Source organism: Ambystoma mexicanum, chromosome 1p (assembly GCF_040938575.1).
Source record: "Ambystoma mexicanum isolate Mex_15411 chromosome 1p, UKY_AmexF1_1, whole genome shotgun sequence".
NCBI classification, from domain to species: Eukaryota; Metazoa; Chordata; class Amphibia; order Caudata; family Ambystomatidae; genus Ambystoma; species Ambystoma mexicanum.
In genome coordinates, this window is record NC_090921.1 from 1437113885 (window position 1) to 1437185973 (window position 72089).

Below are 72089 nucleotides of genomic sequence, written 5' to 3' on the forward strand. Positions count from 1 at the left end.
GCGAACACTACTAACAGTTGTACTGTTGTTCAGGACACATCATTTTCGTTTATTTACGAACATTTCAGGACACCAATTGTGTTCTTAGGACAGTTTTAAGTTGATAGCGAAAATTACGGACAGATGTAGTGTTCTTTAGAACACTTTAAATTTTGTTTCTTTACGAACATTTCAGGACACCACGTGTGTTCTTAGAACAGTTTCAACTTGCTAGCGAACAGTACGAACAGGTGTGGTGTTCTTCAGGACACCTCCATTTTCATTTATGTACGAACATTTCAGAACACTCGCACTGTCCGCGGACACTTTTATTGTTTTTTTTTAAAAAAAACTGAAACTATTCACAATACAATATAAAAATTAAACTTTATTTAACATATATTAATAATTTATGACAGAGAAGGTGAGGCAGAAACAGAAACAAAAACAGGAGAATTTGGGGTTTCAACATGATTGGTATTAGGTGAAGAAGGGATGGAAGTCTCATCAAAACGTTTTGGATTATGGAGATGGTTTGGGGATAATTGACTGGGATATAGTGAGGAGGGACAAGTACATGTGGGGCAATGGTATGAGGTTTTTGGTTTGAAATGATTTTCTACAAAAGTTTTTAAATTATTAAAATTAGCCAACAATACATCCATTTTTTCTTCTATATTGTGAAGACTGTTATCCATAACAGGGTTTTCTGAAGTTTTTTCTATTTTGGAATGTTCTGTACAAAAAAATAATATATATGTTAAATATATTTAAAAAAAATAATAAATAAATGGTTTATATTATAAAGTGTTTACCATTAGTTTCACTATCTTGTGACATTTCTTCATGTGGGAAATTGTCCTCTAGCCATTCCAGAGTACTAGACATTTCTGTGAGAAAAAAAAAGATAATATATTTTTAATCTAATACAGAAAGTTTATAAATATATGAGTAAAATGAAGTACACTTACTATTTCTGGTAAGATAAGTCCTATGTATTCAGTGGGTCTGGTCTTGTTCTCAGTTCTGTTGTGTCTGTGAGGTAATTATGTTGGAAGCCAATGTATCTTCTTGTGGTATATTCCATTTCAGAACATATTGTATTTAAATGAATATTTAGTGTGTTACATATATGGATTACATTTCTTATGTATTACTATATATAATGTGTTTGTGTGCTGCTTTTTGAATTTGTTAAATGTTCCTATATTATGATATAACAATCAAACATACCCCGCCACACCCCCACATTTGTGATGTCATCTTTGATGTCCTGGGTGTTAGTCTTAGCAGTGCACGGTGGTGGCGCGAGTTATGGTTGCTTAGCTTACCATAACTGGCGAATTTCAAGGGTTTTTCGGTTTTACTTGGAAACATAACGTCCCTTTAACAAAGTTTTTTCACTGAATATATATATATATATATATATATATATATATATATATATATATATATATATATATATATTTTGTTTTTGTTTTAATTTAGTAGTTTCATACATGACAATCACACTTTAAAAATGAAACTATTTTAAGTTTGTGCTCCCATGTTTCTTAAATATCTCTTTATGTTCAAAAGAACACCTCCTGTATGTTAATGGCATGACCCAGAAAAGAATGATGGCATGAAGGGAGGGGTCGGGTATCCATCTTTGCTAATATGATCTAGAGTACCTTTAGCACATTCAAAGGTGCAAGCCAACAATATCACCCATGCACAGAATGATCAAAATGCAACTATTATGGAAGGTCCGGGCGTTAACCTACTGTGATGGTTGCACACTTATCAAGAGCTAAGATGATGTTATGTTTGTCAATGTAAGGCTACATTGTCAAAAATGGATTAATGTATCTGTGAACAGTTATATATGCTATTAACCAAGGAATGGTGGAACATAAATATTTATTCTGTGTACATGCAGACAAAAATGACCAATGCATTTTGGACTTCAATTGTTCCTTCTTCAGGGTGAAATCTGTATGATACAACAACAGAAATTATAGAAATAATAAAACAGTGATAAACGATATATGGGGCCTCCTTACAAGTACGGCGGTAAGTGGTAAAAGTGGTTGCAATTCTGTTACCGCCACTTTTACCACTCCACCAAATTAAGCGTTCTAGGAAATGGGTGCTAATTCTGCCGGTGGAATTAACACTGACCGTTTTACCACTTTAACCCAGCGGAAATGACACCACCAGGAATACAAATGACAATTCCACCGTATTACAAGTGGAAATACTGCCGAAATACCATGATAAATGGGTGGTAATTCTGACAGAAATTAGGTACAGTTACAGCCACCAAGGGAGGTAAATGCATCCAGATGAAGCAAATGAAGCCACACATTCACCCAACTGTCTCAAACAGCGTATGTAATGGACACACCTTTCCCAAACTCATTTCTAAGCACCATGGAGCCCATGGCAGTTGCCAACTATGATATCCATGGACTCTTACTATATATTGACCTACAGAGGATAGCACACCAGCAGCAACAACAGAACCCAGCAGGACCAAGGCGGAGTCAGACTGTCGCCCTGAACACTGACAGATACACAGTTGATAACACTATATTGCCTCAACTGAAGGTCAACTGTTTCGACAACATTCACCAACTGAAACACTGCCTCTCCACCATCCAAGCCTGGATGTCTAGTGTCTACCTGAAACTCAACCCTACCAATAGAGATGATCTGCCTCAAAGGCACCACCAAATGCACCCGAGTTCAAAACAGGCTGACAGAGATGGACCTGATGACTTCTTCCACAAACTTGCCCTTAGTGAAAACTTCCTTGACTTCACTGTTGATTGTGGCCTCTTCTCCTCTGCACACAGTGACAAGAAGACATAAACTGCATGCTAAAAGCTTTCACTCCTGCTCTGAATCAAACCATTTATCATTTTTCTTAGACTTCAGATCCGTGATACAGTCCCTTGTGCTTTCCATCCTGAATGGTGGCAACACCCAGCTGGCAGGTGTTCCAACCACAGTACTGGGTCCTTTAAAAAGCTGCCTATCATGCCACAGCACACCTCATTGCAGGACTGTATAAATTCAACCACATCTCCCCCACTCTTGAGAAATAACACAGGTTACCCATATCAACCTTGCATCAACTTCAAGACCGCCTGCATAACCTATAAAGATTTAATATTGAAGATGCCATCTCAGGAGGACAATGCAACACCAGGAGCCCATATATTGCCAGACTGGAATCCAAGATGTGCAAACAGAAGAAGAGAAGAAAAGAAGCATTCTCCTGCTTTGCTTCCACATCCTGGGGCAATATTCTGATGAACATGCACCCCTCCCTCTGGCTAGTCAGGAAATAACTGAAGACCCTGCTCTTCAAGAAACATTTCACCAACAAATGAGGACCTAAGACTGTCAAGTTGATCGCCTCTACTATGGATGACACCCTCAATTGTAAAGTGCTCCATAGGCTTCCTGTTTATGATTGTCCTTTATAAATCACTTACAAACATATATACATAGAGAGCTGAGGGTGAGGAATGGGAAATCGCTTTACTCAGGGAAAAAGAAAATGGCACTTACAACAAAGATAACCACCTACAAAGGAGTTGGTGCAGCATTCGGTGTTAGCTGGTGTCAGAATCACACATACATGGTTTTTGTGGGAGGAAACAGCAGCGATTCCTGGAGTTCATTTATACACCAGTCTGTGTCCATCTCTTGAAGTATGTGTACAAGACACATGCCACGAGGTGACACCTGGGAGAACGCTCCGGAGGAGGAGGGAATGGAAGTGGAGGTAACACCTCCAATCAAAAGCAGGGCATTCTTTGCCTATTGGTTTCAAAACGGTGTCCGGTCAAAGGATCGTCTCAAAAGGGTCGAATGACAAAAGGGTCGAGTCAAAACGACCAAAAACAAAAGGGTCGAATTTCTTTTTTAAATGTACATTTTTTTTTGTTGCTTTAGTATAGCTAAAAAAGGTGTTTTACACCAAAACCGGGGGTTGACCCCCCCAAAAAAATGTATATATATTCGTCCCTTTTTTTCGGTCCTTTTGACTCGACCCTTTTGTCATTCGACCCTTTTGATTTGAACCTTTGACCTATAACCTTTCAAAACTATAATCAGGCAGAGCCTTAAAACAGTTGGTATTTGAAAATACTGCCTGCTGTACTCTGACACCCTAAGACGTCCAACTGTGAACAGAACTTGAAAGTGTAGGTTGATTATCTCTAATCTGGGCAAAAAATAATAATCCTGTTTTCCTGCCTTAGGACGATCATTGACAGTGGGCAGATTCCTGAAAGCTGGCACAGCTCCATCGTTACACCGGTCCACAAAAGAGGTGCACATACTGATTTTAGCAACATTAGACTGATAGCAATGCTGGATTCTAGCAGTAAAATCTTTGCCACAGTACTGTTAAAACACCTTAACAAATGGACTGAGGAAAAGAAGTTGCTTAGCCCTCTACAAACAGGACTTAGAGCGAGTTGTAGTGCAGTGCATAGTATATGGCCACTACGGATGCTTGTGGCAGAAGCAAGCCGTAGAAACAACAGTTGCCTCTATATATGCTTCGTAGACCACTCCTGTGCCTTTGACTTTGTTCTTCAGGATCGTTTATGGGCCAAACTTAAGAAATGGGGGCTCGATCTGCATTTGCTCTATGTTATACAGTCGCTATATACGAATCCCACTGTGTCATTTAGAACATCACAAGAGGGCTCCTTAACTAAATGCATTGATACTAATGTAGGATTAAGACAGGGCTTTGTACGTGCCCCCACCCTTTACAAATTGTATGGGTCTGATATGATCACTATTATGGATAAGTGTGATCATTTTCCCCCCAAACTGGTACATAGCCCAGTGGGGTATTTGTGTTATGCAGATGACACATTATCCATAGACCAAACTCCACGGGGACTACAGAGATCAATTACATGCTTAAATGAATATGCAAAAGAAAATGTCCTGAGAGTCAATCAACAAAAAAACAAGATAATGACCTGAGGAGCCGTTAAGCATCAGAGACTTTCTTTTAGTTTGGTTTAGTTTAGTTTGTTTATTTCTATAGCTAAACCCTAGGGTAACTGGGCGCTTTATCGTTAAGGAACAACATGGGTTACAGAAATTTGCACATACAGGAAACAGCAGAGGATGATACAGTACAAAAAATAGCATGAAGGACCAGGTTACAGAGTGGACTGTGATTAAAAAGGGCATGGTGAAAGTGTAAAGGGAACAGGTTACAGGTTAGTGTGTCGCAGTGGGAACACACATTTGATGCAAGAATACTGGGAAGCAAGATTTAGCTAAGTGCAGGTTAACATTCTATTAATGAGTTATAAGCAGATCCTTCACCTTGGCTCTGAACAACCGGAATGAAGTGTCAGCTCTGATTATCATTGGTAACTCATTCCAGCATTTTGCTGCTAACACAGGGAAGCTTGCTCCCCCTGCCATTTTCAGATTGAACTTCGGAATGTTAAGTTGGTGTAGGTATGGGGCTCTGGTTGGTCTGGTACAGTTTAGTTGGCATATTGAGGGAAAAAAGGTTGTGAATGTCAACACATGTGTTTATCTAGGTCAATCTATTTGAACATGTCCTGTTATATTGCATTGCAAAGAAACAACATATGCAAAAGTATTGGGGTCATGGCAGGTGATTAAGAACTTTATTAAACAGAGATGTGGGTATACATTGAAGCAATGTTGGAGGTTTATACTTCGAGCATAGTCCCTTGCATACTATACAATTTGAAACGTTGCCCGAGAAGCATGTTGGATGGCTAAATACTTTAGAGGTCAAACTGCTTTGCTCTGTCTTGGGTCTTCCAAGCAGTGTCCTGGTGGAAGTGTTACGCCTGGAACTTGGGCTGACCTCACTACCCATACTTTGGAAGATTGCACAATGCAAATTAATTATCTACACACAGAAACATAGTGGTACACTAATGTCAGTGAAGGCAGCACACTTAAATATATCGGAACCAAGTGTAAGTGAAGCGCACCTAAACACAGCACATAGTGAGATTGGGTCGACGGTTTCCCAACATCTCGTTGAATTGGACCTTGAGTTACCAAGTGAAAGTGAATTGGGCATGATTGAAAAGATGCTTACAACCAAATCACGGAAGTGGGATAAAGTACAAAATATAGACATCCTCACCAAGAAAAAGCGACACATGGAGTACATAAGTCAAGCACTTTGTCAGTCATTCCGAGAGAAAATCTGACAAAACTTTGTTGTTTGGGGCTTCAATGTGTTATTTTCTATTTACGCCTAAACATATTGCCAGTGTTTGACCACACAGGAGTATGGTGTGATGTGGAACGTGATAAATGATTATGCTGATCTCGGGACATCTAGAAATACTCTTATGAGATGTACTGAATTGAGAGCGCATTATTGAAAGGGCTACAGAGACTTCAGTAGCTCGGAACTATCCAAACTGACCAGTGTTGAGCTACAATATGCGCGGCTGATTAAGTAGTCACCACAGCTGCAGCATAGCATGTTTGGCAAAAAGCGGGAAAAAAAGAATAACAGTGAGGGTCCAAGCTATAGTGGCGAAAGCTGTTTTTTTTTCATTGCCTTTTAGCAAATGTAACAATTTAACCAAATAATGTGATTTCTAATAAGGGTTATATAGATGGTGTGTCATTTTGTAAATTGTGATTTTATTTTTGTGGATTATACATTTATGTGTTTTAGTGTTTTCTGTACATAGTTCTGAAAGCTTATAGCTAAACACAAAATAAAATAAATAAACACATTGTTTTACGAAGAGTCACAGAGTTTGAGCTCACACACTAATCAACTATAGATTGAAAGCAGGACTTGATTATGAGAAAATGAGGCAACAAAACAATGTAAGCATGACTGCTATCACTCCGAAGGAGAGGGAAATACAACTGTGGGAAAGCATGTATCTCTTACTTCTTTCCACATGACGGAGGACCAAACACATGTATGCATTATCAGCATTTCATGTGACAACTCACCACAGTGTAATGTTATTCATTGTGCACTGTCTGCCTATGGATTCATAAGAGGATGCAGAATCGGAAAACATATTTTTGCTCGACCATGACATGAAGTTCGATGGTCAAAGTACTTCCATAACTTGGTTCCAATGTTAGGGCATTTGCAGATCCAAAGCTATGAGAAACCTAGACACCTCCCGCCATTAGTCTTGGGAGACAAAATAGAATTACATGGAAGCTATTTCTACACCCTCACATTTGTGTGTGTGAGGCAAAAAAGTAGGTCACATTTTGAAAAATGGCATAAAAGAAATGCAAATATATGCAAGTCTGACATCCACCAAAACATTGCATATGGTCCGGATAAACTGAATGTTTGTTCTTTTCAAATGTTTTCCTAGGATTTGGGGGTTTGATTTTCTTTAAAGTTTCACCTGATTTTACAAAAGGCAATATACTCCAATGTAGATTAATCACACTTAGCGGTATGGGGGAGTTGTATTTCTATTGAAGACATGGAGACAAGTCTTGTGCTTAATTTCCGTTACTGAATAACTCTCAGCAGCAAACCAAATTTGAACTGAACTACATTTCAACATAATCACTTTTCCAAACATAACAGCCTCTAATCCAAGTATGGCTCTTTGGACCCCTTGGCCTTGCCTCATTCCTTAGCCTCCTCAGCTTATTTTGTGACTCTCAGCAAGTTAAGTCTCTCTTCATGTGCTCTACACTTAATTTGTTTTCATTGTGAGAAATGCTACACGTGCTATTCCCTAGAATCCAATTCAGTTGTGTATTTATATTGGACTCATTTGAGAGTGGAGTTAATTTTTCTGCATGTCTCTTTGATATAATCTTTAGGGTTCCGCCCTGGGAGCGTCGCAAACACTCGCACTCAGGGGTCTGTATTGGATTTATTTTAAATGTGTGTGCTCACCATTGTTGCACTGTATGGGATGCAAACAAACTGTTTTGTTAAAATGTGCTAACAACGTCAGAGGCCTATTTGCAACAGGTTTACATGCTTTCGATAAAGTTGCTCATGGAGTAAGACCCTCCCTTTTTATCAAAGTTCCCATAAAAGCCTGAGGTATTTTTACTAGGAAAAGGAGGTAAACTGGAAGAAGGGGCAGGAGGATACTGGCTAGATATGAACTTCAAAAATACCAATATTTACTGTAAAAAATCACATTACTCAACCCCCCATCCCTGCACACCTTTGGGGCTTAGAGAAGATTGAGAGGCCAGGTATGCCAGCCCACTATGTCCTGTGCAACCTGGAGGAGGTTAATGGGGGATTTCTAGGAGTCCATCTTCCTGTCCCAGTTCTTCTAATGTCATGCACCCTGGCACATGGAGTTGGTGTCAGGACAACCTCCTGATCCAGAAATGTCTTTCGATGGATCAGTCAGGAGGCAGAATAGCAACACCTTTCGAGACCCTTAGAATACATTCGTCAAAAGGAACAGCTAGATTTGCTCTGCATAGAAGAGGTTTGCTGAGCATTATTCAGAAGGGAAGGAAAATACAACTCGATGCTTCCCTCACACACTAACAACATCTCCCTCTCACTCAGTGTGATGAATTGCCATGTGGCAAGAGTGCAAAGACCTGGCTTTTATCATTTTTTATTAATCCACTAGCAAAAAGCACTTGTTCTCCGAAAGGGTTCTGTAGACAGACATATCACCACTATCATCAATGGCTCAAAATCAAAGATCCTGTAGGTTGCTGTTCCGATTTGCATATTGCTTGATGTGCTTTGCACCCAGAAGTCAATTGCTACTGAGAATGGGTGCATGTGGCTAGCTGACATACTCCAGAGAAGATGTTGGGGTTAGGCAAAAGATGGTGCACTGCTGCATACTGGTACATGCTGTGCTCTCTCCTACCATGTCGCCTCATCCTGGCTTGGTGCAGTTTGTTGCGGTGCATTGCAGTGCAAATATCTTGAGAACCATGCATCCTAGGGCCTTGAAACTTGCTTTTCAAGGTCCCATTTGGACCTCGGTTGTGTTCCTCCTGTCGAGACTGGTCCTTCTATGACCGCAGTGATGTTTGACCAATTACAGGCAACCATCTCATGTGTGAAGGTGCTGAAATCCAGGAAAGGGCTGGAGTGTCCAAATTTCATGTAGCCAGTAATGTCCGTAGGGTCCTAACAGGTAACTATGCAACATTTGGTGCAAATTGGTGAAACAGTATGGAACTGTTTAAGGAATAACGCTTTGTCAAGCCACAAACCCACAAACAAATGTAGACTTTTATAAATATAGATAAAATGATGCATGTGATTTGTTCTCAAAAGGGTAATCTGCTAACCAGATCTCCCTTTGTCAACAACTCCATGCCAAAACCATAGTTTACATGTGCCTGCTGCATCAGTAGCCTGATAGCCAGCACTTGCTCTGCTTGTGGTGCACAGGCACAGGGGTGGCATTTAAGTTATGCCTCCTGTATTAAAAATATGATCATCATGGGTACCCCAGGCTGGTGGCACAGAAATCTCTAAAAATATGATATGCCTGAGTTTAGGCATAGTGCATGGCACTACTTATTATCATGGCCACCACATCCACATTGATATTGTGCACGTGTCAGCCCCTGTGAATCAGCTCTGATGTTGAAGGAAGGTGTATTCGGGTCAGACAGACCAATACTGCCAAATGGCAGGACAGAAACCTAGAAGACGCAGCCTTTCTTTGATTCCCTTTGTGAAGACCGATAACACCCTCTTCCAGAGACAGCTGCCATTCAGAAGGAGTAGCCTCACATGAGGATGCTGCAGGTCTGAAGGCCTTTGTTGTCAGTAAGGAGGGAAGGGAGTGGGAGTAGGATTGGCAGGAGAGCTCTAGTCACTGGAAGAAGCCTTTCACCATCTTGTTTCTCATTGACTCTCATTCCCTTCCTGTCCCCTGCACTTCCCCTGGGCAAATCACTTTCGGTGTGACATCAACAGGGCAAAATCCACTCCAGCCAGGATCATGGATAAGTCCGCTAAAGTAGGCTAGTGTTAGACCAATCGCCCGGAGACTTCAGTCTTTAAAAGAAGCGGTTTCTTACTCCTTCAGCAGATTCCTCTCAGATCCTGTCCGATTCTTTAAGGCTGCAGAGCAGATTTGCTTTGAAGATCTCACTGGACTTCCTTTAGGACAGTTGTACTGTCCAAAGCCCTTAGCCTGAGGTGAAGAATGAGCTGTGCAAGACAGAAGGAAGATCTGTCCGCTAACCACTCCCAGGGTACATCGAGAGTGACCAGTGCTGTGGACCAGGACCAACCACTCTGCAACAGATCTCCTAAGCTTCAGGAGCAGACCCTGAATGAACGCATCCTATCCTTGAGTCCTCTGTAGAGGCCTCAGAGCAATTGGAAGGCAAGAACAGCCGAAACTACGTGTTCTATTGCACCAAACTGGTCACTATGTGTGTACTGCATCTTGAACAAAAGGGAAGGCGGTTGACACTGGTGTCTGCGTTCCTCCAACCACCCAAACTATTGCTTGCATCTCAGCCAGCTAAATGCTGCATTGTGTCCGAGTGAAGCACATCACCTCAACGCCGGGACCTGAACCAAGTCAGTAGAGAGTCACTCGCCGATTCTAACTGGGGGTTACAACCACGGCTCGGCCCAGCTAAAAACACAAAGTCCTGGCATTAAGTCAAAATGAACAGCAGGCTTTTTGAAGCCCTTCTCGTGGATAACTGAACTACACATCCTCAATCCCAGATCACTGCAGAGAAACACCTGAAAACCCCAGACAATCACAGAGAGAAAAAGGGGGGCAGACATGGGCTTTAGCACTTTGGGATTAGAGCAACTAAAAGACCAGTAGAACTGAGACGATTCAGAGGGGTCAGGTACATGGAGAAACTACAGACAGAAAGGCATCATAACCCCTATATAGTGATGACACTATGCCCCTTGCAGAGAGAGATCATTGAGAGAGCGGCTTTTCAGACAATTGAGACTAACCTCTCACAGCCTGCGCGAGATCAGGGTTAGAGGTCTGGGGAAACCCATGCCCAATGGAAGAACCAGATACTTGAAGAGGTCCAACCCAGGGGAACAACCAGACACTGAGAAAAGACCACACATGGAAACAGCGTGGAGTGGTTGTAAAAATATATTGGGAGACCCTGCTCTACATGGGGATTTCCTTCCCCTTCAATGAAGACGGAGCCTGCAAAAGATCATTTATTTTTTGGATTCAGTAAGCAATATCTATGACTCATATAGAGCCCTGTAGATCCCTCCTCCTGTGCCAACAATGAGCCAAGAACGAGGCAGGGATATAGACTGAATATAAATGTAAAGTATATGACCAATTAATAATTTCCTTTACTGGTTACTCACACCACCTTCTTTGTGGCACCAAACAAAACTTCAACAATAAACATGTAAATAGTACTTGATAAAATTCAGATGAACAGCAAAGCACTATATCAATTTTTAAAACAGTAGGAACAAGAACAGGCAACACGCCAGAGCCCATTGCGCTTGTATATGCCAAGGGCAATTAATAAACTATTAATAACCTAATTCAACCGAAGAATGAATGCCTGCTGCAGGTGCTTGTGTGTTGATGGAACCTGTGCCCACGGTATCCAAAGAAGAAATACATACCAAAAGTTACACAGCCACTCTTCGCATAGGCAATATATTTAATGTAAATTAAAAACAATACGTCAGAATGAATATAGCCGACACGTGTTTCAACCCAACTGTCTTCTTCAAGGCTACTATTCACAGAATAATAAATTACATGCAAACTTACAAGTACATATGAAAACAAAATGGGATGAACCACACATTGACTGCTCCACACAAGATCCAATTGGGTTCAAAATGGTTTATCTTTGAAAAGTAGTTCAGACAGAACACAAATCTGGTTGGTTTGTTATGCCTATTGATGGTTAGGACGTGTTTCGGCCTCTCAAGGGCCTTTATCAAAACAAAAGATCTGATCAATTACCACAGAGGACGTTAGGAATAAGATATATTATATTTACAACCACATAATGATTGGAGGCTAAATTAAATTCCTGTGTAACTTACTATCTTTAGTTCAAGTGGGACACTTAAAAATTGTGTTATTTTGAGAAAATTTCAATTTTTAGCCTATGATTATGATCCCCACCCACATTATGGACTCCATTCCAATATGGCGACCTTTGAGAATAACCCAGACATTGAGCAGGGACAAGTGGAGTTGCCAGGGAAACCAGGCATACAAAGCATGGCTCGCGCGGCAGCGCTTTCACTAGCAGTGCGACGCAAGGAAAGATGCTTGCATTCTTGAAAGGTAAGAGGGGCGAGGGGACATTATTTTATGTCTGCAACCCCATTTGAAGATACGAGAATCCGGATATGTTCAAGTCTAACATAGCCTGATGCGAAGCGCTGTCAATAATAAGCAGGCTTCATGTTGTTTTGAATTGGTGGACTTAACAGCACAACAAAAGTAAAAACACAGCATACGAACTTGGGAATGTTATGAATTTTAGGTTGCAGGATATTGTAACATTAATTTATGTGCATTTTGATTTGGAACACACGGATACCATAATAGTACACATCTCTAGACAAATGTGTTTTGACACTTCAGGGATTGTCCCATGACCATTGTTTTGAAACCAGTATGGTAAACTGGCATTTTTTTATATTCAAAGGACAATGTTTACGATGGGGGTAAATCTAGGTTTTTTGCCACAAGCCCACTATCATGAGAAATGCCTGTGTCAGACACTTTTTAATAACATATACTAGCTGCAGCATGTTCATTGGTCACTATCTTTTGGATACAAAAAAGACTATGCATAATTAGATATATTTCAGTTTAACCTAGATGCAAATATTTTGTACAAACTGGATTATTATGTAAGATATTTCATTCAGATTACTGTGTATTATATTGGACTTAATAATGTGGTGTTTCATGTATTAATGGAATGGAAGGGTATCCAACGGTTACTCTAATTAATTTTTATATATTTTTGTTTTTCTTCTTCTCTTTGAATGTTATGTGTATATTGTTTATCTTTCATTGAATGGGGAATATCATACTTGTATGCATAACATGTTTGCAATCCTCATCTCATCTCCTTCTCTACATATTTTACTTTATCTTCATTTATTTTACCTTCATTTATATTATATGTCATTATTTTCTTTTATTTGTATGATTGTAACCTTTTGAATAGAATATGGAGACGATCTAATTGCCCAGATCTTTTGTTTTGATAAAGGCCCTTGAGAGGCCGAAACACGTGTTAACAATCAATGGGCATATCAAACCAACCAAATTTGTGTTCTGTTTGAACTACTTTTCAAAGATAAACCATTTTGAACCCAATTGGATCTTGTGTGGTTCATCCCATTTTGTTTTCATTAACCAAGGCGGTAGGGGTACTGGTTCCTCTTTTAATTACCACACCGACGTGACATTTCCCAATGGTGCTTTATTTTGGTGGTCGCCAACAGAAGAAGTTGTACCCTGAACAAACCCCGAAAATCACTTTGTCTTACAAGTACATATGACTTGTCAACGAACTAAGGTTCACTTGCTCACTTTGCTGGTATTCCAGCGGATTTACAACCAGAATACCACCAAACCTGTAATATGGCTCTCTCTTTGCTTAGTCTATTATCAGAGAAGAATACCTTGCTTTGTTATGACCGCTTACCACCCTGACCATTCTAATATGGGTTTTCAAACATACTTCTATGTTCAGTTTTTATTGGTTCTGTCACAGTACATGGACCAACAATTACCCAAATGAAGACATGCCATTTCACTCCTGAACTTTAACATGCATCCAGGCTGTGATTTGTTCTCAACAGGGATAGAAGCAAGACACGATGTAAACCTGTAAAATCAATGGTGCCCTGGCAGTGGAAGCCATGAAATATGTGTCTATGTTCGTCTATTTGTTTAGCCATTCTCTTTAGACTAGATATAATTTTCAGCTGCTTCTGAAAGTGTTCAAACAAAAGGAGCTGCAGACGAAATTACAAAAGATACTTGGGTACATGAACCAAAAGGCAAATAAATACATTAAAATCTACTTCTGACCTTTAACATGCAGGCATGATGAGCTCACAAACAACACATACATTGAACGATATGTGGTGTGTGCCCCGAAAACAAGAAACCAATGATGGAGAAGACGTGCTATGTTTGTAAGTTAGTATGTCAAGGTGGCGTGTATATTCTAATGCTTTCTTTTTGAATGCTTCTGAGCACTGCTGCAAGGGCACACAGAAAGGCAGTATCAAGGGAGAAGTAAAACGAGTGAGCATCAGTGCACTTGGTTTGCCCTGCTGTCAGTGCCATGGATCATTAAGGGCTGCAAATATACACAAATGCCCCGCTGTATAAGGGGACTTTCTTGGCGGCCTACGTGATACTTTCAAGCACTGAAGGTGTACTGCGTGCACGCTTCCAGTAAAGTGCTGGCCCGCGTGCATGCTCTACTTGGGGTACTCAGCATTATCAGATATGTTGGCATGAGGTGTGTGACAGGGTTCCTAGCAGATGTTGACACCGCCTAGATTAAGAGCTGTGAAGCATTACAGAACTTAGATGTAGGCACAGATATCTTACATTATTTAATATTGTACTGTAGTGTCCCCCTTTTACCAGTGAGGCACAGGATTTTAGGTATTGTCAGGGGTCAAGTCCTACAAATTAAAGTGGGGGTGGTCATCAACAAACGCAATGGGATGTGACGTCACCAGAAATTAGCATATCAAGGTAAAATATGCACATTTTATTAAAACGGCTTTGCATAACCACCCGAATGGAACAGGACGAATGGCAATGGCCTTTCATAAAATCATCACACACACACAAAACCAAGAGAGGCTATTTTCTTCTAATAGTGGTTTTGAAAACATTAAAAGGTGTGCATGTTTTAAAGTTCAAGAAACAATACAAATGTTTTCCCTGGAACTTGCAGTGCCGAAATGGGACATTTCACATTTAATTGTTTGTTATTTTTATCTGGTTAAATAGTGCAGTGGTGAAGTGTCCGGCCTACACACCTGACTGCGTTTTGATCACTGAGGTCGGCTCGAATTCATAAATTCAAAGAGGATATTCAATGTTTCTCATTGTAGCTGGGGGGGGGGGTTGGGCTGAGTCCACAGTCTGAATAAAATGGGTGGACTCTGTCCCCCAGCGTGTAGTCTCGACTTGAGCCCTGAGTATTGTTATGTTGCATCGGCTAGCATTGCCTAGTAATGAGTGAGTGATGGTTTGTTTTGGATGAATGGGATTGTCGAGTGAATGTTTGATTAGCACACTTTTTCTGATGAAGTGTTTGAGTGGTGCATTCACTGGTATAGAACTGCCAGAAGGGCAGGTCTTTCTGTTTTATGCTTTTTTATTTATTAAGTCTATTGTAGCTAGTTTTCTACGGCCTCTTTGGTCGATTTGTTTTCGCATAATTGTTTCATTTTTTTATTTTTTATTAAGTGTCTTTGGTTACTTTGATCTTTACACTAAAAATGTTAAAACATTACAGAGAAAAGACATAGAGAAAAAACTCATAATAGGCATACAATGCATCATGTTGTGTCCACATCAAGTTTAAATAAATACAAAAGGAAACTACAATTCATCACTAATACAGTGCAATAATGTAAAAAATAATTTGCTAAAATTTCAACACATTTCCATGGATGTTTTACCCATTCCTCAAATATATCAGATTACGTGTCTATGCTTCCGCAATTCCTGCTATTTGCAGAAGGTTAACCACTTAGATTTCATCAGCAACCATATGTGGTATGCAGCTGCCGTCATTACCATTGAGTTTGCTCGATACAGGGTCCTGCAAAACTGATCAGATGCATAGTTAGATGTTTCATAGTAACCCTTTTTATATGCTCTGACAAATGTTATGCCTTGTGTCAGCAGGTGCTGAGATGTTTCTAATGCTTGTTCACAAAAGCGACAAACGCTTATCCATAGCGATGCCCTGCTCTTGTATTTTCATATACCAGCAGTATTTCTAATCGTAAATTCAGTATGATGCGTACAAGTGGAGGCATATGTAGTTTCATTCGATATTCCCGTGGTGTGTTTCTGTTCATTTTATGTGTCAAGTAATGGGCATATTTTCGTGTGTTTGCTAGAGGTTTAATGGACTGTATGTATTCTATAAGCTTATTTTTTTTAGTTCTATAATTTATCTGTGTAATGTGGTTCCTAAAGAAACCCTTTTAGGTGTTTTTTGATTTCAAATGTTTTTTTGTGTGTTTTGTTTTTGCAGGAGGGGCCAGGAAGTAAGGCGGGGATGGAAATGAGGGAAGGGGCACCAACCACAGATATTGATGGACAGGTGTATGGAGGAAAATGTTGGCGTGCATTAAATCTAAGGTATGGGCAGTGTTTCACAGGCTCCTTGATTACAACCTTGAAACCATTTCGAAATTGCCCCCCCGCCCCGCAGAGTGGTTTGTTGCAGTATATACAGAGCACTGTTGTCTTGGAAAGATGTGGAACAACAGCCTCTTGTATGGCTTGCAAGGTAGCTGGCGGGATTTTGTGCCCCACAAGAGTAGTATGTGTGGTGGCAGAATTGGTAGAGGAAGATAGCATACTTCATGAGAAAGGAGCAGCCTTTCTCAGAGACACTCAGTGGATTGATTTGGTGTAGCGTCACTTGGCGGGGGTCCCCTTCTGCCCCCTGCACTCATTGCATTTCGCCTTGGCAACCTTAGCCTTCGGTACACCCCCAACGGTGGTAAAGAACTGCCACACCCATGATTCTCTCTGGGTGCTGGGGTGGTAGGCATCTCTTCTATCTCATCTTCGTGGTCCTCTTGATTCCTTTCTGCCTCCTTGTGCTTTTTCCGTTGTCTAGGCCCTCCAATTGGTGTTGCTGATGGAGGTGGTGGCTCCTGGGGAGGAGGAACGGCCATAGCTGATGCAATTTTTGAAGTTAAATAGCACATGTGCTAATATTCTTCCAAGCATGTGCTCTCTACTGGATTGCAGATGGAAAATCAGTAAGAATTGGTCTAGGAGCTGTGCAAGGGTATATTTGCAGCTTGGAACTTCCTAGATCAGCTGAAAATGTAGTTTGAAATGGTTTGCGAAGCAAGGACCTGTTCGCGAAGAGCGGTCCGGTTTGCGAGCACGTCATCACGCCACTGGACAGTCTGCAATGACGTAAGACATTTGGGAACCTCATTAAACAAAAAAACTGCTCTTAAAATGTTGCTAGGAGGTGTTGAAGTTTTCAGTTGAAACTTTGTAGATCAGCCGAAAATGCTGATATATTGGGGGTAAGTATGATATTAGGAAGCTATAGCAAATTAGGGTGCACTGGTAAAAACACATGAAATTCAGTGAACAAAACTTTGTTCAAGGGACGTTATGGTTATGTTGCACTAACAAAACCTATAAATTCAGTTGTTAAAGGGACATTATCGTTTCAAGTAAAACTGAAAAACGCAAGAAATTCACCAGTTATGGTAAGGTAAGCAAGCCGCCACCGTGCACTGCTAACACTAACACCTAGGACATCAAAGATGACATCAGCAATGTCATTGATCACATCACTGATGACATCACATATTAAACTAATTGTGATACCAAGTTCCTACAAGGGGTTGTGTTTACAATGTTGGTAGCAAGATGTCAGGGGTGATTAGGAGACCTATCATGAAGTACTTCATGTATTAAAGAATGTACTCATATAAGCAAAATATTATATTGGAGTGCTGTTTTTAATACAGGAATCATACATACACATAGGTAATGGTTGCAGCATGTACCATAGAACTACAGTATGTTTAAATTGGCAATTTTGGTTACTAAAATAATTAAGGCTGCTTTAGCAGAGTTTTTAGTAATGTTAAACATGGAATAAATAATAATAATTCAAGACTTACTACATAATAGTGTTAGTACAAACAATACATATAAAGATCCACAATGCATACAAATCAGAGGCACATACAAGGAAAGTAATGTAAGCAAAAAAACAAAAATCACCAGAGTATGTCAATAGCATTAAGGTTCATCGTTATATATACAAATGAATTGTGTCTTTGACATCTGCTTATTGCCCCATGTATGTAATCAATGAGCTGAGACCAAACCCTAAGGAAAGTACTTTAAGGACATACAAGAAGGTTAATATTTACATATAAAGCACCTTTTCAATGTTCATATTCTGTTAGCAAACAAACCCTCCTGGCCTACATATGTGAGTCAACAAAAACAAGTGCCGACGATATGTGATATCATCAGTGATGTGATCAATGATATTTGTGATGTTATCTTTGATGTCCTGGATGTTAGTGTTAGCATTGCACAGTGTTGGCACGAGTTGTGTTTGCTTAGCTTACCATAACTGGTGAATTTCTGGGGGGTTTCGGTTTTACTTGGAACCATAACGTCCCTTAAACAAAGTTTTTTCACTGATTTTCATAGATTTTTATTAGTGCAACTTAACCATAACGTCCCTTTAACATAGTTTTAACACTGAGCTAAATATATATACAAACCAAAACATGGTACCCAGGTCGGTTATTCGTCAGTTCTGCAGATTCCTGGCCCATTAGCCGAGTTCTTCTTTTCAGCTGCTTTCTGCCCGCATAAGGAAATTAGCAGAGAAAGATTATATTTTCGATAATATCACGCAAAACCTGTGAAAAATAAAATCAGCTGCCATTGTCTATCCTACCCTGTCCATTAGCAGTGGGGGTAGGTCTAATACAGGAGAGGAGAGGGTGTGGAAGCTATTACTTTGCATATGCCCCTTCAGTCACACAGGCTCGTGGTGCTGAGTGAAAGAGCCAGCCACCACCCAGGCTGAGCTGTTCATCTCATATCCTGCTGACTCACAGCATGCACCAGTGAAAGGTATGGTACCTGTCTGGTCCCTGGGCCTTTCATGCATCTCGGGTTCTCTCAGTGATCTCTGCAATGTGCACATGTGGAGGACTGTCGTGGCTGCTACTATGACAAATATGGTAGATGCCCTTGCGCCTGTGGACCTTACCTGCAGTTTCCGGCAAATAAAAAGGGAGCACAGTTCGCCAGAATTAAGCTACATCATGGAAGTCAAAGAATCCTCACAAACAAACAGGCTTCACAATTGACTGCAAAATGAGGGCACCCTTTGTGGAAACTCCAGGTTAGAGTTTCTCTGTGGGCCTCTGGCAGAGGGACAATGTATAGAATCGCATGTACAGCCTATTACCATACGGTTCTTCCATGATAGTACGATGAAGAATGAGGCTGTCATAATTCATGGGTGTTATCAAAAGGAAAATGGTTCATAGTAATCAATTCTGCAATAATGTACTGCTATACACAAATATTACTTTAGACCCTGTGCAAGCCACACTCTCTGTATCCTACCCTTATTTGCTATTGGTATCTCTAGGCTCAGGAAATGTACGCTTTCTGAGATGTATGTATGTCTGTCTACCTGTAAAACAAAACGAACAACAAATATGCTGCGAATAATACCATTTAATACGGCAAAAATGATGTATGCAGTTATGAATCAAGTTAAACGGAGACAAAAGAAAGAGTCAAAGACAGAAAGACGAATATAAAAGCATACAGTGGAAGAGAGAGACACATTAAGAAATAGTGTTTCCAAATCTCTCGTATTGTAAACCGTCTTTCTGGAATGACCCATGGACTCTTACATGGTTTGGACACAAATTGGACCCAAAACGAATATTTAGCGCTCAGTTTATTTCTAGGAAACACAAGTGTCTCGAGGAACAAAGTTCGTTTGCATAAATTAAGACGTCCATTAATGTTGTTGCCCCTTACTTGAAAAGCGATGCCACTGAGCATTTACTGTTTCTTAATGTCCATTTGTGTGGATCATTTTAGATGTTTATTAACGCACCTGTCAAACGAGCATTCCTTCTCCAATGCGTAATAAACGCAAACAATAATGATATATATACACACACAAGTCTTACGATAAAAGCAACTACCCTTTCGTAAAAAGTGTACATGCGATGCACCGGCATAACATTCTCCATAAAATATGAAACTACGTTGCATAGTCTGAAGGTAGTCGGTGCCCAAGTCATTGAAGCCCCAGGTGATAGAGGCTGTTTGCAGATCACAGAGGAGCCAAAAAGCAATTTCTGTCACTGTGAGTTAGATCAAGATACCTCAGCCTTTTCACTCCAGAATAACACAGACTTCATGTGACCGCAAAGTAAACAAAAGGACAGGATGCGATGGCAACTCGCTCTGGGTTAAAGTGCTGGTGCTGGGAACATGGGCTGGTCTCGCAATTGTGTGAATCATTTACGCTGTGCGGATGTCTCGGCAACTTTCGCAACTGTGCAGCTGTAGCCCTTGTTTCCGGAAAACATTCTTTGTATTTGATTCTGAGAAACGTTGGTGGTTGCGTATTAACGGTAGGTCATGGTGCTTATCAAAGAATACTGTCTAAGGGATTCTGGTTTTCCATAGTTTCGGAAACGTTGATTTTGGTAGTAGGGAGGATCTCTTGGAAGTATGCCTGGTCATAGACGCTGCACTCTTGTAAAATGATGTGCGCATTTTAATCTTTACAACAAAAATAAGTGCATTTATTCTGCTATGAATGGGTGAATCTTTTAGTTAGTTTGTAATTGGTTTCCGGAAGCCGGGAATTTTAGCAATTGGGAAGGCTCGTTTATATCATTTTTTTTTCTTTCGTTTTGTTTAATGGGAATGTTGATACCATAGAAGCATGACTTATCATGGCACGACACTCTCTGATTCATGGCATATTTGCACCGGTTCAAAGTGAAATTGCACTGCTGAATAGTGACTTTGCATTGCTGACACAAACTCTGATTCATGGAACCGTGCAAAGTGTATTTTTGCGGTGCAAAGTACGGCCAAAGTCAGCCCATAGTCATTTTTGCAGTACAAAATGACATTGCCTGGACTTTAAGGGTGTTTCTTTTCAGTCATATGTGCTGGAAATAAAGCATTTTAAAGAATGTTTGTTCATTGACACAGGGCAAAACTACAAGCCGTCCAGTGAAGTAATTTATCAGACTTGCCTACTTTGGCCAACAAATGGGCCCACTTGGCCTAAAGTACATCCTGCCATAAGTGTTCCAACTTTTTAAAACAAGCATTGGCAATGTCAAAAATGTTGGCTTTTGTGTAGCCATGAGAAAGGCCTTTGACAAGCACTGACGGATTGGTATTAACTGGCCATCTATGTCAACAGCTGCAAAATGCTGCAAGTTCCTGGGGATAGAATAGCAGTGCCTGGTAAATGTAAATACTTATACACAAGACAATGCTTTTGAATGTGCCTGTGCTTCATTGAAGTACAAACGTAGTGCTTATAAATTGAGTAGCTGAAGGCAGACCTGATTCAGACATTTATATTACACAAATATTGCCCATGCAGCTTTAACTCAGTCATTAACGTTCAGAAGACTTCTTAAAAAAGAAGAAAACACTGGCAGGCACTTTGAGCTCAAAGTTTGATTGGATGTCTTCATAAACCTAGCTCAAAGAGATCCTATGAGGATGTGTTTCCGGCGGGAAGGTGCTGGAAGTGGGTGGGAATGTCCATATGGATTAACATGGCCATGGACAGTCAATGAGTGCGTACATAACCAAGCAACACCTACAATATTTGTATCCCTCCTCATATGCCATTTCTACCTAGCTGTTGTAAGAGGATTCAATTCAGCACTACAGCTAAGTTAACGCCTAGTCTAGAATACTGAATGAAAACCCTTATTGATATATCTTTATGTCCAGTTCATGCGTTCTGGATGACTACCCCTATATAACACCCCTCTCTTGGAATCCCCCTGACCCCACTGAGCCAAGAAGTAGTTCTGTTTTGCAAGTTTAAAAGGTTTATTTGATAATTTAAAATATATATATATCACACTTTATAATAAATTAATAATTGAATAGCACACTTAATCTGATATGATAAAGATCAACAACGGAGAATCTGGCACTAGCACACTTCTTATAATCACTAATGAGTTGACATGAAATGGATAAGGTAGCACACTGGTAAATAGGAACAAAAGTATAATGTGGTAGAGGATGCTTTATGTAAGCTCAGGTGGATGCAATATTCAATGAATGCAGTACAGAAAATACTCAATATGATTTCAACCAAACAATGTAATCACTTTTCTCTGGCAATCCCCTCCCCCCCTTGATGCAAGGCAAGGAAATGGAAGGAAAACACACAGTTCTCAGAAATGCAATCAATGTAAATCAGTTCACCCCAGCAAGCTTACACTACAGAAAACAGATAGGAGTTTTGAAAACACAGGCAAAATGCTTTGATATGTGCTAGCAATGGATGAGAAATATGCTGGAAATGCTTTTAATTCCCTTTCAGAGGTTCAGGGTGAGTGGTATCTAGTTAATATTAGTCCAGGCTCACACTAGCAATGATGCAGGGATAGTCAGCAGGTTAAATGAATTTCTGGCAAATGGAAGGCAAGCAGCAGCAGTTTTTACATGTGAAGAAATTTGCAAATCGCGGTAAAATTCGCGAATGCGTGTTCCGCGATTGCGGTAAAACTATAAGGGGTAGGAATGCGGTTCTAGGTTCATAGGAAAGCCACGATTCTAAGCTTTCAGATAAAAGTTACTGCAAGTCTCTAGCCCAAACGGTTACAGAGTTATGACCGATTTAATAGAGGTCGTTTTTGGTTTTGCAAATTTTAAAAGCTCAAAATGACAAGTGACAAATTTTGCAGCTAGAATGACAGGTGACAGATTTGGATCTATCAGGCAGTTCTACTTAGGTTAAATAGATTGAATTAGATGAATTTAAACTAAGAGATTGGTTCTACACAGTTCTGCTGGGTACTCACACTATATTCTTGAATTAAATGGGCCTCGTCACGGATCTGGTCAGGGTTTTAGACTGGGCTCTGGTCTCTCTCTGGGCACAGCACTGCTTTCTCCCTCTGGTCTGGTCTCTAGTTTGGCTTTCTGGAGGTTGATGAATTTGAAGTCTGGATCTCTGGATGTTGTATGGTCCGGCAGAGTGCGTTGCAGCAAATGGAATTGAAAGTCTCTATCTGTCCTGACTCTCTGCTTTTATGTGTTTTTAGAGTGGGGGTGTATGCAGCATCACCAGCCCCTACCCCTCTCCACTTGCCATTGGTCAAGCTTCCATTTCTCACTTGATTGGCGAAGGAGCTGTGAGTTAGAGTGATGTCATCCATTTATGATCTCTTGAAACAACTCCCCTATCATCTGTGCACCCAAATCTATATATGATCAAAATCCATATTTCACAGTTACACAGTTGTTTGAAATTACACATACATGGTGTGGCTGAATTTAGCCATGTCTCTGTCCAAATCTGCTCTTTCTAGGAGCTTGCATTCAAAAATGGCAACTTCTAGCACTTTTTCATGTGCTGAACAACATTGGATCTTCATTAAATTTTATACAACTGTTCCTCACATATCTACCCACATACCAATGCATTTTCGTTTGTCTAGCTGAAACAGGGAGTCTGTAATATTAATAAACGATGGGGTTTTGCCCCAGAACATCACACAAATTGGAGTTTGGGCTTGAATTAAAGGTACATTTTTTAAATTAAAGCTCTCAAAGTTATACATTTCTGTCATTTGATTACAAAGAGTTATCAGTGTTTTTGTAAAATATATATTTTACTTTCATTTCAGTCCTCAGAGTGTTGAAGTCCGCCTCCAAGACTTGGGTGGGTCAGTCACAGATCTCTGCTGGCTGGCAGATCTTTGTTGACAGCAAACATCCAGAATTAACATATTCCTTTCAGAGGAAAGGGTCCTTTGTGTGGTGTCTGGCAAGCTCACATCAGGAGGCCAGGGGGCCACTTTGCATTTATTTAACAGAACCCTGTTATTTCCTGGCTTCTTGTGTTGAGTTCTGAAGTGTCAAGAGTTCTCAGGACAGGCAACCCCTTTGAACCTTTGAGGAAATAAGACCCCTTTCTTTGCACTCATGCAGTTTGCAAGACAGCTCTCCTGTCAGAGTTTAGACCGCTACCGCCACCATCAGGATTTTGTGGTTACTGCATCCATCCTTGGGATTTTTTTTTTTTTAGACTGATTCCTTTCAGCAAGTGATATTATATGGAGTAGATTGTCCATGTTCAGGACATGGCATTGGTGTGTTTCTGCAGTAAAGTAATTCTGTGCCCATGATTTTGCCATATTTGACATTCAAGAAAAATGAATTCCCAACAGTATGGGCTTGCTTTTGGCAATCAGCATTGCATCTCTGAACTCACAATATAGGCAAAATGGGATTTTCCTGTGCATTTTCTGGGGAGCTCTGGCCATTATGATGTTTTCAATGCCAGTACTGCACAGTTTTGAGGTAGGGCCCGGATGCATGGGTAAATACATCCCACAAGCCCCCCTTCTTGCGGTGGCCATCTGATCCTTCACTAATGGGACCCGCAAGATCTGGGATGTAGTTCTCCTCTTCTCCCGATAAATGGCACAGTTCAGCATCTTTTCCTCCATCCGGTCGGATCGATCGGTTCTCCTCGCCGGTCCTGATGGGAGTATTGGGCGGTCCACTGGGCCCATTGGATCTTCGTTCCCGGTCTCCGGATCGTCCTTCTTGGTCATTCTTCATGGTTTCATCTCTCCTAGGATGATAAAGCAAAAGCGGCAATATCTACTCATAGACGATTTTTTTTTTCCACCACTGTTGAGATAGTGGGGCAGCATATGCATTTTATCATAACGAAACATTACATTCTTATTTTAATAAAAACAGTATGACTAAGAGACAGTTTCATACAAATCACAGTATGTTAGAGACTAGATGTGGTATGTTTTATGATTGGAACTGAATTAGTCTGATACAGTACCCGCTAGGATTCCAGAGGATTCCTCCAGTTGTTGCAGAGTGTGCCTGGGATGGCCACATTTCAACTGGTTTATGTGGACCCACTTGTCTTCCCCCTCTGCCGAACCGCCTTTGGGGATGCGGATCTTGTAGGCCACAGGGGAGATCTTATCGACGATCTCAAAGGGTCCCTTCCATGTAGGCAAAAATTTGCGCTGCTTGGCCTGGTTCCTTTGGAAGTTGTATAGATAGACCCGGTCTCCCACCTGATATTCCTTCCTGGAAGTTTTCAGGTCATAATGGGTCTTCATGCTATCAGCTGATCTTTCTAGATTCCGCTGAGCATAAGCAAAAGCATGTTGGAGGTGTTTCCTTAAATTCTCTACATACTCATGAGTAGTGGAGGCATTTATCAGTGTCTGCTCTTGGGTCCTGTAGAGCAAATGCTGAGGAAGCACCATCTTGCGCCCAGTCATCAACTCAAATGATGACATTTTGGTTGCAGATGAAGGGGTAGATCTGATGGCCATTAGGACCAGAGGTAATCGGATATCCCAACTTGGCCCAGAATCTGCCACAAACTTCTTTAATATGCTCACAATTGTCCGGTTATATCTCTCTACTGCCCCAGAAGAAGCTGGCCGATAAGCAATATGCAACTTCCTTTTGACCCCCAGTATCTCCCACATCTTTGTCATTACTTCACTGGTGAAGTGGCTACCTCTGTCTGACTCAATCCTTTGAGGTAGACCAAAACGGGAAAAGATGTGGTTAATCATCAAGGCAGCTGCAGTTTCTGCCTTGCAATTTGGGGCTGGGAGACATTCCACCCACTTGGTAAACAAGCATGTCACAGTCAACATGTACTTATTCCCCCTAGCCGAGCGAATCACAGGGCCTACAAAGTCGATTTGTAAATCTGACCATGGCAGTGTCATCCCCCTCTTTTGGAGAGGCGCACGGTGCGTGAGGGATGATGGCTGAAATTGTGCACACACAAGACACCCCTTCAAGTATTGGTCGAGGTCCTGCCCCATGTGTGGCCAGTATGCAACCTCTCTTAAGATTTCCAATGTTGTGTGAAACCCCCTATGACCGGCAGTGGCCGCATCATGGGCGTGACTTAACATCAGGCTTCGGAATGAGGTAGGAACCACCCACTGATCGTGGCCAGCTTTGGATTTCCTTACCAGCAAACCGTCTTGAATCCGGAACATTTTTGGACATTTCATCAACACTCTTAGGTCCTCTTTCCCAATGTAATCGGTATCCGTCAGGGGAAAGTTCTCAGGGTCCTCAAGGTGCTGGTAAAATTTACCAATAATTGGATCCCCCTTCTGAGCAGTAATCAAATCATCATCAGGGGTCTCCTTACTCCATTGTGCAATTGAAAGGTCGTTGTGAGCATTTGTCTGGGACCTAGTGATAGCAGTGACCTGGATTTGACAACAGGGACTCAATCTCAATTAGATCCCCTTGGATGGCCCCGGTTTTGGCCAGCTGATCAGCTAAGTCATTTCCAGTTTTGTCTGGTCCCTCTACTTTGGAATGACCCTTGATCTTTTTCCAGTAGATGGTCATCCCATTCGATGTGACCAGATCATCAATGTTTTGGATCAACTTCCCATGTTTCAAGGGTTTGTTGTTAGCACATAACATGCCTCTGGTTTTCCAATTAACCAGGTGCTCCACGAACCCGTTCCGTACATAATCCGAATCTGTGATTATGACCAGTTCGTGGAGTTGATGCTGGACAGCAGTGAGGATGGCCTGATGCACAGCCATCAATTCTGCCACCTGACTACTTCGGGGACCAATTTTGTATCCAGCGGAGGGTTCTGGGGACTCATTCACCCATGCATTCCCTACGCCGGCCACCAGTTCTTTCTCCCCGTTGTTGTCAACATGGTAAGAGCATCCATCCACATACACAGTGGGCATTCCCTCACACTTGTCTTCTTCAAAGACTTTGTGTGGGGAATTAAGGTATGCCTCCATGTTGTCCTTGATTTTCAGACTTTCGTCCTCGAGACAGTTTTCTCTGGCACAATCATGCAAGTCAGCCAGACCTTGCGCGAGGGGACTCTTCTTGTTTTGGCCATATCTGACCTCCACAGGAAAGCCTTGCATTGACAGAATCCAGGAAGTAATTCGGGAATTACTCACATTTCCGGCCCGGATTCTGTCACTTTGGAGATATTGCAGAGGCTGGTGTGGAGTCTCCACTATGATGTGTTCCCCCTGGATAAACGGGCGGTAATTCTTCAATGCCCACACCGTTGCCAGGAGTGCCTTCTCACAATCGTTGAATTTTTCCTCCACAGAGGATAAAGTTTTGCTCGCATAGGAGATTACTTTATTGACCTTGTCATGCTTTTGGTATAATACTGCCGTCAAGCACGTATCAGAGAACCCCGTCTCCAGGAAGAACTCCTTGTTTCTGACAGGGTAAGCTAGGCAAGGCGCTTGTGAGAGGCTTCTTTTGAGTTGTTTTACCGCCTTGGCTTGTTCTGGACCCCATTCCCACTTGACCCCCCCCTTCAGGAGATGAATCAGGGGTCTGGTGATCTCTGCGTAGCCCTCAATGAACTTTCTGCTGTAATTAGTCAGTCCAAGGAGGCTCCTTAGTTCCCGCAGAGTTGTGGGGTCTTTCAGTTTCTGAAGTGCTTCCACTTTCTTTTCCTGGGGACAGAGACCCTGAGGAGTAATCTCATGCCCCAAGAAATTAACACGGGTTCTACACCACTGTGCTTTCTGAAAGGAAAGTTTTGCTCCGGCAGCCCTCAACTGTGTCAGAACATAACGGATCTCCGCTATGTGTTCCTCCACAGATGAACTTTTGATGAGGACATCATCTACATAAGCCAGGTTACCCCTTGCACCCAAGTCAGGCATGGCCTTGTGTAGAAAAATGTTGAATTCATTGCCGGAGTTGAGGTATCCGAAGGGAGTCCGGGTCCAGGTGTACTGCTGGCCCCCAAAGGTAAAAGCCAGCTTGTATTGGTCCTCCCTACTGACAGGCACAGTCCAGTATCCATTGGTCAGGTCTATTGCAGTGAATACCTGTGACCCCTGGATCTGGGCCAGCCCTTGGTCAATGTAGGGCAGAGGCCATCGGGAAGTATGGACCCGTTTGTTGAGCTCCCTGAGGTCGGCACAGAGTCTCCACTGGCCGTTTGGCTTCAATATTCCCAGCACCGGATTATGGAAGGTGCTGTGGACTGGACGGATTATTCCCCGGGACTCAAGGTTCTTCATTATTTCAGTAAGGGACTCCATTGATGCGAGAGGCAAGCGATATTGCTTCACAAACACAGGAGTCATGCCAGGGTCCGTGGGGATTGTTGTTGTGTGGATGTCAGTGCGACCACAGTCATATGAGTATACCGCAAAGAGATCTTGGAAATCCAAGAAAACTTGTTTCAACTTTTGCTTTTGTTCCAGAGTCACACAGGCATCAGCTAGGTTGACTCTCTCTTCCACCATCTGCCTGAAGCCTGGAAAGACTTCTGGTTTGGCTATTTCCGCGGCCTCCTCCAGCTGGGTGGAGAAGTCCCTGGTCAGAGTGCTGATTTGGACCGGAGGCTTCAGGTGGGAAAGGCAGCCCTCATGTACCTGGAAAATCACCTCATCCCTCCTGAAGTCACACGTCACATCTTCCTTACCATAGGGGCAGGAAGTGTACACCAGGAAGTTCCCCCCATGCCGGGTGAAAATCCTGTCTGGTGTTGTATTGTCCTCACTGTCACTGTCAACACAGTCCTTGGGGATTGGTCCTAACAGTTCATTTACAAGATCAATGGAGAAATGTCGGTCATCAACCGCCATTCCAATAATGGTGCCTGCGGCTAGAGTAATACTCTTTAAGTCGCTGTTATCCACCTCTATTAGAATGGTGTCATGTTCTATGTTGACTAATGGAGTTGGGTTTACCCCCAACCCTTGCTGTTGGAAAGAAGCATTTAGATGTATGTAAGCATCAGGGTTTTTCAACTCTTGTCCCCTTTTAACTTTCACTTCCAGGGAGAATTGTCGGGTCCTTTCTGGGATGGTGACTTCCTCTTTAACCTGAATTTCAACTGCATAAGGTAGCAATTGAGCTGACCTAAATGCTTTTTCTGGATCATCAAAGCCCATGGGATTATCCGCTAATCGGGACCAAGCTTTGAAGTTTATTAGGTCCAAACTAATGGCAAAGCGGTTGAGAATGTCACTGCCTAAGTAAAAGGCGGCAGTGACGTCTCGCACGACCCAACAATTATGGACTATGCTCTTGTTGCCAATGGAGATTTTGAGCATACACCTGCTTGGCAGGAGATGTTTTGAATTGGGTGCTTCCAGGTCCATTTCCCATTTGTCTATCAGTTTGAAGGTGGGAATGGCTGGATCTTTTGGAAGTTGGCGAAACATGGCTTCGCTGATGAAGCTCTTACCGTTGTTCACACACACTCGAGCGAGAACAGAGTCCTTCCCATCATTTAACTGAACAGGGATGAACAACTGCTCTCCAATTTGCTGAATATCAGCCAGGCTTTGAGCTGATTTCACATCTTTCTGGACTATAGGAGTGGGAGTTTCAGATTGTGGATTGGTATAGAATTTCAAAGTGTTTCCTTCCAGCGTGGAATACCACTTTAGACTGGAAGGAAGGTTGATTTTCAGAAATAGAGAGGACCCCCCATCACCAGTCTGTTGTCCTACTGCTATGACTGTCACGTCTGGAATTTGGTTGTTCTGGAAGTGAAATTCTACTTGGTCAGATTTTTGTTCAACCATGTGGCAGGTGCCGTTTAAACTAACATGGTTGACACTCTGTTTTAATTTTATCGGTCGGCTAGTCTGGGTCCAGAGGACCTTGTTTACACAATCTATTAGGAGTGACAACCTTCTCAGGAGGTCATTCCCTAGTAAACAAGGGGTGCCCTCCGGGGTCACAACTATGACCGGGTGTTTCAACTTATGTCGCCCAATTTTAATGTCCAAGTCTGCAGTCCCCTCAACGGGAATTTCCTTCCCGTCAAAGTTCTGTAGTTGTCCCGGAAGAGAGGTGAGAGGAATTTGGTAAATCTCTCCCCTTCCTGCATTCAGTTCGTCAAAGGCCCTTCTGGACAGAAGGGTAGCTTGAGATCCAGTGTCCACCAGTGCCGAGATTGTACCCTGCCCCTGTACTCGTACCGGGGCATAATATCTTCCCTCCTTCTCCTCAAGGGGGCACAGGTAATGTACATTTTTGGACAACTGGTGGGCTAACTTTCTGGTTTTGGACATTGCTAGCGAAGAGATTTGGGCAGAATTCTGTGGAGAGTCTTGGGAATCTGAAAGAAAAATTTGGCAACTGGAGATCAGAGCCATTGTGGGTTCCCCTGGTTCCAGTTCTGGGCCGCCCCCCCCCCTTTTTGGAGGCAGTCCCCAGTATGGGTTTGAACCCGGGGATTTTCTTGCTGTTGGTTCTGGGATGAGATGGTGGGCGGCGGTAGCTCAGTCTCCACATCTCCCCAGTCTGGATTTGCATTCCTAGGGACCCATTTTTCTTTGGGAGGAGTTCCCCCCTCTCTGAAGGAGAAGATCCTTTTCCCAGGATCCTCTGAGGATCCCTCTCCCTCAAATTGGAAGATCTGTACCTCCTCCTCAAACTGAGTCTGTTTGGGTCTTTTGTTTCTCCTACCCCCCCTCTGCTCCTTAGGAGGCAGACTTTCAGGGGCAAGAGATTTTGTTTCCGGTTCCTGGGTTTCCAGGGGCTGTTTACAAGTGAGGAAGGAAGCTTCCTCCAAGGCTTTACACCCCCCTTCCCTTTGTGCCTCCTCCCTGGGAAACGGTGAGTTATCGGGGTGCTGCCCCCGTCATTGTTCTGGAGCACCAGGTCCAGAGTTGGGTGCGTTCTGCGCCGGCACGCCCATCTGAGGGTTCTGCTGAGCCCTCAGTATGTGACCCAGATCCCGCGCCATGTTTTGAACCTGGCGCTCTAACTGGGAAACCCGCTCAGGCTGATACGGGGCCCTGTTTTCTCCCCTGGGCTGATCCCGGGAAGGGTAGCTGTCCCTTCTTTGGTAGTACCCCTGGTTGGGAAGATTTGGGTACCCCTCCACCCTTGGCCTCCCCTCTCCTGGATTCAGTGGTCTGGGCTCAGGGAATTGGGGAAAGAAGGATGGATGGTTTTGGGGCTGAAAGTCGGGAGGATATCTGGGGAAAAAGTTCTGCCCAGGGTTTGGTAAATTTCTGCCCTCCTGTGGGAAGTTTGGAGGGAAGTTCCCTGGGTTAGGTGCTTGGCTGGATCCCCCCCCTTGGGCTGGAGGAGTCCACACATAACCCAGGATGGGTCGATTTCCCTTGTAACGGGGACTTACATAATCAGGAGAGCGAGGGACCCCATTTGTGGGGCTGCCTCCCTGGCTCCCTGTCTGTGACTGGCCCGAGGACCTTCTGAGCCTAGCATTATTAGGTGCAGGTAGGTTTTTAGGCCCCCCCATCTCCAAATCCAAAACGGGGGTGACCTTTACCTCTGCCACCTTGGTAGCAGCAGGGGTGCTGTTGGCTTTGGGGTTTTTCTGGGCATTACTTTTGCTATCTACCGGTTTCTGCACCTCATAGATCCGGGTAGCCTGTTCAATGACCCAGTCTAAAGATCTTTTCTCGTGAAAATCCCTCACGAGCTGGGTCATGATATATTTGGGCAAGGCATGGAAAAACGTATTAATAAATTCCCTGCTATCCGTGCGCACCCTTCTTGTGGTCTGTGCAAAAGCACGCTTTAACTCCCACACAAATTCTTGTGGGGCCTGATCCTCCCCACATTGCAAATTGTAGGCTGCCTTGCGAGCCTCTTGAGGATTTCTGTGAACAGAAAAATGTTTCAAGATGGCCGCCTTATAGGTGGACCATCTTAAATGATTTTGGTCCTCCAGCCCCGCAAAGAAACTGGAGTATTCCGGGGAGAAGGTCCACTTTACATATTGAATACAGCTTTGGCTGTCCTTCAAATGGAAAGTCTCCATCATTTGTTCAAACAACTCTAAGTGCTCCCAAACAGAATACTTAGCGTTCTTATGGTAAGACGTGATGACGCTCCTGATCGCCTTAATCTGCTTTAAGGGGTCCTTAAGCAAGGCCCTTTTTGCCTTATTGGCCTTTTTGGTTCGGGTAACCCTTGTCCATTCATCCTCGGACTCAGAGGCACTGCTCCTAGAGGTTCCCGTCTGTTCTTCCAGGTTTTCCCGGATTCTGCGAGCCTGGGAATGGCTGGCAGAATGTGGGGACCTGGTCTCCTGTGTCCTGCGCAGTTCAGAGGAGTCTTCAGATTCCTCCTTGCTGCCAGGATTTGATGGGTACCCCCTCCACTGACCTAACTGGGCAGAGGTTTTCAGGATGCCCTTAATGGGCCTACTCTCCTGGGGTTCCCCATCGAACTGTACTGTACTTGGGTGCCCATACCCGGATGCCCATCCCTCCATTCCTGAGTGGTACTGGCCTATGAGCCCCATACTCTTAGCTGGATAGTAATCTGCCATCCCTGCAGCCCTGTGCTCATGTGCGCCAGGGGACATGGGGGTGGTAGAGTCCAGGGACTGGGGGAGATGAAGGCCCCTGGTGTTAGGGCTCCTGCGGTTATGGTCAGGAGTCTCTCTTTCCCAGCGGACCTCATCTCTATCCGCCCCTGCTCCCTGTTGCAATGCAAGAGCCTGCATTTGTGCTTTCAGTTCCTCTGTTAAGGCCTTACTCGACTCTATCAGTTTCTCCTGCATCGCTACCTGTTGCTGGAGCCTCTAATTGTGCTGGCAGAGAGCCTCATTTTCCCTCTGTGCTTCCTGGTTGGTCCTGGAGAACTGGGCCAGTCTTTGCTGCAGGAGGGTTACCTCCTGAGCTGTGTCCCTATTGGCCTGCTCCTTTCTTGCTAGAGCATCCTCCACCCTCCTGGTGTGCTCTAACAAGTTCTGGTGTTCTTTTTGGAGGTCACCCAGTCCCTGGTGGGCCAGGTGATTTTCTTCCATTTTCCTTTTTAAATGGCAGACTTCCTGGCCTAAGGCGTCTCTTTCCTGACTACGAGCCTGCATTTGTGCCGCCAGGTCGTCCCTCTGCCTTTGAAAGGCACCAGCTTTCTGGCGTTCTTCATCAAACTCTGCCTGGGTATCCAGGTCTTTCAAGATCAGCTTGTTGCTCTCTACCTTCACTCTATCTAGATGACTTTGCAGGGTGGCTACCTGCTCCGTGCATGCCCTGTTAAAGTCTAATTGTTGCTCCAGCTTTTTCTGGCTCTGCAGTAAGGAGTCCAAACTGTCTTGGTGCTCCTTCTGCAGGGCCAGAAATCTAGTATCCTGTTCTACCTTTTCCTATTGCAGCACATCCATATCCTTCTTTATTTTAATGATGTGCTGCCTACTATCATCTTCTGACTCCTGGCTCCTCTGCAGCCTCTGCTCAGAAGAGACCAGGTCAGATTGGGCCTTCTCTAACACCATCTGTTGCCTATTTGCCAGATTTTGGCTTTCAGCACATCTATCCTGCATGTCTCCCATATATAGGTACAGGTATGCTGCTATCCTGGCAATCTTATTGTGTTCCTCTTTGGCTTTAGGAGCCATATATAGTTCACTCAGGGCCACATGTAATGGACCCTGATCTCTCCATAAGTCTGACCCTGTTTCAGTGACCTGTCGCGTGATGGCCTGCAACCAGGCATCCTGGCCCTGTTCGGTCCATTCACCTCTCACAAATAGCTTATGCAAGAGGTGCTCTCTGGCTATTTTCATGTCTACTAAGGTCGTCATTCTAGAGATTGGTCTCTGTCCTGACTTACAGAAGTTAGTATTTTATTTTTGCAGAACAGAACTTTTCTTGGAGTGTCCCTTTTGAGGAATGCTTCACAGCGTAATGCAGCGTTGTGATCCGACCGGATGTGTGTATCTGGTCAGCTGGCACGCTGTATTAATCTGCACAAATGGTAAATCTAACCCAGAATCCCGGATACGAGCCCCCACTTTGTAAGAGGATTCAATTCAGCACTACAGCTAAGTTAACGCCTAGTCTAGAATACTGAATGAAAACCCTTATTGATATATCTTTATGTCCAGTTCATGCGTTCTGGATGACTACCCCTATATAACACCCCTCTCTTGGAATCCCCCTGACCCCACTGAGCCAAGAAGTAGTTCTGTTTTGCAAGTTTAAAAGGTTTATTTGATAATTTAAAATATATATATATCACACTTTATAATAAATTAATAATTGAATAGCACACTTAATCTGATATGATAAAGATCAACAACGGAGAATCTGGCACTAGCACACTTCTTATAATCACTAATGAGTTGACATGAAATGGATAAGGTAGCACACTGGTAAATAGGAACAAAAGTATAATGTGGTAGAGGATGCTTTATGTAAGCTCAGGTGGATGCAATATTCAATGAATGCAGTACAGAAAATACTCAATATGATTTCAACCAAACAATGTAATCACTTTTCTCTGGCAATCCCCTCCCCCCCTTGATGCAAGGCAAGGAAATGGAAGGAAAACACACAGTTCTCAGAAATGCAATCAATGTAAATCAGTTCACCCCAGCAAGCTTACACTACAGAAAACAGATAGGAGTTTTGAAAACACAGGCAAAATGCTTTGATATGTGCTAGCAATGGATGAGAAATATGCTGGAAATGCTTTTAATTCCCTTTCAGAGGTTCAGGGTGAGTGGTATCTAGTTAATATTAGTCCAGGCTCACACTAGCAATGATGCAGGGATAGTCAGCAGGTTAAACGAATTTCTGGCAAATGGAAGGCAAGCAGCAGCAGTTTTTACATGTGAAGAAATTTGCAAATCGCGGTAAAATTCGCGAATGCGTGTTCCGCGATTGCGGTAAAACTATAAGGGGTTCTAGGTTCATAGGAAAGCCACGATTCTAAGCTTTCAGATAAAAGTTACTGCAAGTCTCTAGCCCAAACGGTTACAGAGTTATGACCGATTTAATAGAGGTCGTTTTTGGTTTTGCAAATTTTAAAAGCTCAAAATGACAAGTGACAAATTTTGCAGCTAGAATGACAGGTGACAGATTTGGATCTATCAGGCAGTTCTACTTAGGTTAAATAGATTGAATTAGATGAATTTAAACTAAGAGATTGGTTCTACACAGTTCTGCTGGGTACTCACACTATATTCTTGAATTAAATGGGCCTCGTCACAGATCTGGTCAGGGTTTTAGACTGAGCTCTGGTCTCTCTCTGGGCACAGCACTGCTTTCTCCCTCTGGTCTGGTCTCTAGTTTGGCTTTCTGGAGGTTGATGAATTTGAAGTCTGGATCTCTGGATGTTGTATGGTCCGGCAGAGTGCGTTGCAGCAAATGGAATTGAAAGTCTCTATCTGTCCTGACTCTCTGCTTTTATGTGTTTTTAGAGTGGGGGTGTATGCAGCATCACCAGCCCCTACCCCTCTCCACTTGCCATTGGTCAAGCTTCCATTTCTCACTTGATTGGCGAAGGAGCTGTGAGTTAGAGTGATGTCATCCATTTATGATCTCTTGAAACAACTCCCCTATCATCTGTGCACCCAAATCTATATATGATCAAAATCCATATTTCACAGTTACACAGTTGTTTGAAATTACACATACATGGTGTGGCTGAATTTAGCCATGTCTCTGTCCAAATCTGCTCTTTCTAGGAGCTTGCATTCAAAAATGGCAACTTCTAGCACTTTTTCATGTGCTGAACAACATTGGATCTTCATTAAATTTTATACAACTGTTCCTCACATATCTACCCACATACCAATGCATTTTCGTTTGTCTAGCTGAAACAGGGAGTCTGTAATATTAATAAACAATGGGGTTTTGCCCCAGAACATCACACAAATTGGAGTTTGGGCTTGAATTAAAGGTACATTTTTTAAATTAAAGCTCTCAAAGTTATACATTTCTGTCATTTGATTACAAAGAGTTATCAGTGTTTTTGTAAAATATATATTTTACTTTCAATTCAGTCCTCAGAGTGTTGAAGTCCGCCTCCAAGACTTGGGTGGGTCAGTCACAGATCTCTGCTGGCTGGCAGATCTTTGTTGACAGCAAACATCCAGAATTAACATATTCCTTTCAGAGGAAAGGGTCCTTTGTGTGGTGTCTGGCAAGCTCACATCAGGAGGCCAGGGGGCCACTTTGCATTTAATTAACAGAACCCTGTTATTTCCTGGCTTCTTGTGTTGAGTTCTGAAGTGTCAAGAGTTCTCAGGACAGGCAACCCCTTTGAACCTTTGAGGAAATAAGACCCCTTTCTTTGCACTCATGCAGTTTGCAAGACAGCTCTCCTGTCAGAGTTTAGACCGCTAGCGCCACCATCAGGATTTTGTGGTTACTGCATCCATCCTTGGGATTTTTTTTTTTTAGATTGATTCCTTTCAGCAAGTGATATTATATGGAGTAGATTGTCCATGTTCAGGACATGGCATTGGTGTGTTTCTGCAGTAAAGTAATTCTGTGCCCATGATTTTGCCATATTTGACATTCAAGAAAAATGAATTCCCAACAGTATGGGTTTGCTTTTGGCAATCAGCATTGCATCTCTGAACTCATAATATAGGCAAAATGGGATTTTCCTGTGCATTTTCTGGGGAGCTCTGGCCATTATGATGTTTTCAATGCCAGTACTGCACAGTTTTGAGGTAGGGCCCGGATGCATGGGTAAATACATCCCACACTGTACTCCAATGCAATAGTTTTGGCTTATAGGTGGCATAAAGTGCCACCTAATACCCAAAACTAATAAAATGATAACTGATTTACCTGTGGTTTAGACGATCTGGAGTTTGGGCAGGCTGCACAACAATGGCTGTAATAGTAAGTTTCTGTCTTTACCATAAAGATACTTCAGTCCAGAGATCATTCCCTGGTTATAATATGATAATTTAGTGTGGTGCATCTTTTGTCATTACTCAAATGTGACTATCTTAGGCATTCTTTTGTGCCATTACAGGCATTTCTTCAGGACATAAAATTGGAGAATGCTGTTTGTTCCAGTACCAAATAATGCATATAAATGAAAGGTCCTAGTAGGTTCAAGGTCCTGATGGTTGCTACGGATCACAAATGCTGCTTCGTGCAGGCTGTCCAACCTCCAGACTCTCCACCATTAACCCGACATTCATATGACTATGTTGAAAATAGTATCTTATTGATCACTGCATAGAGGCACGCTTTCTCTGAATATTAAATTAGAAAACTGTGTTTTTGATTTTTCCCTCACAAGATCTGATACTGAAATTGGGTATCGCATTGAATGTTTGAAGAAACAAATCCATTGATTGGAGTGTAAGCCATTCACACTTACCTCAATTCTACAAAATAGGGCTTTTTGCTATTGTCGTTATTTCACATAGAAGGAGAATGTGTCCTGAAGATACAGGGCCTCATTACACAGAAGGCGGTAACCATGGCGCTATTAGAGCCATGGTTGACGCCAGTATTTTACAGAGTACGCCATGGTGAATGCCGGAATTACCGCCCCATTCCAAGGTGTGCGGGGGCGGTAATTCCCCATTCACCATGGCACTTCCCCATTCCCATTTTTGCCCACATAGGGCTCAATGGGAATGGGGAAGGCGGTAATTACGGTACTGTAATTACTTCCAAGGTCCATTTGCGGGTCCCGTCCTTAACGGCTGGCAAAACCAGCCGTTAAGGTAGGGACTCGCGAAGGGACCTTGTAGTAAGGCGGTAAGGGATTACCGGTACCGGTACCCTTACCGGTAATCCCTTACCGCCATCCATGTAATGAGGCCCATAGTGTAGGATACTACTGAGAAGCACAAAAAAGCATCCAAGGCCTCCATATGGCTAAATCCTGCTCTGCATCTTGGTGAACCAGGCTTTGTGGTTAAAAGAATGAAACCATTTCCAGTGTCCTTGTTCCCTGTCTTGCTTGATAAATATAGGAAGACGTGTTAACCATTATGTCCTCCACTGATTTCCAGACCTTATCAAGGAGGTCAGCCTGAAACTGAGAGCGATGGACAATGATAAGCAATATGTCTTGTGGCTGTCTGAGCCAGAGACCTGCAACTGTAAAGACAAACTGGGGAGGGGCCTGCAGGGAAATGTGGCCTATAGTAAAATAGCATCTGTAGAATCCAGGCAATTAAAAGGCTGTGAATGGACACTCACATTATCCTGGTTTGCCCCCTTGGCTCCCCATACCCCTCCTTTCACACACCATCTACCGCATTGACCTCATTGCCTTGCAAGGGAGAATCAAAGGGAATGCCAACACTGGGGTTATGTTATGTTAAATTGATGTATACTGCACCAAATGACCACCATAGTAGTTTCAGAGCACCTAAACTTATCAATGAAGTGGAAAAGTGTGCCCTTAAGAGTGGTATCTAGATCACAGTCTGCTGCAAGAAAGTGCATGAGGGGAAGTTAAAGAATAGTTTATGGATGGGTCCCTAATCACCTTAGCCAAGCAGGCCCACTGCTTAAGAAGCGAGTGCACATTTGTTCGTAAAACAAGTTTGTTGTACAATCGTCCGAGGAGGTGTAAGGTGACCCTGTTGAGTCAAACTAACACAAATCTCAATGAACCACATAAGGTGACACATTATATACATAATATACATTTTTGCAACAGTTAAAACACTCCATATATTTTATTACAATCCACCAAAATACATGATTGGTCAAAACCTATACAAAGAAATCCCATCTTTCTCCAGTTATTGCAGTCTCTTTGGTCATCAATTATGTTATCTACCATCTTCAGATTGTATTCATTGCACACCCCTTCTTGGGATTCATCCTTGGTAGGTCGTGTCATCAGGACATGGTTACACATTCATATACAAATATTGTTCATTACGAGTCACAAATGGCCTGAAACCTCTTAACCGTAAACATTTTTGCACATGGTTTACCTGGATACTTAACACAATTACAATAAATAGGTTCCCTTTGAACTAGCGATAACTATCTCACCCACCCCAACTTTACTGGTGTCCCGGAACATTCTAATTGAAATAACTACCATTGTAACACACATGGCCCCAGGCCACATCCTGATTAAATAATCGAATCCCAAGGAGTATCAGTCACTTTGGCCTTGAGCAATTGCTTCACCCCACATTTATGGCTATTCAAAAACAAATAGCCAAAACCCTCTGTTAAGTTCCCATGCACTTAAGAGATAACATCTGCTTTCTGCAATACTACCAGACCATAAAAACCATAGCTGGTTTCTTTTGTTGAGCTGAACATCGGCTAAGGTCATAGTTAGTTGTTTACCCATCCTCTGGCCTCTTAAACTCTGCAAAACCAGTTTCTCAAAGTCAAACCCTGACTGCCACATTTTAATCCATTTATAAAAAACCCACTACATGCAGATAAAAACATCCCTGTGTATTTATTTCAGTGTGAATGCATGTTTAATAACTGTTGTGGTTTCCTCACAGTGGGTTCTCTATCGCCAGTCCCCTTCCTTGCATGCGCATTATGAAAACTCCTTGTTGCACAGTTTCTAGGCACATCATCACACTTTGGGGGTAATTCATGGAATAAAGCGCAGAAGTGGCGCACGCGGCTGGCGCACAGAGTGCGCTTGCCCCAGCATACGCCAGCCGCGTGCGCCAAAACCCATTTTGGCGCACAATGTATTCATGGATACTTAAATCCATAACCAACCGTGGCGCAGTGACCTTGCCAGTGCTTAAAGTGGGCTGGGGCCTGCCGGGCCCCGGCAGTCTCCAAAAAGTGGGACTGAGCCAGGGCTCTGCCGGGGCCCCGCATCCCACACAACATTGGCGGGATGCATTATCCAACCGCGACGGGAGATGCGCCGCCAGTTTAATTTCAGCGAGCTGACAGAAGTGCCAGCCAATACGTAACATTGGTATGTTTATAAGGCTTGAAAGGTACACAAACACTAGTAGTGCGCATACAAATATATAAATGCTCACATACATTTATATATTTGTTTGCGCACCTTACAATGATTTGTGCATTTTTTTAGGCCACCCCCTTAATGGAAGCCACGCCCCCAAACGAGGGCCCCCCCTCAATTTCTTACCCCACTTGAAACACTGGACCTTGCATCAGTGCCAGTTACGCCCCCAACCCTGCCCCGTGCACCAAAAACATCTGCATAAATCCCCTAGATGGCGCAAAGGCCAGTCGACCAGCATACAGCCCCCCCAACTACAAAAACACACTAAATACATCACACAGCCCACACACGAGAACCCAATCACGTGTAAAACTCCCTGCGCACCCCTCGGAATACGCATACCCCACTCGCCCCAGCAAAATCACATGTGAAACTCCCTGCGCACCCCTCAGAATACGTGTACCTGCTAGCGAAATCGCATATAAAACTCCCCACACACCCCTCAGACTGGGGGTGCATGTGGATTTCTAAACGTGATTGGCCTGGCACGAGCATGGTATGCATATTCCAGGGTGCTAGGGGATTTCTACACACGATTGGCTTGGCGCGAGCGGGGGACGTATTTTCCGGGGGTGTGCGTGGATTTCTACATGTGATTGGCCTGGCGCGAGCGGGGTACGCGTATTCCGGGGTGTGCGTGGATTTCTACAGGCGATTGGCCTGGTGCGAGCGGGGTACGTGTATTCTGGGGGTGCGTGTGGCTTTCTACACACGATCGACCTTGGCGCAAACAGGGTACGTATATTCTGGGGTGCGCGCGGAGTAATACATGCAATTTGGCAGTGTAGGCCCTCCCAGGTGTGCCCCTAACCATGACCTGCAGGCAGCCCACACCACACCGGACCACCCTACACCCCTGGGCATGCCGTGCAGGCAGTCCATGACCCCAGACCATGACCCGCAGGAAGCCCATGACCCCAGACCATGACCCACAGGCAGGCCAAATAGCACCATGCACTTGGGAGCCCCGACACATGGACTCCCACCCCACCCCCAGTGAGGGCACCTGCCAGCAGGACCGACTCATGTCCCCCACCCCACCCCCAGTGACGGGTACCTGCCAGCAGGTCCCGACTCATGTCCCCCACCCCACTCCCAGTGAGGGCACCTGCCAGCAGGCACTGACTCATGTCCTCCACACCACCCCCAGTGACAGGTACCTGCCAGCAGGCCCCGACTCACGTCCCCCACCCAACACGTCATCACAATCCAGACCCATGGCCCTTATGGCCAACCAAATCCCACCCCACCCCAGTCCAAATACCCAACCAAGCATTCCATCCACTCCACATTGAAATCCCCATGTCATGAGAGATCCCAAATAACCAGTATACCCATGAATACATGTCCATCAGACCCACACAATGGTGACACATTACTGAGAAAACCCACATTGTGACATGCACGAAACCAATGAGAGAAGACCACACAAATGAATTTAAAAATAAAAATGCATTCTATACAAAACTGAATGAATGAAACGAAAAGAAAATGAATTATAAATAAAGTCTGGATGTCCAAAATAAAGTGAAAAAAATGAATGCTGAAATCAATAAAATCCAAAGTAAAATGGCTCCAAAGCCTCCGTCCATAAAACAAAATCCAAAGTTAAAAAAAGCAAACCATTCCTCCATGGTAAAAGAAATACAGTAAAATCAGGTCCAAGACTATATACAAATAAAAAATCAAGGGTCCACGAGCCCAACAATCCAAAGGAAACCTAACAAAAAACCTACCTAATAAATAACTATTTACAAAAAGGCGGGGCATAGTCCATGCGCCCCAAAGGAACAAAAAATAGAAAGGAAACCTACACCTACATAACTATTTACATAGGCGGCGGGCCAGTCCCACGGCTCATTTAGTGATGTTCCCGGGCCAGAGCATCATCAAACTCCACATCTATGTTACGGAGGTGGGCCTGTTCCCTGGCCTCGAGGTCTCGCAGGGATGCAGCCATGGAATCCATCAACTCCCTGCGAGTTTCCTTGAGGCCCTCCGCCCGCCTCAAAGCCCGGTGCATGGAGTTCTCTGGCCTGACCATCCTGAGCCGTGCCCTCTCCGCCTGCCACCTCTCTGCATCTATTTGCTGGCCCAACCCCTGCCACATGGAAGACACTCCCAGTCCAGGGTCCTCCTGCCCCTCGTGTTGATGGCCCCAAGCCATGATGCTTCCCACGCTGAGCCTGCTGCTGCCTCTGACGCAACTGCCTCTGCCACCACGACGGCCTCCGGGCTGATGGAAACCCTCGGCGCCATCGTGCACGTGCCCTGCCCGATGACATCCTCCATCTGCTGGGGTCCAGTTTGCACCCCCAAATTCACCATGGCACTGGTGGGTAACATGTTGGACTACTTCAATGGCCTGTTCAACGCTCCTACCTACATGCACACGTCCCCCTGCCAAACTGCCAGACACATACTGTGGGATACATCCTTTGTCCTTGATGCAGGGTGTCTCATTCGGACTGTGCAGATGGCAGGGACACGAGTGCCCATTCAGGCTCCATGTGCATTCCATGTTTGCCCCTATGTGTCCTTGGCAGGATGATCATAGTAGTACGTGATCCAGGATGACATATATTTAATGGCTTTTGATCATCCATTCCATGCCCACTGTGGCTCAGTTCTGCATCACACACATGTTTGGGGTGTCATGGTCTGTGTGGGGCACAGGCCTCCCCCAGTTTCAGGCCCCCTGACTCTATCCCACTTGTGTAATGACTTCTGCACAAATGCGTGTACTAGAGAGGGTTCATCATGTGTCCTGCTTACTGTCCCATTCTCATCTGCTGTGTTGTCAGTTGATTCTGATGATGCAATTGACACTACTCAACACTGTCTGCCAATACACAGTTCTATGGTCACCTTTCACTGCCATGCAATGCCTCTCTGCATTTCTGCATTTTCAAAAAGGGAGCAGGGGGAGTCTTGCCTGCAGCCATGCAACCCATTGCAAGCACATAGCACGTGATGCCTGACCTTGCCCTTACACTGCCTTCATGTTTATTGATTGACATCATAATGTACTTGTTGATGTAGATAGTCGGTTATGTAAACATTTTCTGCACTGCACCAACCCACTTCTGAGCCATGTTACACCATTATAAAAGCTGACTCACTGCTGCAATGTCAAAGTCAGATTGTTATCCCTTCACTGTCATGAAAGGCATGGGCGCAGGTGCATCCTGTGACACATGTACTCAGTATGGGAACACCCTAGCGGGTGTTTAGCAAAGTTGATTGGTCAATCTGTGGCCTATGCTAACTGGTATAGGCTGCAGATTGACTATAGGCTGCCAATCTGGTTGTAATAACTGTGGAGCTGCCTGCTTGTGTGTATGTGTACACTTCCACATACATCAAAGCAAGCAGCATTATAGCTGCTTGCTTTGCTGTATAGGATGCTGTTCATAATCACCATACAGGTCTATATGGACACGTGTGTTTTTGAACACTTTCACATGTACATATGCAAGCAGCTTCAACGTTGTGTAGTGTAACATTGCGGTTACTTACTTATGTGTGTGTGATAGTGTTCATTTACACATGTGTCCTCTGCAGCTTTTTTGTTGAATGACTAATATGTAGTTGATTAACATTAATGCTGCTGAGATTTCAGCATTGCGCCCCTTATTTTCAACTGGCACAATCCTGAAGGTGCACTGTCGTGCAGTATGTGTACGCCCAGGCCCACTAAGCTATTCTGGTGGGGCCTGGCCATGATGATTTGACACATTGATTAATGGTTTAGGGCACAATCAATGCACAATGTGTTCAATCACGCCCTGAGGGGTGTTCTGGAGGCTTTGTGGCTGTCAGCTCAGACCATACTGGCCGTTATGGTCCCTCATGCCTGGTTGCAGGCCCTCACTTTGCTTGGGACATTCACTATGTCTACTTGGCCCATGTCGCCCGGTACGGGCCGAGCTGCAGATGGATATAGCTATATTATTGATGATGATTTTGTGATGCATGTGTACATGCATTTTACGCGTGTCAGGGTGTGTTTGATTCACTTGCAGCTGTGGCCATTTGGCAGTTCAGACAGGCTTATGGTATGTGCCATCTCTGTGTTGTCATCTGTCATTTCTGCCTGTGACATGTGCCTGACAGAGGTGGTGTGTGATGGAGGTGATTTACTACATTCAGTACATGTGTAGGCTTTGATATTTACACAGCTCCATTTCTGAATTTGTGATGTGTTTGCATATCAATGTCACTGGATGTATGCCCGAATTTCATTTGTGTGTGATATGTCTGCTTCATGGGTTGGCTGTCGATGTGATGTCTATGTGTGCATGGGTTATGTGCTTCTGATATGTGTACTCATGTTTGTTTTTTCCACATTACAGATGCTGACGTAATGGAGCCAGAGAATGGTGATGTCATTCCTGACATGGGGTTGCTATTACATCAGCAACCTGGCACAAGTGGGGGTTGTGGGGTGGTAGGCCACGAGAACCCACTTGTGCTCCAGACCATCGTGTCCAGGGCTGGCAATCAGTCTAGCTCGGATGATCAATCTGACAACGATGGTGAGTTGGATGTGCGTCATGTCCATTCGTCGACGGTGGGTGATTCTGATGTGGACGATCTTCTGTCCGTGACACCTGCACTCAGGAGCCAGACAGTGTTGGAAACACTCAAACCAGTTGCTGATGTGCCTGGGGCATCACGTCAATGGAGGGATGTAGTCCTGCAGCCACCGGCGGTGCCAATCCAGCGAGGACCACGGCTCCTTGGGCCCCACTGGGGTCAAGTTCAGTAACATGGTTGCCGTGCGCCACCGGGGTATACTGAGTGGGAGCAATCCATGTATGCCAATTCAGAAGAACATGGGGAGCTATTGATAAGATCGCTCAGAGCATGGAACGTGTGGCCCAATTCATGCTCACCCCGCTAGGCAGGTGGATCTCCAGCAGCGGGCAGCACAGACCACAGCCTGCTCACTCAGGCTGGGCATGGCAGCCTCAGACAGGGCACGCTGGGCTGAAATGGTGTCTCTGCATCAAGCACTTGCTGCTCACGCAGAGGCACACAAGAAGGTCCTGAGGGATGACCATCAATCCCTCAGATCTACTCTGGGTGTGCTCAACATGTCCCAGAGGAAGAGGTCAGAGGAGAGGTTGGACCAGCTTGAGAATACCATCTCGGCTGAGCTACATGCATGCCGGGAGGTGCTCTAGATATCATGCGAGGCCATGCAGGCAGAAATCTGTGTTACACGTGCTACCTTGCAAGAGGAAGCATGCGTATCAAGTGAGGTGCTGCATTCCGACCTACGTGCCATTGCCGCACAGGACCAGGCTTACCAGTCCCGCAGACTTGCTGCCGTAGAGGGGCAAGCTGCGCATAGGCATGGTCAGGGTACTGTGCCACGTCCACCTTCTGATTTCCATCACAGTGTGAGCAGGACGACGACTTATCTCCCACACAGGTCGGTCCGTGCAGGCGTTGAGCCCATGGAGTTTTTTTTTTAAATCTTAACATCATCGCATGTGGGTGTTGAGGGCACCCTGTACTTCCCCCCTCCTGGGTGCCTTCCCCCCTCCCGGGTCATATTTGGGCATTTTTTATTTTATTAGTTTAATTAGTTTAAAATTGTTTGTCTATTGTGCATTCATGTGCCGGTTTGGTGCTTTGTGGCTTTTGAAAGCATCCACAGTCTGTTCCAGCTGGGCCCATTCAAGCTTGTCTCATGTATGTGTTTGTGGCTTGGGGTCCTGACACATATGCCACTTCTGCTTCCCCTTTCCATGGGCTTGCAACAACAATTTACACAAGGGCATTGGACTTTCATCATATCTGTGGCCTGCCTGCTGCTGTACTACTTATGTTTACACCCCTGGTGGGCATTATGGATGTTTTCTCCACGGCATGTCTGCAATCAATTTTGGTGAGTACATTTTTGAACTGTCCATTTATTGATTTTGATTTTGATGTATTTTCATTTTTTGCCTGTATGCGTGCTTGATGCACTTCATGCTGTAGACGGTAGCCTGCACCCTTTAGCTGTGAAAGTCAAACTGATGGTGGGAGGGGGCCGGGCAGAGACAATGTCAAGTTGTTACGTGTTGAGTTCAGCCCATGGGGATTGTGGCAAAGGAGGATGCATTAGGTATGTGACCCAAGAGGCACAACTCACGGTCCAGTCCTCACCTGAGATGTCATATACTACTTCTCCGCTCCGTTCCGTTCTGTTTGGACGGCACATTGTGTCTGTCTTCCCTCTTGGACTTCGCTGCCGCCTGACGGTGCAGTTTTCCTACTGGACTACAGCTCTTTTACTTTTTTTTCACACGCTTATGCCTTTATTCCCTGTTTTTCTTCCTGCTACTGTCCTTGTTGCAGATCTGTCCACCCGTCTCTTGGGCAGTTATATCCATGTACTCTTCACTGCCTTGGTTTGCCTCAGCACACTTCTGTTCCACAGCATCTCTCTGTCGCTCCTCCTGTCTTTCATCATTACATCCATGGCTTTATAGTGAATATTTTTTTACCTATGCTATTCAACTGTTGTGGCTCTTAATTAATTGCCTTCCTTCATTCGCGCTATCAAGGATTGATTGTGTTTCAGCTCAACCATCCAGTTGTGCCAGCTTCCTTAGTTATTGTCTGATGAAGTTCCAGCTCTACCTGTTGGGGTACAGACCCTGGGGTTGTGTGGGGGAGGTCAGATGTGGGTCTCAGACATGGCCCAGGAACAAGCAGCATAATGAAACACACACGGAAAAGATGCAGGCCTTACAAAAGGCTTTTAGGTCCTTTCTGCAGGAAAAGGAGCCTCCAGACTACCTTTCCAAGCTGACACCGGGCCAAGAACTACAAAACCCAGCCCACGTTAAAGGCGCACCTCGCCACACGAGGCTAGCAGCACATCCAAGGCCCATATTATCATGTGTGATTCTTAACCCATGGTCTTCCATTTACCGCAGAGCCACGTGCGGCTACCATACCGCATGAACAGTATATAAACCATCACAGGGTCAAGTTAAACTATATGAACAAAGCAGCAGACAAGAGTGCTTGTTTGGGGAGGAGTCACTAAGTTTGAGGCATGAATGGTGTTATGTGTGTTGAGGCAACACCCACAGAATAGTAACTCACGCTCTCTTTGCAGCATTGAACTGCTCCTGTTACTGGACCTGAGAGTGCACAGGCAGGAGGCCAGCACTCACGCCAGAGATAAGTTTCTCTTTGGCTCGCCTTTGAGCCAGTTTGTGCATGAGGAACATGGTTTCTCTGTTTTTGTATGTGTAATTGTCAATTGTTGTATTTTGCGTTTTCCCTACTTTCCCTTGCCCATACACCTCCCCTCTCCTGACCCTCTTTCCGGTTATCCTAAATACTGATACCCAACCAATGGATCCCTAACCCTCTTTCCCCGCCGGGGTCCTGGAGGCCTGTGTAAGTTTTACCATGCAGGTGCCCAGACCGCAGAGGGGGTGGTTAGTTTGTGCCACTCCTGCACCTGGAGACCGGAGCTGTGACACTACCTATCAGTTGTGGCATCCTCATTGATTATTGTGTACTCAAATTGCTACCAATCCTGTTGAACCATTGTTCTACTGTGCTACCTTGGTAGTTATTCTATCATTCTGCAGAGACATGTGTTTGGCCATATTCTGTGACTTCAAGTCATCTACTGGAGACTCTTCCAGGGTTTCTTGGTGCCTAGAGGCTTTAGCCCTGGTTTGGGGGTGTGTCTCCTTGGAGTTCGCTGCGATTTGGTATTTTTACCAGTCAAGGTGGCCTCTGAGGGGCTGGACCCTATTTACACAAAAGGAAGAACAAGGAAACCAAGGGGAAAGGGGATCCTGAAGCCAGGTCGACTAGAAGGAAGAAGCCGACTGACTCCAGAGACAGTTCTTCTGAAGGTCATGGTGATGAGTAAATGAGGGAGGGCCTTTTGTTGTCGGACAGTACACTTGGGCTACAGTGATTGGGCACTCTCTGACATTGTCATTGTTGGGTACTCTGTACATGATGTGTTCTGCTGGTCAATGGCTGTTCCTGTGTTGGGTTTACTTTTCAGGTGTCAGTGGATTGTTGTGGTTTGACATACTGGGGTGTCCACATGAGCAATGTTGACATGTGATGTGTACAGGACACTGAGGGCCCCTTCATTTCACATGCATGTATTGAGTACATGTCCCTACTGACATACACACACAATGCTCCATCACTCATACAACCACCCTTCCATGCCTACACGTGCACACAGATTGCCTTCTCTGGCATGATGTGTCCGTGCAGCGCATGATCACTTACCATTTGGGGATCATGTACATGCATCACTGGGTTATTTTCATTGCTTGTCCTTTTTGTGTGATGCTCAAGGTGTATCCCCAACACAATGGCTGTTCACTGTGTTGTGTGCTGAGTGGAGTGTTGCAGGAGACACACACAGCACACAGGTTTGGGGTTAGCGTAATTGGATTGGCCAATGTGCATGCCAACAGGCATTCTGTCTTTTGTTGATGGTACCGCTGGTGGCATGCATTTGTGTATGACTTTGTAAGTGTGGGAGGTTGTTGGTCAGTCATTTCATCTGATTCCATGTCAGGTGTGATTGTCTCAGGCCTCTTTCCATTCATCACATGTCACTTTGTATCTAATTGCTCATGGGTTGTGCTTTTGATTTGCTGTCATGGCATGGCCAACAAGGGTGATGTGGGTTGTAAGGCTTTGGGTGACATACCAGTAATTTTCCTGGCCTGTTTTGCAGGGGGATTGTGTGATACCAATATGATACCCAGATACCAATATGGGCAGCATTGTATTTTACCTGGGGTGGTGTGGTGGGGTTCCGTATTGGCATCATCATGTGGTTGCTCAGAGGGTAGGCACTGTCTCCTGGGGAGGTGAGGATGGTTGACATTAGTTGGGTTTGTGTATTTGTCTGTGTGTGACATGGACGCATGTGCACAGGCATTTGTACTCACCAATGAGTCATGTGTCTCCATGCTTCTCAGCTTCCAGGTTCACGCTCAGGGCGGACATTCTGTATATGAAACTGTCATGGGTATATCCAGGATAGTTTGCATAGACAGAGGTGATGATTCCATGGGCATCACATACAACCTGTATGTTTATGGAATGCCAGTGCTTGCGGTTGTGGTAGTTGATCTCAGTAGCCCTAGGTGGACGAAGGGCCACATGGGTGCAATCTATAGCACCAAGTACTTTGGGGAAGTATGCCACCCTGTAAAAGTCCTGGACCACAGCCTGCCTTTCTGCAGTTGTTCTGGGCATGTATATGTGCCTGCGGACTGAGGGGCGCGCAGTCATGATTGCCAACACCTGGTGTAGGCATCATGACTTCATGGGCTATGAGACACCGCCAACTATGGCAGTTATCCGCTGAAATGACCCAGAGGCCAAAAAATGCATGACATTGAGCACCTGTTCCAAGGGGCTCAATGCTTGGGAGCACAAGGTGGGTGATGTGAGCTCATCCTCCCACTCAGTGACCAGCTCTGGGATGATATGAGGTGGAAACCTATACCTGCCATAGACCTGGTCATCAGGCATAAAAAAAGGATGGTCCTGGGCAAAATAATGCAGGGCTTGGCTATTCTCCTCCTCCGGTGGTGTCCCACGATCAGTGCTGCGAGAAATGGGACATTAATCGTAGCTGTATATACGTGTTTGTTGTTTGTGTGCACTTTTATACTGCGTGGGGACGCTTCCACCGGCCTTTGTGTGGTGGATGTGTTCACGGCTGTGCGTGTCTTTTGGCGTGCGCAGGTTTTCCCTATTCAATTCCATCAATACGTGTTGTTTGTGTGCGTGTGGGCATTCCGTTTATTTCCCAGCAGTTCCTCCCCAGTTACGCCCTCATTTTCATGTGTTGTTCCCCATTCTGCGTGTTCTGCCCCCTTTTTGGTGGATGCGCTACATGTTGTACGCTTGGGAATGTCGCAGTGATGTGTGCGCCACGCACGGATTTGGCGCACATCCCGGGAAAAACACGTGCAGGGCCTTCCATGAATCGCACGCATGCATGTGTGCTAGATTTTTCACTCTTGCGCCAGCTTGTGCCACAAATTTCGGCACACATTTATTCCATGAATTGGCCTGTATGTCTGCTGAAATTACATATAAATCAACTGCCAGTCCAGTCAGTCACAGGACCTCGTTTAAAGCTAGCCATTGAAGAAAGGTATTGCTGCATGTGTGGCGTAATAGGTACATTGTAATCGGCCAGACATGTGCTTACTAAATTGGGTCCATTGTATATGTGCAATCTGATTGGTTTTGTCCATAGATATGAGGGAATCGTAGAAGATTCCTTCTGGGATTACTGCTTAATTACAGATACCACTTCTATGCAAATTGCCTTATACCAAGTTTGGCTGCATGTTAAATCCCTGTTACCTGAATGACAGGGCCTTTTTCCCTGGGCACCAAGGATAGGGCGCAGGCAACTCAGCTCGAGGTAAAGTTGCCTTAATAATATTCCCAGCCATGGTATCACAGTGTCCATAGCGTTGGCTGCATTGGGGCTACCAACTTTAATTGTGTGATTTTGGTGACAAGTAGACTGTTTAGAGCATATTACATGAACCATGAATCATGAACTGCTGAATTGGTGAATCTTTGTACCTATGAATTCTGGAAAACTATGAATTCTAGAAATCTGTGAATTTTGATGTTCATGTGCAATTGTTGTATGTACTAATTTATTCAATCTAATTCTTTTTTGTATATTTGTATTAGTAGAATTCTGTATTCTGTATTTTATCTGTTTTCAGACTAAGGTTGTGTAAAGTTCTAATTTTGAACTAAATCACAATTTACGTATTATTATTATAAAAAAAATCTAAATCAAAATTCACATGATGTAAGGCACAATATAAAGCTTGTGTATACAATGTGCTCTGCAAAAAATGCAGCACGCATAAACAGTTGCCCGTGAAGTTATTGTAGCGACTAAAAGGAAAAGCAGAACCCGTGTTGTTTCAATCTCCAACACGTAATTAAGTTAGCAGACCTTCTTCAAGTTGAGAATCTGGTTGTGTTCATTTTTTTTCTTGTCATAAAACTGCAATCCTGCAAGAAGGAAGAGATAGTTTAAGAACACAACAAGTTGACAACAACACAGAAATTCCCAGTACAATAGACATTAAAAGACCCTCATTAATCTAATAGAATAAAACAAGCAGGAAAGGATCCCAGCAGGCCTGGATCTTTATCCATTGAAGTAACTGGAGGAAATTTGCATCTACACATTTGCAGAACACACAGCTGGTATCATGGTGAACTAACTTTGAAAGATCCGGTTTCTTACTGTACAGTATTTACATTCTACTCTGTCTCGCACAGAATACCTCTACAGTGGTGCCATTCCATTAGCAGCATTCCAGGGGGAGACCATCTCATAATCTCACCACAAAATCACCAACCGCTTTTGGTTCAAAGATGTGCGAGCGCCTCTAGAGTACAGCGCGTGATTGTTCAAAGTGAGGTGTGGTATCAACATCGTATTGCCAGCTGATTCATCATCCGTCTCTGCAAGACACAAGGTAAGTGTTACAGAATGTGAAGCCCCCAACTTTTGTCTTGCTTGGATGAGATGGAGACCTCAGAAGTAGACCAATTGTCATTCTAGTAGAGCTCTGGGCCGTGGTGCACGTGGCTCGTTCCGAAACAAATGCACTGCGCCCGGAGCTAGTGGTCAATAGAGATAAAACAGAGAAACTTGCCAGATGTTTAACCCAAATCCAAGCAGGGCAAGTCCCCTTACCACATTCTAGGGTCCACAGGGTTTCTGCTCCAGCCCCCATTCAAGTGTTTGCAACAGTACGAGTTCCACTAGCCGCATCCAAATGTTTCACTGGTGACCCACAGAAATATTCCCTGTTCATGAATCAATGTAAATTACATTTCCTTTGTAGAGCAATTTCCTTTCCAAATGATGAAACTAAGGTTGTGTTTGTATTATCATATCTAGGGACCAACAGAAAATTGGTCCATACCGCTTGTGGAAGGAGATGACCCTATTCTATGTGATTTCAGGGGGTTTCAGGGAGAACTTGAGAAATGTAGGGATCACAGGATCTGTTGGCATACATCATCACTTTTAACAGATTAATAGTGGAAATTAACTGGTAGAAGAGAAGAGAATAACCTTGTTCCATGGAGGAGTTTGTGATGAACTTAAAGACATACTGGGCCAAGTAGAATATCCACAAGGTCTCTGCTCAGAATTCATAAAGTTGGTTGTGAAATTAGACCATCGATTGCAAGAGAGAAAATCTGATTGCTCTCAATCTGAGTTGCGTCCAGTGTATTTTCGGCCAAAAGAAACCACTCCTTGCCACCTAGACCCACCCCATTGCCCATGTAGTTTGGTGGTGTCCAGGGCCCATGATGGAAGAGGAAAGACATCAGAGAATAAAACTACAGTTATGTTTATGTTGTGGCAAGTCGAACCACTTCTTGCAAGAGAGTCCAGCCAAACCACAGCGCAAGGCCGTAAGTGTGGTAGACTACACCAGTTCAGTACATCAAACAAAGTTGGAAAACTAGAAAGCCAGGTAGGTGTTGAGACCCAGCTGTCAAGCATTGAACGAGTTTACAAGTCTCATATTTCACTATCCCAGTCAGATTGGCCAGTACACAAAAGCCCTAGGAAATACATGCCTTGGAAGAGTACCTGGATTCTGGGGCAGTCTGTAATTACGTGGGCCAAAACCTGGCAATCCCAATCGGTGTGCTCACTGAATGGATGAATGCTGTAGAAAAAGTGGTAGCAGTAGATGGCATGCCCTTGTCTTCCGGCCCAGCAACAATGCGTACTGAAACCCTAAGCTTGTTGTGCCAAGATGGGTACCGAATAAATATTACGTTCGATCTCATCGACTCTAACAAATGCAAGTAATTATGGGCTTACCATGGCTGGAAAACCACAATCGGAAAATCGATTGGAGGGCAAAGCGATGAACCTTTCCTGATGAGTGTCTACAGACCCTTTTGTGTGTGCAGCTGTCCCAAACCATGGAGTGTGCATTTTGGGACCCCTTGGAAAAATTCCTGCTATATACAATGTCTATGTAGATGTGTTCAGGATGGAGTAAGCTAACACTTTACCGCCTCACAGACAACATGACTACCAAGTCGATTCCATACCCATAGCTCAAGTGCCCTGCAGCCATATTTACACCCTCACCAAGTAGGAGAATGAACACCTTTGTGAATATTTGGAGCAATATCTGGTTAATGGATTTACCCACCTGTCGAAGTCCCAAGCTGCCTCATCCCTCTTCTTCATTCCTAAGAAAGAGGGGGATCTCTGGGCCTGTATTGATTACAGAAAGTTAAATGATGTCACAGCAAAAAATAGATATCCCCTACAACTAATACTAGTTCTTTTGGATCAAGTCAGAGGGGCGGTTGTATACACCAAATTAGACCTATGGGGGCCATACCATCTTGTACACATTAGAAAAAGGTGATGAATGTAAGATGGCCTTCTGCACCAAATACAGCCTCAAATATCAAGTAATGCCCTTCGGCTTATGCAATGTCCTGGCAGCATTCCAGTAGCAGCCGAATGCCTCTACAGGAAGTCACACTCCTCTGATACCTGTATGCTGGAAAGCAGAATTTGTGCCATGTTTAATACCAGTAACTGTGACTATTCCGCAGAGAGTCTTTGAGACAAATTATCCAAAAGGAAAACCCTATCTGATGTATCCTTTGAGCACTGACAATCTCCTGGAAGAGATTTCCGAAGGAATATAAAAATAAGAGAAAGAGGAGCTGGAGACGTCAAAAGAAGTGAGAGTGACAGACTGAGAAGGATTGTCAAAGATGAAGATGTATAGACCTTATAGAATATGATGACTAAGTGAAGAACTGAGTGAACTTTCATATGCAGATTGAAGATTGCATGAGTGAAGAGCACTGCAGAAAATGTGAGCTGTTTTATAACTGTACAGATGCAGCAACGCAAGTAGACTAAGCAATCATAAGGCTGGCTATACATAGTGAATAGACTGCAGGTGGTGCTGCCATTATATAGAATCTGGATGTTCGATATCACAAATTTAGTAAGCCCAAACCCACAGAGAAAGGAGGATTGATAGCTAGGCTGTCTGGCCTGGTGTCAAAGGCTGAAACAGCCAAAACTGGTTATCAGTCCTTGAAGAACAGTGAATGTGAGAAACTGAGGAGTCCCTTGTTAATTTGCAAAGAGAGAACATCATGAGTGCCAAATGTATTAATTCAAGACAATTAAATGCTATAGAATGGGCCGGTTCATAGTCTCCTGTCATGTGAGCCATGCTGCTAGTGAGTCGCATGTTCTAGAAGGGTACAAGCGTGCCAACCAATTGCAGAAGGCCATATAATGAAGAGCCTTATAGTATGAGAGACAATTATATACCGTGTATCTTATAATGCACTACTTGCATTATAACTTGCTTGATAACTTGCACTAGGGGTGGGCATAAGTTGTCCACCTGATTGTAGAGAACCAGTCACAACCCGTCCCTATATAGAAGGTATACTTAGAAGTTCCCTTTAAGCCAACCATAATCCCACATAGGTTGTTCTTGTGTGCCACATAGTTTGACATCATGTATGACACATTTTTGCTCTATAAGAATGCTTTTTTATGAAATGAGTTGAGCGAGCTGTGCGACATCCATTGATGTCGGTTGTAACTCCCTGTTTTAGACAACTGAAAATAAAACAGTCAGGGTAGACATTTTGCCAATTTTCTGAGTCAGTCTTATTATTTGGTGTAAGAGTTATTCTGCATCCCATCCATCATACAATGTGTTACCTATTTAAAGGACTATAAGGGTTCACAGTATTGTATGAACATGGTCTTGCGTGATTTACTGGGTGCTTGCGAAATTGTTCACATCAATGACATCTTGGTGGATTCAATGAGCATGACTGATCATATGACACTTGACAAAGCAGTATTAGAAAGACCTAGACAGCATCGGCTGTTTGTAAAAGCTGAAAAATGCTCATTCCATGTAACCAAATTCGAGTTCCTTGGATTCATTTTATTCCTACAAGGCACACACATGGACAATCAAAGGTGGAAGCAATACTACAATGGCCTATATTACGTCAGTGAAAACAGTTCAAAGTTTTACAGAATTCTCAAACTTCTACAGATGCTTCATTCTGGAGTTCTCTGACATTGTTTATCCCATTACTTCACTGTTATGCAAAAATAAGACCTTTCATTGGGATATTGGGGCAGAACAAGCCTTTCAAACCCTAAAAAAAGAGATTCACAACAGCACCAATCTTGCGACATCCAAACACGGATCTTCCAATCATCGTGGATACAAATGCATCAACTGTTGCAATGGGTGCTGTCCTGCCATAATGAGAGCTAGGGTCAGGGTGATTACATCCCATTGCTTTCTGGTTGAAAGCATTCACTCTGGCACAGAAGAATTATGCCGTTATGGATTAAGAACTCCTGGCAATTAAAGCAGAATTTAAGGAATGTTGGCACTACCTCCTGGGAGCTAAACACCAAGTCACAGTCTTCACTGATTACTGAAAACTTCAGTACCTAAAGACTGTGTGGGCACAATCGGCTAGATAGTTGCATTGGGCACTTTTCTTCGCTAAATATGACTTTGTTATCTCATACAGACCAACAGCATTGAATGGAAAAGCAGATGCCTTATCAATACCAGGGTGCAAGTAAGATTAAGAAGATCATGATTTCACATCTCCAGAACCCATGGCCATTATTCCACCTCATAAAATTGTTGTAACTCTTGATACAACCACTGACCTTACTCAACTGCTGGAAGAAGTCAAGGCTGCCTTGACCCCCGAGTATTTAAAAGTTTGGGTTGAAGAAAACACAGAATTATTAAACATAAAGGATTTGCCATTCCTGCAAGGACATCTGTTTATCCAACTATGGCAGCTCATAGCAAATTAATGCATATCTACCATGACACATTGTTAGAAGCCCAACCAGAAATCACAAAGATATATAATAAAATCAAGATGCACAATTGGTGGCCTATACTATGACAGGATGTCATCCATCATGTCCATCATGTGAAAGCCTGTGAGGTTTGTCATTTTCCCATAAGCAAATGGTACAACACTGTTCTAGTTGTGGTAGATTACTTTCTAAGATGGCCCACTTGATTGCACTAAAATGTATACCAACGGCTACTGCACTATCCCAGACGTTTCTGCATCAAATAGTCTGACTACATGGTTTCCCCTCATTCATAGTATCAGATTGAGGGGGTCCGTTTATTTCCCAGTTCTGGAAAAGGTGTCGTACCTTAGCACAAAATGATGTCTGCCTGTCTTCAAACCATCATCCACAAACCGATGGACCAACTAAGCGGACCAACCAAACTCCTGAGAAATACTTATGTTGCATTTTACCAAGCACTGATCAAGATTTGCGAGCATGGCAAACACTCACCTGATGCTTAACGTGGTCTGGACTAATGGCCTCCACTGCTGTTTCCTGGTAGACCGTCATCCAGCTGCTACGGTAATATACCTGCAAGAAAGAAGAACGGGGGGTAATCAATACAAAATGCACTCTGGAAATCATCTCATGCTCCTTCTCTGTTTACAGTCCAATGGGCGCACTGTCAAGAACAAAACATGCAGTGGTAACATTGTAACATGCTTGCCACAGTGCGAGCACAAGTAACAAAACTAAATATAAATCATTATGTGCATAGTGTAAGGCACAATAAAAAGCTTGTGGATACAACGCGGTTCGGAAATCAGAGTACACACAGACAGTTCCTGTGAAGTTAACGCATCGACTAAAAGGAAAAGCAGATAGATACTCATTTCAATCTGAAACACTTACTTAAATTAGCAAACCTTCTGCAAGTTAAGAATCTAGCTGTCATTTATTTTCATGTATAAAATTGAGAACCTGCAAGAAGGAAGAGAGAGTTTACGAACACAACAAGGTGACAACAACACAGAACTTCACAGTGCAATAGGCATTAAAATACCCTCAATAATACAACATAATAAAACAAGCAGGGGAAGATCACAGCAGGCCTGGATCTTTATTCAGGTAAGTACAGAAAAGGAAATATTTCTACCAATGCAAATCATCCTGTAACACTGTAACATTGAGGATAAACAAAGGCACATAACCTCTGCCAAAAACTATAGAATTGCATTAATTACTGCGGAAAAGACCATTTATAATGCCAGACCTAATAATGCCCAGCAGGAACCTAAAGAGTTTTTAGAATACTTAAAGAGCTTGAGAAACGGAATATCGCCCCAGAGGATAGTATTATGAGAGATGCGGACTAGAGTACCAGTATTCCAAAAGCTATGTTAGAGAAGTTAGAATAAATTAACAGCACCATTGATAAAGAGAAACTCTTAGATCAGACTTCTCTACCGACCTTCGGTGCAGGCCCCTCTCACATGTCTGATACAGATGCTTCCTGTGAAACTCCTCCTTTTAATTTCAGATTTGTCTCAGAAGCAGATCTTAGGTTAATTCTAAGCTTTAAACCTCGGCCTGCAAAGGGAATAAATTTCCTTCCATGACAATCAAAGCCTGTTCTGAATCCCTGATAATCTCTTTGACAAGAATTGTTACTGCATCTCTCAAAGAAGGGTGTGTCCACACGTGCTTGAAACAAGCATGGGTGACCGCACTTTTGAAAAACCAAGGTCTGAATCCCGCAATTCCCACTAATTACAGACCTATTATGAACTCCCCATTTCTTCTCAAAATCTTGAATAGAATTGCATACAAACAAATTTTAGCTCATTTAGAGAATCATTCTATACTTAATAAATACCAATCAGGCTTTCAGCCTGGCTTCAGCACAGGATCTGCTCTTTTGGATCTCAAATCGAACATGTTGAGAAGAATCAATGAAGGACAAAATCGGTGCTTATGGCTTTGGACTTGTCTGCTGCGTTTGATCTGGTGGATCACCTGCTGCTCCTTCAAAGACTTCGCAAAGTTTTTAACTTCAGTGACGAAGATTTAACCTGGTTGAATCTTTTTTGGGTAAAAGAAATTTTAGGGTCTGTAGTAATATGGGAGAAGACTCTCATCTTCTTTTGAAGTATGGTGTTCCGCATGGGGCCTGTATATCACCTATTTTGTATAATGTCTTTACAACACCCTCTTCGCGCTGCTAGAAAAGAATGAGTTCAGTTTTTCAAACTATGCTGATGACACACAGTGCCTCATCACTCTCATAGGTAAATTACCTGGAACTTGTGAAACAGATTAATAAGATATATAGTCTGAGTCATGGCTGGATGTGTACGAATGGCTTGGCATTCAATTGTGAAAAGACAGAACTTATAACCATAGGTTCCAGCCATAGACTGAAAATTCTCAGTACTGACTATTCTCAATTCTTAACAGGAGAATTTGTAATCAAGAAAAAAGATAACATAAATACTTTGGGGGTTACGTTTGATAAATTCCTAACAATGAATGCCCAGATCAGTAGTCTTCTATCAACTTCTGCCTATTACATCAGATTATTGTGCCATATCCAACCCTATCTTTTGCAGAAATCTTGTGAAACTGTAGCAAGGGCCATCATTGGCTCTAAGATTGACTATTGTGGTAGTCCTTGGTATGCATTGGTAAGAAAGAGATAGCTAGACTCCAAATGATTCTGAATAGTACAGTAAGTGCCATTCTAGGCCGAAAAAATGAGATCATTTCTCTGATGCTAGGATAAGTCTTCATTGGATCCCTATAGAGGCATGAATTGAATTTTGCCTGCTTACGATCACATTTAAATGCCTAGCCGGTCAATTTCCAGCCTATGTGGCAGACAACTTGAATTTGAGATCCAATAATCTCAAACTCTTAGAAGTCTCCATGACCAACCTTGTTTTTGTCAATAAATGTGCATTTTGGGTAGCAGCACCCAACAAGTGGAATGCCTTGAACTTGGATTTCAAATTTTGTGGGTCCATTGGTATCTTTAAGAAAAAAACTCAAAACACATTTGGCTAGGAGATTCATTGCTTCTACTTGATAGTGTCCAGGTTAGGTTTGTCTTTGCCTTTTCCATCTATGTTTAGGACCTCTGTCATTGGCGCCCATATGCCTCCGGGCCACTTGGTTGCACCAGAAACAAATGACTAAATAAATAAATAAGTAACTGGAGGACAACTGCATCTACACTCTTTCAGAGCACACAGCTGTTATCACGGTGATCAAACTTTGATGCATCCAGCCTCTGATCTAGCATCACAAGGGGAGAGGAGAATAGAGGGTGCAAGAATACCACTACACTGGTTCCATTCCATGAGCAGCATTCCAGGGAGGGACCATCCCATGATCTCTCCACAAAACCACCCACCTCTTTTGGTTCAAAGGTGTGCAAGCACCTCTAGAGCATTGCATGTGATTGTTAAAGGAGAGGTGTGTATAAACATTGTATCCCCAGCTGAGTCATCATCCACCCCTGCAAGACACAAGGTAAGCACTACACAGTGTTACAATATTGCAATAACAAATACACTAATAGGCTGGGTAGCAATATGTTCCCATGTGCAACACAACATAGTTGGCTTCTAGCTCATGCACATACATGGAAAAGTCATTCTGTTGTACTGTGTTCTTAGTTTAGAATGCACAGAAAATTGATATATCGACTCTATGTATCCACCCCACACTAATATTTAGTGAGGAGTCCTATCACTTCAACACAAGATCATCAGTGAAACTGTAGTGTCTATTTGCAAGTGTATCTTTCTGCGGAAGTGAAAGTTACAAGGCTAAGCCTGCTTTCATCGCCAATTAGTTTTTTTAAAGTATCTATAGTTTTTCACAGGTCCCAAATTATCAAGCTATCAGTGTGAGGTGGTAATGTATACCCTACCATACATCCATTGCCAGGCTACACTTGTTAAAATGTGCAAAGATGGTCTGAGTTGGCTTTGGATTTACAAATAGCTGTGCTTTATCTTTGCAGACATTTTCTTTTTTTCCCCATGCAAAATAACTCTGGTATGGCTTTCAATACAGTGATAAAACAAAGTGCAATTCCCACTTTGCAAGTTCAAGCAAGCTATTTCTAGTAAACTACCCCTAGTGAATGTTATCTTGCAGTCCACCCACTCAGGTGACTGAGCAGGGAAATGGTTCCAGAAAGGCTATGTGTAATTACATTGGGGAGTTTCATACTCACTTTTGATTAGTCCTTAGGCCACATAACTAGCAGAGACTCTCAAGTGTTCCCAGGGAATTCCGAGTTTGCTGGAATCTCTGGGTTGCTTTCTCCTTTTTGCAGGATAACAGGTCTGCCTCAAGCAAATCTTCAGGCTTCCTCGTTACCAAGGCCCTTTCAACCAACAGATATCATAAAATATCATCCATTTGGAACATGTGTTCTCCTTTTCTGCAGCTTTCAAAATCCTAGCTCTCCCACATGTTATCCTGACTGAACACTTTTAAGATGGTAAAATCTTTGTATTGGTTTGCTTAATTGGCAGACACTACCAGAGAATACACCGTAATCACGATTGGTTGATCATATTTTTAAACTTAGGAAAAGATGAAGGCTGTATTCTCCAGATTGGTTAGAATTCAAATGCATGTGTTGTTCCATAGCTTATCATATCAACATGGCAGGTGGATGAAATATGTTTTTTGAATTACTATCACCACAATTTAGAGAACATGGACACCTGACATGATTGTGTACGATTTTCTATGATGGAAAAGTTTATATTAATTTGATCCATCATTAATAAACCATATGAATTTGAATGCTTTCATCTTCTAGAGGAGAGCCTTGTAATTTCAAAACCCTATTCCTTTTGATTTTAAGTGGCATGGGTTTGAAGTTACTTCAGAAATATTGGTTTGAAATGTATTTTGAAATACTGAGGGCCTAAATTAATACAAAAAATCATTTTTCAAAGGGAAAAAACATTATGAATCAAGTCCTAAGTGTGCATTTTGTTGTTTATAAAATGGGAAATTACGGTCATGCCAGGGCTTGCCTGCAGTTAATGATGGACCTGGATCAGCTAACAGGATTGTCTTTTGTTTTACCTTTCATGCCTCATCCGGAGAATTGTATCAGAGAGCCTTGCTCAAATTTCACATCTCAAGTGCAATAATATTTCTTTTTGAAGCTGGGGAATGTTGAGAACAGGTCTCTTATCACGTGGTCTGTCCTATTAGCTCAGAACACCATGTTTTGAGCCTTTGCTGGAGAATATCCTCTTGAATATGGGCGGGATCATCCCTTTCTCAACAGGCCTTGGACAGGTGGTCTTTGTTATAGAACGTTGAATGGTTTCTTTAATGGCTTTCAATTATATAAATCTATGTTCTCCTGATTGAGCTAAACCCTGGGGCCCTAAAGCCACACACAACAACACTGAGGTGAATATGAGTTCAGCTTGTTGCCATACTCCCTCTAAAATCATCATGGAGAAGGGAGGCCCCTTAGAAAACAAATCATTTCATATACATCAAAGGCTTCTCTACTTCTTTTAAATTGATAGTGAACCAGCCATTCATTATCTGTACATTGCAGTGGTGTCTCTCCTGTGTGTTCAATATATCCTGAATTAGAAGCACATTTTAAATTAAGCACTTTAATTTTTCATTTCTTCATTTTTAAATGTAGATGTGCTCCATTTGAATGCAACTGTTTAAGCTTATAAAAGGACAACATGATTTGGTTTTTAAAGTGCAATTACATTTGCAGTTACATTTGTAGTCCCTTTCAATAATGCAAACAACATTTTCTTGTGTGCTTATCAACCTTTCTGACATATTTATTTTCACAATGAGAGTGTTACTATTTAATATGCAGTTTATTTACTTAATATGTAGCAGAAAGCAGAAATACTTTATTTAGAAAAAGAGTTTCCTTGCATGTTTGCCTTATAGTTCAGGAATGTTCCTGTTGTATGGAAAAATGTCTGTCATGTGCTTGTGCTATTCCTCAGGTGTGTAGGTAAATATGTGTATTCACCAGTTGCATCGTTTTCATGGTACATGAATGAAGTGAGCCATTATTCCACGGTCTCTTCATTTACAATTGAGGCGTTTTTAATTTCTCTTAACCTGGCTTCCCCAATAAAACCAAGCACAGGAGGCATGGGATTAGCTCATTAAGAGCCTCAGACACACTGCTCTTTTAGGTTAAGTTATGTGGAGTCCATGAGGCTGAGTTTAAAGAAAGGGAGGAGGTCAGGGAAGCGTGTGTCCCTGTGCACATTCTTGCAACCTATTCAAGGTTGCAGGGTGTTTGCTTACTGAGGTGCAACTCTCTCCCACATATGCACCTTCTAAAAGTTGAAGATGGGTTGGAGGAGAAGAAATTTTAGGATTTGGTGGAGGAGCATTGCAAGGAAGAAGTGGACAAGCTATTTGAGGATGTTGGGGAAGGTATTAAGAAGACATTGATGACAAATAAGGGGTACTGCAAGGCCAAAGAGAGGACATAGATAAAAGAGTAGAGAGAAGGCGCCATGAGAAATTACCACATGTACCCTCAGTCTATGTGGCATGTCGGAATGGTAGGAGGCATGAGCATGTTGTGAAGTGCTAAAGAGGTATGCAATGTCCATAACGGTAGAAAGATGGAGGAAAGGGATCTTGAGTAGATCTCTGGAGTATAGAGCCTAGATTAAAGTGCACAGTACTGGGATGTGAATGAGGTGCCATTTAGGGAAGTGTTCATGGTCTGATAAAACCTCTTCCTGACCCTCAATATGTATGGTGGAGTCAACAAGGGGGCCAGGTGCCACCACAGACTGTGTTGAGATGGTCCTTGGGGCAATGTGGAGAGGATAACTTAGCTTCCCCCACCATGCCAAGTATAGGAGGCAGGGGCTCAACACAGTAAATCACTGAGACACACTGGGCCTCATTACGAGGTCGCCGGTAGCCGTGCCTGTAGTACAGGCATGGCTGCCGCTGGTATCCATTTGTTTCCAGCACCCGCAAATTGGCAATTACCAGGTCAGCTGAGTTTGGCATACACGGTAATTGCCCATCTGCAGGTGCCAGTAATAAGGGACTCCCCATCCTCATTCGGCCCCATAGGGCCGGGTGCTACAGTCCTGTTCTGCTCGCGGGTGCTGGTACGGCCAGCAGGTCAGATCTGGTGGCTGCAAAGGCACCCGTGAGCAGAGCTCGTAGTATGGCGGTACGGTAGCAACAGTGCCGGTAGCGCTACCGGCACCGTTGTTGCCTTACTGCCATAATTGTAACGAGGCCCACTGTCCCGTTAAGGGAATTTCATGTGGAGTGCTATCAGGCTTAAAGAGTTTAATGGGAGAGGCAAGTGAAGATAGATGCATGCACATTCTTGTTCCCTTACTAGTTGAGGAGAGGAGAATCATAGGTCCTGCACAGCAACATTGTCCTACACCCACGAATTCTGAAAATTCAAGATGGCAGTCTTCCTTTAAGAAGACACAGTCCATGTGACAGGAATGGGCAGGGTACTGCAAATATAGACATTTAGTAGCTAAATATTCTGTTACGGTCATTTGGAGAAATAGCAGATAAGTCAGCTAGAGGGCATAGAGGGAGGATGCTGGAGGAGAGAGGCTGAGCGCAGGAGGGAAGAGAGGGCAGTAGGAGGTGGATGAGAGAGTGAGAGAAGGGAGAAGGAGCAGATTAGAGAAGTGTTCATAAAGGAGGTTCAGCAGTAGAAGAAGGAGTCAAATGAGGACTTGTCTGGAAAGGGGATCAAGTAGGAATTGGAGATAAGTATAGACATAGTTGAAGGAGATTCTAACTAGGTGGAAAAGATGATTAAAGGTAAGGTAGAGGAACACTTTAAGGAGCTAGAGGATCTGCCTGAATCCCACCTCTAGGTATAACACCTGGTACAACTCTGAACTTGCAGCCCTGAAACGCAAGTGCAGAGCACCGGAATGGAAGTTGCACACCTCAGGCTCACCCTCTGACAAACTGGCCTGCCGCCTGTTCCAAAGGCAATACAGACTCTCCATTCATGCCAAGAAAAGGTCCCACGTTGAGGCACAGGTATCTGGTGCATCCAATAATACGGCTGAACTTTGCAAAGTCTGCAGCAAACAAGGCAACCCTTCCTCAGTCTCCTCTTCCCCTCCTCCCTCCCAGGCCCCCTGACCACACACTTCACCACAAAAACTCAAGACATCCTGAACACCCTTGTTATTCATGCGCCCAACCCATCCCACATACCCTTGCCTCCCTTTTCCCCCTCACCCTCCTCCTTCTTCCCTCTCCTCCTACACCCTTGTCATACCTGAAGAAGTTACCAGAGGTGGCTGCTCCATGAAGGTCTCTTCCAAACAGGTTTCCCCTTCCTCACCCACAACCATCAAGGACAACATTGGCTCTTTTGCCCCTGCACTTGGTGATTTCTGCAACCACTCTTTTGACACTGGATATTTCCCCTCCTCCCTCAAGCACTCCCTTGTGTGCCCCCTCCTGAAAAAACCTTCAGCAGACCCTACCAGTCCAGCCAACTACCGTCCTATTTCCATCACCCCGTTACGGGGGAAACTGCTGGAGAAGCTGGCCTTGCCCCAACTCAATTCACACACTGAACTTGTTGGTGGTCTCCACGACCATCAATCTGTATTCTGAGCATCCAGAGGCACGGAAACTGCTCTTCTGAACACCCATGAAAAACTGCTTGCATCTCTCGACTCCAATCCCCCAGCTGTCCTCATCCTACTCGATCTTTCCTCTGCCTTTGACATGGTCAACCACTCCATTGCCATACAAAGGCTCCACAATACTCTTGGTATCTTGGAACGGGCACTGGACTGGATGACCACCTTCCTTACAGACCACTCTTCCTAAATCATCCTGGGCACCTTCTCCTCTTCCACCTGTGGTGTCCCCAGGGTTCTATTCTCTCCTCTCTGCCCTTTAACATCTACCTTTCTCAGCTAGCACGCCTCATCTCTTCTTTCCCAACTTCCAGTGTTATGCAGATGACACATAACTCTTTTTCGAACTTTGTGCTGATGCTCTTGCACCTTCCATCATCCGAGACTGCCTATCTGCCATCCAGTCCTGGTACACTTACAATAATCTGTGCCTCAATGCCAGCAAAACTGAGATTCTTCCGATTGGGACCCCTGCTGCTTCCTTCTTCCCCTCACTCCCGCCTTCATCCATGGGCTCTCCCTGGCTTCTTCTTCTGAAGCCAGAAACCTTGTTGTCGTCTTCGACTCCTCTCTCTCCTTCCTGCCTCACATTCAGGACGTTGCAAAGATGTCCCACTTTCAGCTCTTCCTTCTCAAAGGAATTCTCCTTTTTTTCACTTTCCCCCAGAAGCTCAATGTTACCCGAGCCCTGCTTATCTCTAGGCCTGACTATTGCAATAGCCTTCTCCTGCATCTTCCTTCTTCCACTCTTCTACCCCTCCAGCTAATCCAGAATAGGGCCGCCAAAATTATCATTGGCCTTAAGCCAAGGGACCTCATCTCTCCTGCCCTAAAAAGTCTTCACTGGCTCCCAGTTACTGCACAAATGAAATAGAAAAACCTCTGCATCCTCCACAAGGCTGTCTGGGGCCAGGGACCACTCTATCTGCAACTCTCTCTTACTAAATACCCCCCCTCTAAAACTTCACTTTCCTCTGACACCAATTATTTGTGTGTAATGAGTTTTGCTAAACAGATGGCAGGAAGGTGATTGCTTTCCTCAGCTGGCTCCACACTGTTGGAACAGCCTCCCCCTCCGTCTGCGGCTTGAGCAGGACTTTCTTAAATACTGGATGCTCCTCAAGACTTTCCTCTTTACTTCCTCCTTCCATTTTTCTGTCCTCTGCTAATCTCACAGTTGCTGTGATTGGTGTCCTGGGCTCTTATGCAGCATCGGGGCACTTGACCTCCCACACACAATTGCCCCAGCTTCTGTCTACCTGCAGCAATTGCCTCAGCACACCCTCTGCCCTGGAGGCTCGCACTTTCCACTCAACAAGGCTCCAGGCCGTGTAGGACTTACCATACCTTGCACCTCATCTGTGGCTCATCCACGAGTATAGACACCCCTGCACCTACCCCCACAGCCCTCTTCCTTGCTGCACTTGCACGTTCTGAATACTCACAAGGCATAATAGGCCTGTCCTTGTTTTCCCCTCCACTGTATTTAATGTTTTTGTGTTTTTATTGTGTTTCATTCCCATGTTCCCTCTCTGTTGCCCTATGGGCGCTTTGAAAGAGAATGTTTTTACTGTATAAGCGACTAACCAGCAAACAATAAATAAATGCATTATGGAGAAGCAATCAGAAGATTAAGGTTGGGGCATAAGAACAATTTGAGGAAGAGGCAAGAGGAGAAATTGAGGAGGCGGGGATGGTGGATGATACGCAGTTTAAAACCCTCCCATGTTTGTACTAAAGACATTTGACCGTTTGCCTAGAACAACCCGGAAAGTAAAAAATATATGTTTTAGAGGCATTGGGTGCCCGCCGACCAGAAGATGAAACCTTTTGGTTAAGCCACCTTGAACATTGCATTGTTTTACAGTTTTATATGTTTTTCTTTAATACTTGTCCAAGTTGTTTTCTTACTTTGGCTAACCCTGTCCTTAATGAAATCTCATAACTTGAATTTCACCTGCACAACATTTGCTTGCCCTATATTGCTGCTCTGCTGTGGACAGCTGCACAGATGCAACGGAACCAGAATAAAACAGCAAGGGCAGGGCTGCGGGTCTGGTCATGGTCGACACAAATGATGTGTTCCTCTCTGTGCTGCATCTGAGCAGGTTGGTGATTGTGTAGGCTTTCAGGATTGGCTTCATGCTGCTCCTCTTAGAAGTGGCCTGTGTTAGCAGCTGCTGAGGCTCTCTGGATGGCTGAGGGGGATGCTGAGATGGGAGTGGTGCGCAGGTTAAATGTTGACCACCATTACTTTTACAGTACACATAACAGGGGTGTCTTCTTCATCATCCTCATCTCTCCCTGGCTCTCCTATTTATTTTCCCGCACAGTGGTTTTTATTTGCCTGTGAAGCATGGAGAAGTGGGTTATGAATGATTTGCCTACAGAAGCACCCCATGATATTTCTATTTGGAGCTTTTGAGAGAGTTCATGTCACACAACGTTTGTGTTACTGACCACATCTGCTTTTGTGGTACCCTCTCAACAAAAATAAAAGGGCCTATGTTCAGGGGCAAACAAACTGTTACCTCCGGACCGTATCTGTATCTGGTTATGATAGGTTATTTATAATGTGCTTAATACCCAGAGGTTTCTAAGCACGGACCGGGATCGAACATGTGTTACTGCGTGCTTCCAAGGCGCACAAATTGTCCCTGAGCCATCCTCCCGATGCATGGTAGAGATGGTTCCCTTGGCATTTGAGGTGCATCTTTCTTTATTCTTAGCCTTCTCAATGTAGGGGGGGGTCTTTCTTCGTTTGCTACCTAACCTAAGTGCCTCATAACTTGTCACTTCCTCAGTAAGTCAGTAAGCAGAGTGAGCGCATCACTCATTGGAACGTGTTTTGCAGCAATGCCTGTTCACCAGGGCCCTCTCTGTGCACTAGGACATTTTCCTGGGCAGATGACTAAAGACTGTAATGTATGTTGTATACTTGTCAGAAGTGGAAAGGACATGTGTCTAGAACTTCCTACCGTATTTCTTTGCATACATTTGTTATAACACTACAATCATGCAGTGTCACTCCCAGAGGCAATTCCCTCATGTTTTTATCATAAGCACAGATGGGATTATTATAATCATGCAACATTACCATCTCTAAAGTCTGGGATAATGTTAATACTGCATGCAGTATTTTCTCAATCATTTCCATGCTTTGTGGAAACTATAGTCTTACTCGATTTTTTTCGAAAGCGCCCTCTCAGGCATATCATTGTAGGTAGTGTGCCTTTGTAGTGTATTGAATCAGAAAAATCAGCATACAGGAAATCATTTTTTCATGCCTATCACCGAAATGTAAAACTGACAGTTTTAAAATTCTGCACGCATTGATATAAACGTGTGCTTCCCGATGAACTCTTAAAAGAGATGGTTAGGATGCAGAAAATGCAGCTGCTTACTTCTACCGACAGCAAGACTGTAAGAGGATATTTTCGAATGTATCTTAAATCATAGTTCAGATAGAATTGCATTTGCCAACATCCCATTTAGTAGAGTTCCAGTCATTAATTTTAACTCCCAGGGTCAAGCCAAATACATTATAAATAGTAATCTTTCTTATATCAAAGAGATTAATTGTTATGTATGAAGTGTTGGACTGATTCTAACATTTCCCATTCTTTAGTAATAACCCTACACTGCAACAAGGATCACTCCGTTTAAATGTGTGCATGCCTGTGATGCTGGCATAGCAGTATCGGCAAAGAGTGCAACCCATCAAAACACGTATTACAAATACCTAGGATGACAGAAAAGCAGAGCAAAAGGACCTTAACTCCTTATCGGTCCATGCAAAAATGTTTGTCTGCATGCAAACAAATACAGTATTGCTGCACACAAACACTTTACAGAGGGATATTGGGAAGACCCAGTTGGTGGTGGTGGTCCTGAAATGACAAGGTCATGGGAGTTCCTTGATTAAATGAGGTGCCCCATTGATGCAGCTCTCATGTCATTGTCTGCTATATATATATATATATATATATATATGTATATATATATATATATATGTCATACTGCACCCACCTTAATTAATCTATTTATTTATTGTGCTTTTTGTAAGGCGCTTATACATCAAGAAATTGGGCCTCATTACGAGGCTGGCAGCCACGCAATGAACAGTGCTGGTAAGGGAACGGCACCGTTCATTCCGGGGCGCCACATTACGAGTTCTGCAGCGGGTCCCGCTCTGGATGCCTGGCCAGACCAGACGTACAGAGCGGGACCAGCTAGCATCCTCCCCATTCCCATTTGAGCCGTCTGGGGGCTCAAATGGGAATGGGGACGTACCGGGTCCGTGTCCCGTGAAAGGGAATTACTGGGCCCTCCAAGGGCAGAATGGCCCGGTTAGTACTGTAAAGACTGGTAGGGGGTGTCTGTACTTCCGCTCTCTATATGGTAGAGGAGAGGCACAGGAGACCCCAGCCAAGATTCTCTATAAGGTAGCAATGGATGAGCAATCAAGGCCTAGCTTCTCAGGAGGTGATGCAGGCTGGTTCTTAAGTACAGTTTAGTCCCCAATCCCCCACATAGGAATGTCCACACACTGTATTACTGAAAACACAGTCTTTATATAATTAATATTTACGATCACAATAACGCACTTTGTACTTGGAAGTCAATAATGATAAATATATACAATTCTAAAGTGGTACCACCAATGTTATCAAATCTCATTAAAGTGCATCAACTGTACGGTTAAAATATCACACAGATTAATAACGAGGAAACCAGCAACAGAGATAGGAAGGAACGCAAGATGGTTGAAACAGTAGGCAGAATACTGGCCCCGTACCCTAGACACAGTTCTGTGTGGAGATCCCCCCACCTGGGCAACCTGTAAATAAAGATATATCGCACAAGCCCAGTCCATATGTTCAATAGTCTCACTTCTTCCTATTAAGGTTTTACCCCCCCAATGTACCTGGTGGAGTAGAGTTCTCCGACGATGCGTCGACCAATCCTTCTTGAGTGCCTCCCTTTCAGGCGGGAGCCACGGATCGTCGAGAGGTGTCGGGGAACTTGGCGTTTGGTGTCGGGGAATCGACGGCCCTTCTTGAGTGCCCTCCCTTTAAGGCGCGAGTCACGGGTCGTCAAACGTCCGACGGTGAACAGGGTGAACTACGGCAGGGAAGTGGCAGCTTCTCTCCTAGTGGTGCTTGTCGACGACAGAGCGTTGGCGTCCTGCAAGGAAGAGGCGTGCGGGGCACCTCTGTGATGATAGTTCTGGACTGCAAAGAGATGTTGAAGAACTGTGGCCCAGCAAGGGTGTCGAGTCGTCGGCGTCTCTGTGGTCTTAAGGTGGCGGGAAAGCCACTGGTGGATGCTTCTCGGTGCGTCGACGGTCGGGCCTTCTCCAGCGGGAGACAAGCGGATGACGATGCAGACGAGAGGTCCGATGATCAATTGAAGTTCTTAGGCAAACAGGAGCACGCCGGCTCCGGTCGGCGACGGCGGTCGTCGACAGTGGCGGACAACAGTCTGGGTGCTTCTCCTTGGAGTTCTGCAGCAGTCCCCGTATCGGGTCGGAAGCCTGTCGAAGGTCTGTCTACCAGGCAGCGTTGGCAAAGATCAGCTGTGCACGATGGTCCCTCGTAGCTTGGGAAGAGGGCGCCTTATCAGATCCTCTCTGGGTCAGTCTTTGGAAACACAGCAGCCTTCAGATTGTGAGGGAGAGCCACAGCTCCTTCTCGTCCAACGGGGGTTTCAAGGTGACGCATCAGTTACTCCAGTTACTCGTTGCAGTGAACTTCAGCTTCTGAACACGATTCCTAGCAGTGAGAGGTCCCCAGATATACTGTTGATCTCCCATTCATTCCGCTGGGTCACACTCAAGCATCCAATCACGACTACGGGCATTCATGCAGGCAGGCAGCCAATCAGGCACACGAGGTATTCAGGCCATTCACTTCTCTCCAGAAACTCACAACAAGTTATGTGTATTGGGACAAGTACCGAGCCATTCAACACTCCAAGCTGCATTCATACCGGTTTCGGGCAGGGTTGTCTCAGTCATTGTGTCAACCACCAGATACTAGACACCCACAACACAGAATGCATATTCGTCACACACTCTATTCACCCAGGTCCCACCCACAGGAGGTACCCACAACATACATCACCGGGAAGGCTCCAGCTAGTCTGGCCGGGCCTTCACAACAACACCACATATGGCACTTCCACCCAACAGCCAGTCAGGGGGAAGGGACAGAGTCAGGGAAACAAGGTAATGGGTAATAGAAACCAAGAGGCTAGCAGGGCCATCTTGTTTTCCATCAGGAATCAACTGATCCCAATGGCAGGGCCGGGGTATCCCATAATGGAGGATACTCCGCGCACCTGTCGAACTCAGCATGGAGCTGCCACCAGCCCATACCCAGCTCTGCGGGCCACCCACAGGTGCCCAAAAACATACACTAGGGGCACAGGGTTGTACCCCCACCCGTGGGTGCCATAAGGGTATCCCACGGGTCCGTTCACCAAACCAAAAGAAAGAGAACTGCACCGCCAGGAGTCCCACATGAACTCCTGCGCAGAAAACACGACAGAACACACAATAAAAAGCAGTAAAGGACAAGGATACGGAGGCTCTGTCCCTCCGATGCATTTCCAGCATCACAAGTACCCTTTTGCGCAACCCGGACCCGAGTTTGGGGGTAGCCATGCCACTAAACACTGCATGGCTACCTCCAAACTCGTAATGAGGGCCATTGTGTTTCAAAGTGACCACAGGGTAAAGGGGAGGGAACATGGCAACAAAGGCAGATAGAAAACACTGATGAACAGGAAAGGGGTGGTTCTACTATGCCTTGTAAGCATTCACAATGTGCAAGTGCAGGGAGAGACAGAGGGACAGGAAAGGGGGTAAGTGCTAGGGGTTCCATAGAGGGAAGTACCAAGGATTCAGTTGTGTGCAACAGTGAGTTCCTGGCAGAGATCGCCTGGTACAGAGTGATCACCTGCCAATAATAAGTGCCGGCCTGTGAGAAGCCAGTGGGTGCCGAAGGCAAGTGCTGGGATGGGGTGGAAGGCTGAGGGCGAATGGACAGAAAGGCGGTACCCAGAAGGGCACATAAGGTCCCAGGTGTCATGATCACTGCTTCCAAGGAGCCAGGACCAGCCCAACGTCCTTGGAAGCAGGCCCCTAACCCTAACCCTAGGCACCAGCCGGTCCCCACGGGGACCTTTTGGACCTTGTCCTGGCGCCGGTGGCACCAGGCTCATCAGAATCATCGGTCCCGGCACAGGAAGCGCCGGGCTAATAATATGTGTGCAGATGTTTGGGTGGACTTACCTGCAGCAGACCATGCTGCTTACTTACCAGCCACTTAGAAGTCCTCTGTAAACAGGAACTACTTTCTTACCTGGGTGGGGCAGCTCCATTCCCTGGATTCAGCATGGGGAAAGCTTCTGGAACTGGAACACTTTTCTTACCTAGGCGGGGCCGTGGAGGAAGACGCCTCATCACTCCAAGGCTATTTAAACCACACCCGATGGATGAAACTTGCTTCGCGTTATCCTGCATCTGCAGCAGAACGCTCACCGAGTCTGTTCCAGCCTTTCTTCTTCAATCTGCAAGAATCATACTCACCATTCCAGTGTCCAGTCGACAGCAGCATCTGCAGAGACAAGAAACAGCAGGTTAGCAAGGCAGTCTTAACTCGCAGTGCTTACTCACCTGATCCATCGGCTGCGGTCATTTCGGCACGCTTTACTTTCGCCTGTGAAGACAAAAGCATTGTCATTACTTACCGGCACTCCGT